The sequence below is a fragment of the Nansenia antarctica genome (genome assembly GCF_963989245.1).
Source record: "Nansenia antarctica genome assembly, chromosome: 3".
In the NCBI taxonomy this organism is placed as follows: domain Eukaryota; kingdom Metazoa; phylum Chordata; class Actinopteri; order Argentiniformes; family Microstomatidae; genus Nansenia; species Nansenia antarctica.
In genome coordinates, this window is record NC_137688.1 from 56,664,234 (window position 1) to 56,736,322 (window position 72,089).

The 72,089-nt window shown below is 42.8% G+C and overlaps 3 protein-coding genes across 3 annotated transcripts; 1 reads left to right on the plus strand and 2 right to left on the minus strand.

Annotated features, from left to right (window-relative positions):
• Nucleotides 1-15,055: 15,055 nt before the first annotated feature.
• Nucleotides 15,056-17,301, plus strand: marcksa (myristoylated alanine-rich protein kinase C substrate a). The gene is made up of 2 exons (XM_080525440.1): nucleotides 15,056-15,291; nucleotides 16,499-17,301. Exons 1-2 carry the CDS (start codon nucleotides 15,196-15,198, stop codon nucleotides 17,210-17,212), a joined length of 810 nt encoding a protein of 269 aa, XP_080381566.1. The 5' UTR covers nucleotides 15,056-15,195; the 3' UTR covers nucleotides 17,213-17,301.
• A 2,505-nt stretch (nucleotides 17,302-19,806) lies between these two features.
• Nucleotides 19,807-47,203, minus strand: LOC308153618 (histone deacetylase 2-like; the record flags this gene model as incomplete). The annotated part of the gene is made up of 14 exons (XM_080526804.1): nucleotides 19,807-19,941; nucleotides 20,198-20,253; nucleotides 20,687-20,842; nucleotides 21,119-21,249; nucleotides 21,465-21,573; nucleotides 22,210-22,350; nucleotides 22,475-22,583; nucleotides 22,914-23,006; nucleotides 23,155-23,296; nucleotides 23,520-23,658; nucleotides 33,674-33,748; nucleotides 33,951-34,068; nucleotides 36,298-36,410; nucleotides 47,149-47,203. The coding sequence occupies 14 exons, from the start codon at nucleotides 47,201-47,203 to the stop codon at nucleotides 19,930-19,932; spliced, it is 1,449 nt and encodes a 482-aa protein (XP_080382930.1). The 3' UTR covers nucleotides 19,807-19,929.
• A 21,483-nt stretch (nucleotides 47,204-68,686) lies between these two features.
• On the minus strand, nucleotides 68,687-69,962 carry LOC308152180 (heparan sulfate glucosamine 3-O-sulfotransferase 5; the record flags this gene model as incomplete). The annotated part of the gene is made up of 2 exons (XM_080525100.1): nucleotides 68,687-69,620; nucleotides 69,856-69,962. 2 exons carry the CDS (start codon nucleotides 69,960-69,962, stop codon nucleotides 68,687-68,689), a joined length of 1,041 nt encoding a protein of 346 aa, XP_080381226.1.
• Nucleotides 69,963-72,089: the final 2,127 nt, after the last annotated feature.

The following is a 72,089-nucleotide window of genomic DNA, read 5'->3' on the forward strand; positions in this document are numbered from 1 at the left end:
GGTGAAGCACAGGCATGGGCGGACTGGGATCAAAAAACAGCCCTGGCATTTGCGACACAACAGCCCTATTTCCAAACGCAACACGCAACACGGATTGTTAACATAAAAAGTCAGAGGACAGATGCCAAACTACAGACATGTTTGCTGTAATTATATGTATTATCAGTAGGCAGTCATATCTCTTTCAATAGCCTTTTCACACCGAATGTACTTTTTTGTGCTATTTTCGGCCCAATACATGCGCATTTCGGTGCATTCCTACTTCCAATACACTTGCTCCCTGCATCCAGTTGTTGCACATTAACTGCATCGCTCTCATCAAATTCCCCCATTCTGAAAATGAAAGCAGTGTAACGTTAAACGGAATGATGACATGAGGTGCGTGTCCACTGGTGATATAGAGCTGACTACGATAGTTATGGAGATATACTCCAGTTCTATGAGTGGAGCAGAGCCCCATAGGGGAGCTCTGCTCCTATTGGTTTACCCCGCTACCTAAAGTAGCCAATGACTGAATTTTTCGATGTCCGCGCCCGCCCTGGGGTGCTATAAAACGGGCGTCCTCCGTTACCTCATTCTCCCAAACATACAATACAGCCGGGTTTGAACAAGTCGAAGTGGGCCAGCAGCCCTATGGGGCTCCGCTCCACTCATAGAACTGGAGTATACCTCCATAACTATCCTTCTATATCGTGGAGCTCCGCCCCATAGGGGAGCTCTGCTCCTATTGGTTTAGGGCCCTGGGCATCCGCGATGCAGAACTGCGTGGTTGGCCCGGCCGATATAAAATGTTTTGGGCCGCGGTCTGCTGAAATAAGTTATTTTCAATGAAAATCACCAGAGACAAAATTACAAATATATATATATATTTTGTATATAATAAATTCTGAGCGGCCCAGAGTCTCACGGCCCTCCTGGCATTTGCCAGGCTTGCCCGGTGGCCAGTCCGCCACTGAGCACAGGCTAGACGTACAGCATTATCGCATCGCTCCATTTGCTCTAATTAGTGTGCTTGCTGTAAGCAAGCAACACTACTGTTATCTCACATATATATTTATTTATTATTATTATAGCTACATTTTGCCACAGCTACTCCTCCCAGAGTTTTTGCACTATAGGTAGACATTAAAGGTGTCAAAACTCATTACATTTTTGTTGCTATTGTTTTGTGGAAGGTTCCAGTGAACGGTTTATGAAATATTAAAGTTTTTGTGGCCGAAATCTGGCCCATAGGAATGAATGGTAGAATGTTGAGAAAGTAGAGTGTGGCAGTTGGCTTTTTGAAAATGTTCACACATTTTGTAAACTGCCGCTGCGTCTACAGGTTTAAGTCCACATACACATATTATCTTATATCAAAATGTTTAGCCAGTCACACTGTCAACTGAATATATAGGCCATGACATTAATAGTTTTACATTCTGGACACACTCACACACACACAGACACACACATACAGATATGTTACACTACAAAATGTTAAGCTTTTAACTTACATGTTCAATATCAAGGGATAGCGTTTATGCTTCTTGGCCTAAATACCTCGATATGGGTTTCGGGGAAGCACACTTCACAATTTCCACATAAATTGTACCTCTCTAGTTTCATTTCTGAAATCCTGTTTATATCGACTACTTCTAATACACATCCCAGAGGATGATGTGATCATATCTCTTACAGAACATGACTGATACAACTTTTAAGGAGGCTCTAGAGTAAGTCTACACATTTTGAAAGTGATAACAAATGAATCTCATTGTCATAACTATCCAAGTGTGAGCTGTTTGTCCCTCTATGTTCTCTTAAAAATGACAGAAGCATGTCTTCACCTTCTTGATTACTTACTTTGCCTGTTGTTGTCTTATTGTCACAATGATTACATTAAACATGACGGTTTGTATAGCCATATCGATGAATCATAATATTGATTAATTGTAAATTGTACATCTTTTCGGTTGAAACAATTTGAAATCGAACTAATATTTTCATCTGAATGGAACACAATGAACACGAATAAATGGAGCAGTATGGTTTAGTGAATCTGAAATTACATAAAAAGAAGACACTTTGTGGTCTCTATTAGAACAAAGATGAAGAGCAGTTGTGCAAACTCCATTATAATGGTCTCAACTGGTGGTTACTATGGTGATACAATTGATAGAGAAGGTCAAGCAAACTGAAAAGGTTCTTTCTGTGCTCTTCTGATGGTGTTCAAAGATGCACTATGCAGTTTTGCTGTTAAAGCAGTTTAAAGGACAATGCCAAACCAGCTAAAGCATATATCATGTCTGTATGCATATTATTTAATTGTATACTAGTTCATTTTGGCACAGTTTAGTTGTGCCTTCTTCTAGCTAGCACAACGACTACCAATGGCCCCAGGCCTGAGCAGAGATGACTTTTTCCTGCTATGACTGGTAGATAGATGATTCACTTACTTAGTCAAATGTATTTGTTGTAAGTTGCTTTGGATAAAGGCGTCTGCGAAATGCCAACAATGTAAATGTACAAATGTAGTTGATCTGGTCAAAGGAAGATCTTAGTTGCTTTTTCTACATTTGCATAAATCAAGGGTTTTTTCTCATGATAAAACTATTGACAGGGTGTTTCTCCAGTGGTTACTCATGCAAACTAATGTAACCAATACATTTCTCTGCTTATAGCATACAAGGTAGGGGAAACTGTTTGTTTTGGGGCTGGATTACTTCAATGAATTGCTGCTGTTGTAAAAACAACAGGTGCATCAGGGCTGTGCAGGCTCCCGGAGCCGCTATCCAGGCAATTGCCTCCCTCCTCCACCACCCAAAACAATGTCTCCAAGGTTACTCTGGTGCCAGTTGACTGGCTGCCAGAGCGCCTCTCCTTCCCCTCTCTCCCCCAGCTGGGTCTCCCCATAGGAATCAGTAACAGCTGAAACAGGAGAGAACATTGACCTGATAGAGAGCTCTAACACTGGCCTCGCCTCCCTGATTCTGACCAACCCCCCCCAGCCCCCCATCTCCTGTGTCCCCTCCCCCCTCCCCCTTCCCCCAGCCCATCCACACCCCTCCCACACCATCCGCTGGCGGGACCATGGCCTCCCCCTGGAGGTTTGGCTGGGCTGGGCTGGCCAGAGGCCCCACAACACACAGGGTCACTGACACATCCCGGTTTACAGCAAGGCGGTGAGAGTCAGTCTGGCCCATCTGAAGGAAGTGAAAGGGGATGCACATGTCAGATTGTGGTTTTGAGGAGGATTTGTGGGTTTAGCCGCACCAAAAAATTAAGTTTCAACTTTCAAGTTTATTGTTACGCCACATTAAACAAGTGAGTAACATTCTTAGGCTTCGATTCTTGACATTGCAGCACAAGGCAATAAGGCAATAGGCGTAATTCAAGATAATAAAAAAGTGACAATAATACAGGACATAAGTGACTAATACGATTAAGGGTTTAATGGACAATGGAATTAAGAGGCTAACTTGCACAGCTACTTTTTGGTTTTTTGAGCAAATGGAGAGGACATTCTAGACTGAAGCAGGGAGCTTGCTTAGGCCTACTTTTTCATACAGTACAGGTGACAGAAATTAAAGAGAACAATACTGAACTTTGGCTGAATGTCTAATATGAAATCCATCCCAATGTAAAAAATAAATAAATGAATGCATCTAGAAAAGACAAATATGCAACCTATATTGACATCGCAACATGCCATAGATAATTGTTCAACCTATGACTTTTTAACAACTTGAGAAACTTTACTGGATTAAAGTTCTTAAATGTGACTATAGTCGGTTCCTGTTTACTGTGGAAGAGGAACCCCTTTCTCTGCTTGTGTAAGTGCCTTTTAACCAGACACACAGAAAAGAGGAAGATATTGTCAAATCATTCAATTGTCTCCTTTTTTCCTCTTTTATTTCATCCTACCCCCTGACAACATGACCATTATTATGACATTCGATTTGTAAGACTCACTGGACGTTATTAAAATGTTTCTAATTTGCTACGTCATGTGTGCTTTTTCTTCCATTGGGATGAACAACCAGAAAAATGTCAACCACCTCAAGTACGTGAGTCACGGTAGTTTAATTAGAGTTTAAGGAAAAAGGAGGCAAAAGGAGGATTCCAAGAAAACTGATACTCAATCTTGTTTTGAGCTAGACAACAGTACTCGTTCATATTTGAGATGCTTGACACTGCAAACTGCTGAAGGCATGTTTTATTCATCACCATTATGCATTGGAATTTTTGGTTGAAAAAGGGAAATGTTGTGTCTATGACACCATTTTCTGAGTACTGACAGGCAGAACCCAGAGAATATGGGGAGGATAGCAGCCACAGCTCATCATTGACACACAGTGTATGATTGCTATTCTTCGATGACATGATGTCTCATTCATGTCAAATTGAAGTTCATGAAGGCTTAGGAGATCAGTACTTTCTAAGGATATTGTGCTTTATGATTGATCATATTTTATACAATTCTACTAAACACAAAATGGACATGGCCAAGGACATTATCCAGAAGAGACAAGTGGTATATTGCAGAGCAGTATTCAGATCTCTTACTAGTTAAGTGAACCACAACGTCTCACTTTGTTTTAATCAATGGATTCCATCAATTCACATAGTTTTTAATCAATGGATTCCATCAATAAAAAAGTATTCACTTGTTAGTCAACCGTTAGTCAACAGCAAATTTGGAATCAATAAATCAATCAGATTTAGTAGGAGAGAAAACCCCTGGAAGGACATCCACTAATTGGATAAACGTGTGGCAAGACTTATAGGGCTGTGACGTTGGAGAGACGCTGGAATGCCTTGTAGTGAAGATGGCCGGGGGGCTTCACAGTGGCCACTTTGTTCCTATTCCTGTTTCCTCTGAAAATTCCTGCTTTAAACACTTGTGATCTTACGCATCACAAGCAGCGGCAGTCCTGTTTACTGAGGACACAGGTCAAAGATCCTTGACACGTGTTTGTCATTAATTGGGAACAACTGGCCAATGGGACGATCAAAGGAGAGGGGGGACAGACATGTAAACATGCCCCCAGGCCCTGGAACCATCTCTGGGGGAACCACACCCAGGACACAGGAGCTCGGTACCAGAGAAGGACTACCGTTAATAAGTTGCTACAGTAGACACTGCAATACTGCATTTTCTCACACATCAAACATTATCGTGAAACATTAAACACATCAAACATTATCACGTCCTCCCCTCATGATTCCATATATCAGAGGGATAAGTATAGTGATCATCCAGAGAATTAAGGCAGCTAGACAGCTAACAATATGATTAAAAACATTCACGGGCACACAGCACTGTGCCCAGTTGTTCATTTATCTAAACCTACAAATCATGCTGGCTGCTGGGGTGGCATTGGCATTAACTGAGCATACCAAAGATACCCGGACCATAAGCTCACACAATGCTGGGCTTTTCTCCCGCGAGCTCAGAGGGGGTATGGTCAGAGGGATATGAGCTTGGCACCCACCACACTGGCGGGCTAAACGATTACTCTGGGAGACACATGCCGGTTGTGTTCTGGTGCATCTGTCAGCCGGTGGCATTCCTGCGGCTGCAGCCTGTGCTGAGGCAGCGATCTGTGCAGACAAAAGTCTTATCGACATGCCGCACAAACAACAGCGTGCCCCCCCCCCCAGCTAGCCCTCTCTACCCTGTCCCCGGGGCCTGCTTTTAATCAATTGTATCTCTTCATAAGGGGTGTAGGCACCCTCAGTCACAGGAAAGGTCCATGTGGGTGTCACTGATCACAACACACAATGGAGCTGGTCCTTCGGCTATTTGTGGTTGGGCTTGTGAAAGTCCAGATAGAGAGATGCTCCTGCCTTCAGGGTTGAAAAATAAAGAGGTGTTTTTCAAAGGGAATGGGAATGGCATGCATTCATGCTTTACACACACTTAAATGTGAGACTTTTCCTTCTCACTAATGAGAAACACTTAAGTTTTGGAATGTGTGACTATTACTTCCAGCTGCAATATGACAGCCTACAAGCTAGTGCACGTATAGGTGCACACACACACACACACAAACACACACATATACACACACACACAATAAAAAACTATGCTCTTTTATGTAACATTATTGATCTTCACTTGAGTGTTTACTACGATATGTAAATATGTAAATATAATTATGCATTTAAGTCACACTTGGGAGAACTGGGACTTCCCAATGCATTTCATATTTCATATGCGCATGGCATTGGAAGACCGAACATTTACATAATCCAAAAACACTTTGCAGTAAACCACATACACTTTTGCATAATAGATGCATTTCTACAGCAATTGAATGCTGTTTCTCCCAGTGATGTGCTACTCTCACTCACAGATGTAGGAAGGCTGGGGTTGATTGATGGGAAAGTTATAGTAACACAGGGCTCTGCATGTGAGCACAGACAAAGTAGCTGCATGGCTCCTCTGAGACAGCAGAGTAGGAGGGTAAACCTTGTTGCACATCCAGCTCACCCTACCTAAAAAATACAATTAAAAACAAGAGACCTTTAAAAAATGTCTTATCCCTTCACGAATAATTTGAATGAACAGTGGATACATAACAGACTTCCATGTGTAGAATGGCTGTCGGTGTCAGGGATAAGCTCACCGTTGTGTTTGAAATGCAGGGGGCTTGAATCGCCATCTGTGTCAGCAACAGAGGCACACCCAAAACAGAAGGAGATATTCCCCCAATGCTCCCAGAGTGGGTGGGGTAGGGAGCAGAGGAAGAAAGAAAGCAACGGGAGCAGGAATCAGGGCCAGTTCCACAGAGGAGAGTGGAGACCTGCAATTATTCAGCAGAGCGGAAGCTGTTCCTCTCCCTTCCTCACACAAAACGCAGGCTTATGAAATAGAATATTATATTTCCCAATCTTTTGTGCTGAGGTGAGTGTTTGGTTCCAGTACCTTTTGTCAGTATAACTACGCAGACAAATCTCGGTTTGGCCATTTTGGTTGAGTGAGGCTATTCCCACAAGACACAATGGGCACAACTAATAGGATTCCCGTAATGGCAGTGGAAAAGCTGCAGACTAACATTTACGGTTGGGCAGATTGAGTTTTAAAGAGGTTCCTTTCACCTCCTGTCCTTGTCCCATTCAGCCAGGTCAGTGGGCTCCTCCCTGGTGTTTTGTGTAAAGCTATTCAGGGTTCTCCATCACTCAGTGCCTCCACGTCTCTCCTCTGCCCTAGCTTCAGTGTAATTAAACACTGACCCTAAACAAACGGATGGCATTCACTCAATAATCATGTACGTGCTTGGAGCTAGGGCTATTGGGTGTTTTCCAATGAAGCAATACGAAAAGTAAACATTGACAGAAAAAGGGGGAAATATGGTAGCTGAAATCCAACGGGTGTAGGTCTGAATTCAGTGTTTCAGAGATGACGGTTATACTTCAGCGCTGACGACAGCGAGTGTGATATTACAGATCATTATTGCTAATAAGATAGCCCTTGTCAGCTCAGGCTCAATGCCTTATATACTATGACTCATTCTCAGCACCATCCTGGTGATGAGGATTATAGTCAATGTCAGGCTTCCGGGCAGCTACAGTTGGAAGTGAATAGGGGAGAGAAGGCTCTGTTACAGAAACCTGTACATCAGGAAATACCTCAGCTACTTATACAGTAAACTGTTATGTTAATTTTAGCACCTTGTCATCTATGGTGGTTTATTACCCATACATACTGTAGTAATGGGTAATCAACCCATTCCCCTATCTCATATCTCCTTAGAAGTCTCAACAAATAGAGGTGTTTATTTACCAACAATGGATGTTGGCAAACATTTAAGCCTTGTTTATATAGTATATAAAGTATGTCAGTAAAATATGTCAGCACACCCTTAAAGCACACCCATTCTGAGAAACACTGTTGAGTGATGCAACACATGAGACATGAGGGAATAGGATTCATGTGAAGCGACATTCCATAAAGGCTAACACTAGTATTATAGTTTTTTTTCTTTCAATTGCTAACACACTAAAATGACACATAAAGCACACTTATTGAAACTGACACTCAGAGAGCAAAACCTCAGCTCAAGTCTCCAAAACTCTAAACACATTTTCTGCTTTGCGCCCAATTTGCAATTCAACATGGCACTTTTTGCAACACACTGCACATGGTTCTCTACACAAGACACAGGCATCTGACATAAAGTCACTTGTTTGAATGCAGTGCTTGATTTTGCAGGATAGATGAGGTGTTTTGCATTTTGCGTGTGTGGTTTTGTGAATTGTGTTAAGTGTTTTGAGAAAATGTGCCCTGTTTTAGCAATTGAAAAACACCAAACTGTACCAAAGCATCTATGTTTTCCATGACAGAGGCTTTGTTAGTTTTATTAGTAAGATAAGGTTCTGCAATAGTTGTCCTTGTTGTCAGAAGGTCTTATGTTAAATGGACTGACATATATAGCGGCTTATTCCAAAGCACTTTACAACGGCCTCTCATTCTCCCTTTCACACACACATTCACACACCAATGGTGGCAAGCTACCATGCAAGGCACCTGCCTGCTCATTGGGAGCAATTTGGGGTTCAGTGCAGGGTTTCCGTTAGAAAAATTTGCCGTCGGACATCGTGTCCGGGAAGAATTCGATTTACCGGACAAACGTGATATATTCCGGTCATCATATTAAAATATAATTTAAAAAATCAAAAAAAATCTAAAAAAAATCCCCCAAATCTAATATAGCTGTTTGTCGCGGTGATTACTGTTGTGTAGCGGCCTATATATGCCATTTAATGTCTATTTCTCATCCGATACGATTAGATGCGAGCTATATAATATATAATAATATAACATGATTTGACGCATGCGCGCTATGCCATGCGTCAAATCCAGCGCTGAACGGGTCCAGCGCTGAACGGGCGCCTCACTGGGAACTGAACAGACAGCATCGATCAATGAACGGACTCCACATTACGTTAACTGAAGTTTGTTAAATTGTTTGGGATTAATGTGAGTTTTCTATTTTCTCTTTCCAGTTTTACCCTTTTTAAAAAATCAATAAAACAACGTCATTTCTATAAGTCTCGCTGGTTGGGAAGGCATTTCGTTTAGCTCGGGAGTATGACAATGGGAAGAACATAACTGTTTATTGAGAAACAATTGATAGGCAGTCTGGGATACGTATATAAAGAAATACCACAATGTCTAGATGTATAACATTTTATTGAACAGTAACAGTGCAAGCATGTAGGCTACGGGGAACAGGGATTTTGGTCAGTAGGTCCTTTGTACAGAGGGCTGTTCTCTCCGACAACGCGTTTCCAGGTACCATGGAAGTCATAGGTCATCACATGGATGTAGTCCAGCACACTGACAGAGAGACAGACAGACAGACAGACACAGAGACAGACAGACAGACAGACAGTCAGACAGACAGACAGACAGACAGACAGTCAGCTTACTTCTACCCTTTTGAGTGGAATTACTCCTTTAATTAGCTGTTAGCCATCTCAAAGCCCCCTGAGCTGCTCGTCAACACTGAGAATAGACCACATTATAGAAACCAAAACACCGTTTTATAAATCCACAGGGAATAACCGAGAGTGTAAGGAAAGGCACACCCAGCGCTGTCAGTGGTGGGGAGACTTGAAGTGGCTTTGCTTGATTTCCAGCACAGATTCAAGGATTGAAACACTGATGAAAATAGGGAGTAATAGTGATGGGATTATTTTAGATTATATTAGATTAGATTAGATTAGATTAGGTGAGATTCAACTTTATTGTCATTGCAGAGTACAAGTACCAGACAACAAAATGCAGTTTAGCATCTAACCAGAAGTGCAAGTAGTGATATAAAAACAAACACTTAACTTTCGGGGAAACTGCTAAAATAAAATAAATTTAAAAAGAAAGCGACTATTAGCACCGCCGAATGACAACAAACGTATGAGTAATGAGTTAAACAATGTCACTTTTATAGTATGTTGTTGTTTAACTTGCCGTTCGGTCGCCATGGCTCTGGTGTGTGTAGCAGCTTCAGCTAGCTGGCTGGAAACTTCTAGGGGTGCGTTCGTAAACACGCTCTGAGAGCGCCGGAGCGCACGCTGGCTTCGATGTCACAGAGCGACCGAGTCGTTCGATTGGACGAGAGGCGTTCCGCGAGTGCTGATCGGATTTCCAGAGCGTGTTTACGAACGCACCCAGCCAGCTTTAGCGAATTGTATTCAAAGGGAATGTTGTTTAACTTGCCGTTCGGTCGCCATGGCTCTGGTGTGTGTAGCAGCTTCAGCTAGCTGGCTGGAAACTTCTAGGGGTGCGTTCGTAAACACGCTCTGAGAGCGCCGGAGCGCACGCTGGCTTCGATGTCACAGAGCGACCGAGTCGTTCGATTGGACGAGAGGCGTTCCGCGAGTGCTGATCGGATTTCCAGAGCGTGTTTACGAACGCACCCAGCCAGCTTTAGCGAATTGTATTCAAAGGGAATGTTGTTTAACTTGCCGTTCGGTCGCCATGGCTCTGGTGTGTGTAGCAGCTTCAGCTAGCTGGCTGGAAACTTCTAGGGGTGCGTTCGTAAACACGCTCTGAGAGCGCCGGAGCGCACGCTGGCTTCGATGTCACAGAGCGACCGAGTCGTTCGATTGGACGAGAGGCGTTCCGCGAGTGCTGATCGGATTTCCAGAGCGTGTTTACGAACGCACCCAGCCAGCTTTAGCGAATTGTATTCAAAGGGAATTATTTTCACCGGACAATAATATCCGGCGACTTTTCAATTTGTCGGACTTCAACAAATTTTACCGGACAAAGACCGGTAATTGCCGGTTAACGGAAACCCAGGTTCAGTGTCTTGCCAAAGGAAACCTTGACACATGGTCAGCCGGGGAACGAACCGCCGAACTTGAGATCATTAGACCCCGGCTCTACCTCCTGAGCCACAGCCGCCCCTTCTGCAATCTATTATGTCAACAATTTCCCCCTTACATGTTGATGAATGAGTCTTGTTGACCCACCCGTGTAACCAGTTCTATTAATCAATCAACCACTCGAATGTATTTGTATAGCACTTTTTAGATAGACAAAGGTCACAAAGTTCTATGCAACAAGAACAATACTAAACATTACAAACAATAAATACAATACAAACAATTGGATCTAAAACCATAGACCACTCAAACGAAAGCAAAGCAAAGGACCAGTATGTAGGGTGGTGTCGACCCGTATACTTAGATTTCAGGAACTGGAGTTTTGAGGGGCTGGAGTTCGGGAACTGGAGTTTTGAGGGGCTCAGAGCACAGATAAGCAGAAAGAGGACAACGCAAGACTAGAGGCTGTTGACAATTCTGATATATTTAACAGTAGAAGAGAATCAGCTTAAAGCAGGTGTCATATTATTGGGCACATAATATCACAATGGCATTGAGGACATATCAAAGTAATGAACTGTAGAGAAACGGCCGTGTTTAGACATGTCAGAACATTCCATAATGTTGACAGAGTTTAAGCGGTTTAGATAGTTTTGCATGTTGATGTTATGATTGTTCCGGGAGGTCCTGAGGCCTAGGCTCACTCCTGACTCTCGGTACAGTTGGGTCTTTGCATAAGTCAGTTGAAAGTTGCTGGAGGCTGTTTGTATAACCTAATCCTAATGTTGTGTTAGCTCTACGATCAATGTTCTACAGCGCATTCTCTGGAGCTTACCCATCAGTTACTGACATTGCACCTCGTGCAAATAGAACATTTAAGCATTGTCCATCCAAGTTATGTCTCATAAGCAACCATCTAGGATTTACAGTGCAGTATTTTTAACATGTGGCTGTTGATGTGGAAGAAATATGCAAGTAGGGTGAAAAGTGTGTGTTTCTCTATGCAGAGATGGGAGCATACAGTATAATTTAACTCCCTCCCTCTCTCTCCCTCTCTCTCTCTCTCTCTCTCTCTCTCTCTCTCTCTCTCGCTCTCTCTCTTTCTCTCATATTGCATATTTAACATGGTATGACAAAGGAAAGCCAGCTAAGCCTGAAGAGACTCAGCTGTACTAGAAATGAGAACTGTCAAGACTACGAATGCCATGGGTGTTGCAACCATCACCATTCTTGCAATTCCAGAAACAAAATTGAAATGGGAAAGATTCCCTTGTGCAATTGAACGCATTCATCTTCAGCACTGGAGCTGGAAAATGCAACCTGTCCTATTCAAACAATGACATCATTAGTAGATTTTGATCTAATCTTTGGAAGAAGCAAATTACAGTACAGCACGAGATCTGAAAGTTCACTGATACTAAAATATTCCAGGAAACAGATCAGCACATCCTTCAGTCCTAGCATTGTCTGTTTTCTTTATCTGTCAGTATAGAGAGTACAGTTGACTCTACTTTAGTGATGTAGAGTATTTGCATTGCAAACATTCTACCTGTTTGAACACTCACTTCCCCTTTGGGGCAGATCTCTAGATGTTAACAAGCTTGTGTGTCTAACTGAAAACTTTGGGAGACTGTTTCCGCTTTTCTACAGAATTCCCCCCCCAACCAGCCTCAAATGAGTAGGGCTCGTTAAATCATACTTTGGCTGAGTGAGTGGTGAGGGGAGACACAGTACTCAAGAGCATTCAGAGTGACCTCTTTAAGTGGCTGAATCACTGCCATCATGTTTACTGACATCTGTCACCTCATCAGCACTGCTCTTTCTCTGAGGGGAGAGGAGATGACCAGCAAGGAATGTACTGGGAAAGCCTAGGAGTGGGTATCAGTTGTATCACTGACCCCGAATGACGCTTTGCTCAGACCTTTCACCTGAAAGGAGAGTCATCAATGATAATTTGCCACCATCCCTAATTTGTCAGATATCTGTCTGTAATGAATGCAGTTATCATTTCCTAAATTTGAACACTCAATTATAAAATTGTGTGTGTGTATATCCACCACAAATATTAAACTATTGACTGTTCCTTTTGCAGAACCATAACGTATTGAGTGACCAGAAAGGGAAGTGTATAGAGGAGACTGTGGTTGTTACTGAGCTGTTGAAAGCTGTCAACAAACCCTCACAATATAAGTAGTCAATAGCAAATGTCAGACCAAAAGCAAACGTTGATGCTGGGGATGAAATGTGCACATTCAGTTTGTATGACAGAAACAAGTTAGATAGCTTGCTAGCCTATAACAAACAGACTTGATGGGCAACATGCTTAAAATGTTCAGATAAAGATATACACGTTGCAATATACTTCATGCGTTCAAATGTATTTGAACAGACCTTCAATCAACATACATTGAAACACCGCTAAAGCATCATGCAGAAGCGTCATCGACCCCCTTTGCTCCCGTTTCATCCAACGGTGTCTCCAAAGTAGTGCGTAATGCGTAAAGCACAAAACGAAGGAACTTCCGCAATTTGTCAACAAGGGATGCCCTCAGTAGTATGGTACCGTAGATCCTTAGATTTTGGCGTCTCATTACATAACCAATTTCTCCTCTGGCCGCATTTCGCCGCGTCATATCTGAATTATTGAAAATGATTGACCAACGTTCTACATCTTAAACTTACTGCCGTTTTTCTTTTTCGCGCTTTCAATGTCCCAACGTTTTGCATTCCAATTAAACTTCTCTACTCTGAGGGGCTTTCTAACGGTGCGAGGACGCTCTCGGCTCCCTCCTCTCAACTTTGACTTCACTTTTGTCAGTCAGATAACCATGGAAACATGACGATTCCCTGCGCCAGGAGATGCGGAAACTAATTGTCTGCTTTGAAAATAGAACTTAAAAAATACACTTGATGACTCCAAATCCATGTTTTCGATGTATCGATATAGGCCTACAATAAAATCAAAGCAATCAAAGAGGAAATAAGACAATAGACCATGTTGCCTACAGCATCTTTACATTTCCAGAGCAAAGCTTTTCAAACCCCTTACTCCAAGTATGTATTCAGTCGCTAAGGCTATTGCATTTTATATAGCTTTGATTTAAGCCTGTCGCCCCTCCCTCTCGTTTCGTTTGGTAGGCATACCGGGTCACTTAAATATTATTCGTTCAGTCAATTTATTACGTATACACTGAACATTGAGGGCAACATTGCACTGTAATTGCTCATGGCTGCAACGCCATTTCATGAATAATAAGTTGTTATAGGCAATATTTACAGTATGACATCTTGTATAGGCAACTATAACATACATGCAATGAACAATGCCATTTGAGAGTAGGCTATGTCTCTTTCTGCTATAGTTATACTGTATGCATAAATGCCGCATATGGATCCAGTTGTGATTGAAAGCAGTGTCACCACAGTGGTAGTGGGGCTGAAATGTGTTTATATACGTAGGTTGTTTAAATCAATTATCATTATATTGACAAAGATTACATTTTGGACTGCTTTATTGTTATTTCAACATCAATGAGAACAGTTGTATTGGAGATATTCGAGAGGAAATATATATATAAATATATGTACAAAATATATTTTTGCTACATGTGAGTGTCAATAGAATGTTGTAGGCTACAGCTACAGGGAACGTTCTGACAGTGGAGGCAGCTGGAGCTCACCGTTCCAAAAAGCCAACCGCCAATGTCAGACTACTGAAAATTACAATTATTCTCTATCAAATTACTTGATTGAAATTAAATTGTTGCAAATGATAATGTCGTCCTCAAACAAACATCATCATAATGAGTCAATAATTAGGTATCATTTCGTTGCGAGTGGTTAAATCCAACCTCTGCGCGCACCACAGTCCAAAGTTGATCCAAAACTATCCACTTGGGTCGAGTATTTTTATTCTGTGATTTGAAAGGAAATTTTGTTGCCGCTACAAATAGATTTTTTCTGATTAGTTACAATCTGCTAAAATCCATTGTTCGCTCGTATTTTAAGCCTTGCCCATTTTTTGTGTGAGGATTCTGATTGGCTGAATCTGAGTGCGGATGCCGTCATCGCTCGGAATGCCCATTCATCTGTGCACTTGGGCGTTGGACTCCGCATCTTATTAGCAACAAGGGAAATTTCTCCATTTTCCACCCTGTCTACAGCGACACAGCCACAAATCTGGGATTTTTTATTACTTCTCTCCACTTGGCAGGTTTTTCTGCGATTTTCCAATTTTGTTCACAGCAACTGGACTTTGATTACTTTTACAGTGAACTTTTCACAGAGGGACATAAGTAAATAACTTGCCTTTAAGAAAGAGGCTTGTGTCTTTGTTCGTTTTTTGGATCGGTTCAGTTTCTTTGTTGGGGCGAAAGCATGGGAGCGCAATTCTCCAAGACAGCTGCAAAAGGCGAAACCGTGGCTGAAAAGCCAGGGGAGGCTGCTGCTTCACCAACCAAAACCAATGGACAGGTAAATGCTGTTTATATATCCATACGTTCATGAATAGAAATGCATATATTTGTTGGTTTGCGCGAAGGTGCTATCCGTGCGTAATTGTGGGTACTTATGGAGACGCACACCAAACTGATAGGGCACACAATCGTGGATTATATTGCTTCTAGAGACATTTTAAAAAGAACACAAACTAGTGCGCAACACTTTATTGTTCATTTAAGAGGCAATTTCTTTCATTGTTTCTTTATCAAAAGGGTGCAAACAGATTTCCATAAATATTTTTGACACCGTTGCTATAGATTTACCAGTAGTTTTCATTGATTCATTTGTAATCTTTGAGGATGCCACACAGTGTCACTGGGGCTGAACCCTTTGTTTGAAGCCGCGGTTTGCGAGACAGTGCGAATGAGTCGGGTATCACATTGTAGGATCCAAATGTAGCCATGTGTGGTTGAATAGCAACTGGATCCATTAACTTGTAATCATGTTTGAATCAAAATCGTAATTGAAAGCGCTCACATTGGACAACTTGAGGCTATCAGTAAGTGAATGTACGAGATGCACGACGCCAACAATGGCTTGCCACGGTCTAGCTACCGCCACCACGCCTTTTGTTACAGATACCCAAGTAGAGCAGGATGGTAGGATACTATCACACTACCACATTCGAATAATGCGCCCATTTGGTAGATGCATGATATGTGTATATGGCACTTATTAAGCAGATTTTAATAAAGATGGTGGTTAAAGGGTTCCGCGGGTTTTGGGGTATCCATCTGAACGTCGCTCTGCGTGATCTGGAGTATTAATGAGCATCTGCTGTTTTAATGAGCAGCTGCTTTGCTTTGGCGCTTCAGTGGTAGAGCGACTGTGACGGAGACGTATCGCCCCCTAGCGACGTTGCCTTTCTCTCGTTACCAGAGGCGACTCATTCTCGCCTATGATAATGGAGGAATTATTGGTTAAATTCAGCCCCTCTAAAAACGTATAAAATATTCGAATGGCAATTAAGCAAGTAAAGCAATTTGCCGGTGCATGTAAACCAATGCATTATTGGACAGGCTTAAAAATTCGAGATGGATGACTGCTTTTGTCCCTGTTAGTTTTGTGGTGTCTACTGCCCCTTGCGTCGATGGGTGGCAATGGTTCATATCACACCTTACATTTGCTTGCTTTTATTTATATTGTGTTAATAGACTCCCAATTCTTATTTTATTTTTAGGAAAATGGCCATGTGAAAGTGAATGGAGATGCCTCTCCTGCAGCTGCTGAGGCTGGCAAAGAGGAAGTGCAGGCCAATGGCAGTGCCACTGCTGAGGATAGCCCAAAAGAAGAGGCTGAAAAGGCAGAGGCTGCACCCGCAGAGGAGGCGGCGACTGTAGAGGGGGAGAAGGAGAATGCAGAAGCTGCATCTCCTGCCGTCGAGGGTGAGGCCGCAGCAAAGCCAGAGGAGGGTGCCACACCTTCAACCAGCACCGAGACCCCCAAAAAGAAGAAGAAGCGTTTCTCCTTCAAGAAGTCTTTCAAGCTCAGCGGTTTCTCGTTCAAGAAGACCAAAAAGGAGACAGGCGACGGTGCAGAGAACGACGAGGCGGCTGCATCCACCGAAGAGGCTAAGGCTGAGGCAGCTGAAGCTCCAGAGGCTGCTGCCGGCGAGGCCGCCGCGCCTGCTGAGGGAGAGGCCGCACCTGCTGCTGCTGGGGAGGAGGCTAAAGAAGCAGCGAGCCCAACAGAGGCCAAGCCAGAGGCAGCGGCAGCAGAGAAACCAGCTGAGGAGGCAAAGGCATCCCCAGCAGCAGAGGAGAAACCAGCTGAGCCTGCTGCAGAGGCCAAGCCCGCCGAGGAGGCACCCAAAACGGAGGAGACTGCACCTGCAACACAGGAAGCCGCATCCAGTCCAGAGGCCCCCGCTGCCGCAGAGGCTGCTGCTGAGTAAGGCCGAAATCGCAAAAAGGGCAAAATGGAAGAAATAAAAAAAAGGAGAAAAAAGATAATCAAAGAACATTTCCCTGTTTGTATGTTGGAGTGGTGCCAGTTCCTGGCTTCGGAGAACTTGTCGACAACCAGGGATATTTTAAAGCTTTTTTTTTTTTTTTTCTCCCTTCCCCCTCCACAAAACCCATCTCGGTCCATTGTTACTACCATTCCAACTGGGCAGAGAGGTGGGTGGCTTAGATACATAATACAGAAAAAAATACATCCACACTCTGCCATATATTTTTTGCATCAGTATTAAATGTTTTTTTTTTTGTTGTTGCATTTTTATACAAAATGTAAACTTGTCAAAATGTATGGACATGCCCATGGTATGAAGAAGGTGGGGTTAAAGTTGAGATGTAAATGAAGGGGGCTTTGGGGTGGGCAGGGGCAAGGAATTGGAGGTGGCACCTTTGTGCCTGGGGAATTGTGCCACAGACTATTATGTAAAGAGTAGTCTTAAAAACACGACCAACATCTATGTACCACGAGGGTACCAATGCGATTTACAACACTAAGTCATATTTACAATGAGATGACAAAATATACAATTCCCAGAGCTAGTTTTAGGAAGTCATTTTAAAAAATCATAGGAGCTTTTCACTTCTCATTAGCTGTACCAGTCAGTGATTCAGTAGAAATACAAGTTGTATAGGCTTTATTGTTTATTGCTGGTTTTATGACCTTAATAAAGTGTAAGTATGTATAGGCGGGGTGTTTTTAACTGTGATTATTGTACAAATGAAATCTTGATCTCAAGAAGCACATGAAGTTTGCAGCTCTTTTTCCACCCGCTCATTTTTGTAAGATAACAAAAAACAAAAGTCATCCTGGAAGACCTTTTAAGCAATTTTGAACTCAACCAAGCTGTGATAAGTGGAATGGTTACTGTTTATATACTGTGGTATGTTTTGATTACAGCAGACAATGCTTTTTTTCAGTGGTCTTTGACAAATTAAGGAATCTCTCTATCAGATGCAATGTTTGTGTAGCATCTTGCCTCTTTCTTTTCTTTTGTAAATACTGGAGAAGCTTTGACCAATTTGACTTAGAGATGGAATGTAACTTTGCTTACAAAAATTGCTATTAAACTCCTCTGCTTAAGGTGTTCTAATTTTCTGTGAGCACACTAAAAGCAAAAATAAATGTGAATAAAATTTGAGCAGTATCTGTCTTCATTTAAGCAAGGAGAAATGGTCTACTTTCTACAACCCATCACTTGTCCTTACACAACAGATTGAAGCACCTTACCTAATGCACCATCACTAGCAATGTCTAACGTAGTACCTGACCTTTTGACCCCATTGTGTCACTACCGTCGTATATACGTCTATGGTCAGACTTCGCTTCAAGAGGACTTCACACATCACTACAAAAATCAAACAAGCTGTAGAACAACAAACCAAACAGCTTGTGTATGCATAACAGTAATCACTTTGTGGAATGATTAGCCCCCTCGTTTACTTTTCTTGCAAAGTATGACTTACTATAGTAGTACTTACATGAAGAACAGTTGGACCCACTAGTGTAGTAGTACATTGACCACATACATTGTTTATCATACTACTGCGAGGTAGATGACTCAGCGTAACCACACGTGATTCTATTCATGCCACTGATTATTACAATTATGCAGCAACATAATGGAGTACACGACACAACCTGAAGTGCAGGCGACATGGGCTAAATTCTGGAATGCACATTATTTTGATGCGGCTTGCTGGCAGGCAAGTATAGCCTTCACTGGGCTCATGGTGAATATCTGCGATAACAACACGCTACATTCTTAATGTGGAAGTTTTCATTTTGCAGTGCAACACACAATTGTTTCAAAACGAAAGCCCTTATATTCACTAGATGTACTTACTTACTTTCCGTGCACTGTCGCATGTAGCAGTGTGCTGTATCCCCTTGTGCCAATGTTGGTATCGTGCTACGAGCAGTGCACTTGTAAGCGGTCTTCGCAAAGCCTAGCCGTAATGCTGTCTCCTAGGAGTGATGACCACAGAATACCCGATAAACAAGTGGCTATGCTATGCCTACTATCTTCTATGGATCGAGCTAATGTGTACAAGCGTGTTACGAGTTGCGTCTGAACTGAACAGCGAAAGAATTAGAGATGGTCATTACGCCATCTTGTGGCTGCATTCTTATACCACAATAATATACAATATTTTCATGATCTGTACATACGCACTTACAAAAGGCAATAATACTATGTAATAACATTACATTACATATGCAGACAAGTATTATTATCACATCAAACATTAGTATAAAACGTTTTTAATTGGCAAAATATCAAATTTGTTAACAATTCTGAAATCATCATAGGCAAATCTAAGAGAACAATCACACAATCCTCTCTAATAACATGTAATTGGAGGTTGATATTCCATTCAGAAGATAAAGCACATTGCAATATAAATGCGATAAAATTGTATCCAAGGAGAGAACAGCAAATTCAGATTTCTTAAGAATCCAATACATTTCCTTCTACAGTACACAATGAAAATAAACAAAATCTTCACATCGACTTAAAACTATGACATTGAGATCAATAATACATATAATGCTTCTGGTGTGGAGTCTGACATGAGGGGAAAGAATCAGCATCCTCAGAGCTGTCCATGGAGAGCGATGTATTGTGGCAAGAATCAGGCACTGCTAGTCTGCTCAGTCTTGACCCTGTAGAGCAAAATATGAAGAATAATGCGCTGGTATTTAGACTGGTAACATTCTAGCATTTTAGTTTATCTGACCTTTCTTTTTCTTTTCTTTTTTAAGATCAAGAGCAGTGGCCTAATCCAAAATGGCAGCACTCAGAGGGATTCTGTGTTTCTATCTTCCTTTGGTTTGGACCATACATTTCATGACCAGAGACATAAATGACCCCCCCCCCTTTACTGTATAAAGACGCATGCACACCACAGACTCTTCTTACCTTTATGTCAGTTTTCTCAGTGCTGCTTTCCTTTGCTTTCTCCTCCTCTTTCACCTCTGTGAAAAACACGACCAACAACAAACAAGTCTTATATCTATTATAAACCTACTTCACCATTGTCATAGAATCTGTATGCTTTTTTTTTTTAGGTCATTACATATCAATCTCAAGTGGACCATTTGCACTTTGGGGGCAGGTGTTAAATCGCACCTCAGGACGCAACTTGGAGATGTTGGCTGTCCCCAAAAAAAGGCATGGTAGCCATAAAAATGCTTCAAGATTTTTTTCAATGTGATTTTTAAATTGTTTGACATTTAGGAGATTAAGGAAAAGTGAGGGAAGGAGGGGGACATCGGTTTCACATTAGTAGAGTTGGAGTAGAAGTTATTTTATTATAAACTGTCGCATCACCCCCGTTGAGCTTCATTGGGGCGACTAGTGTTAAAAGCTCTTTATGAAAGAGGCTCAGACACAGGACTGCACACTTACCAACTTTCTTCTCCTCTCCCTCCTTCTTGTCTTCCTCTACGTGGGGCCGTTTCGCACCTTTCTTATGATTGGCCACATTCCTCCTTCCTCCCTCTCCCTCATCCTCAGAGTCAGAGAACTCCTCATCACAGGCTATCCTCTTGTCAGATGTTCGGACTGAAACATGACAGAAAATGAACGTTTTGATTCTGCAAGCAATAACAGCCTCAATGGAATGCACAAGGACAAATAAATAGCGAACGATAGTCAGAGTAGAACAATGGAACCCCCTGCCGACCATGAACTGATGTAGAACAGTGTGTTAATAGTAACTCATGTAGTAAGCATAGCAGACGGAATATGGTGCGTCTTCACTTACTTAGTCAAATGTATTTGTTGTAAGTCGCTTTGGATAAAGGAGTCTGCTAAATGCCAAAAATGTAAATGTCTTACTGGACATGCGCTTCTCAGGGTCCTCTGTGTCTTCGTCCACAGTGTCATCGGGGATGGCGTCTTCTGGGATAGCCTGCATCTGCACTCCAGGGGCATGAGGCAGCATCCGCAGGTTCTCAAACAGACGCTGCCTGAGGATTAAAACACACAACATCAATGATATTAGTACATCTGATATCACATGAAAGCATAAGCTCACACAGCCTAACATCATTCATCAGGAAACTACAATGTCATTGTAATACAGATATAACAACATCACAATGCAGACGCATACATCCATAATATAGAATAGCTAAATACATAAATAGATGACCAAGACCACCACAAACTCAGAAGCCCTTACTTGATCTTGTCCATGTATTCCCGTGTGTTCTGGTTGGTCATGTTTGATGGGCTAATGTGCAACTTGAAGTCAGGCCCAAAGCACTCAAAGTAGTCGTTGTATGGCAGTTCTAATAAAAAACAAAACAATAGAAAGAGAAATGGGGAATTGTCAGTGCCATGGTGAACATCAATGTTAGGATTTATACACTGTAAATAAACAAAAGTGTCAAAAATATCAGACCATTCAAATAAAATAAAAAAAGTGCCATGGAAAGATGGAACGACTAGTGTGATTCATAAGCTATAAAAGTTCCTCACCCTCGAGGGAGGTTATATTGCAAAGGGGTAAGGGTTTTGTCAATGTTCCACATTCCATTATGTGTACTAGTGGCCCTTTGAAAGGCCACTAGTATATAGGCCACACTATGATGTGTTCTCTCCATCTCACACATAGGCCACACTATGATGTGTTCTCTCCATCTCACACTCTTGGTAGCATGCTGACAGCCTGCTTAGTCAGCTCCCAGTGGGAATATGAATATCAGGGCCATCTCAGTCAAGTGACACAGCCAGCCACATACCATTTTGTCACAAGACTACCCCCTTCCCCAACCGGCAATAATAACTAAACTATAAAAGGTGCATTGGCAGGATCAATTCCCTGGCTGTAGCTTTTAGGTCAAGAACTGAGGGGGGGGGGAATGTTAAAGTGTTAAAAAGCTGGGACATCAAGATGCATTTTGAATTGATTTAAATGACCATACCATCTGGGATTTCAGTGTCCAGAGCCACAGCTGTCTCGTAGGTCCAACAGCGAGCCACGTTGCGAATGGTGTAGCCTCCTCCACCCAACATGAGCAGGGGGAGGTTGAAGGACTTCATGTATTCAACACACTTGGCGTGGCCTGGTGAAAATGTAATATAGATGTCAAAAGAACAGAGAGACTACCAGATTCATTATGTGTAGTTAATTGAATTCTAAACATTTACAACAGCAAAAAATTATGCAGAGACAAGCACGTTCCTTACCGCGGATGGTGAGATTAAAGCAGCCCAGCCTGTCCCCTGAGAGGGAGTCAGCACCACACTGCAAGACTACAGCACTGGGCTGGTACATCTCCATCACCTTGGCCATCACCTAACAAACCACAGAGGATGTTTAGACTGCAGATGCATAACACTGGTCAATGCATTTAAAAACTAAAAGATAAGCAAACATTTTTCTAAATGTTAACATCACATGTGCCCAGGTCAGATGTCTTGGTAAGGCTTCTTTAGTACTATGCAACACTATGACAATCTCCCAGTGTTATGGTGCAAACTTACAGGCTTGAAGATCTGCTCGTATGACTCGTCATCAATGCCATCTATCTCCCAGTGTTATGGTGCATACTTACAGGCTTGAAGATCTGCTCGTATGACTCGTCATCAATGCCATCTATCTCCCAGTGTTATGGTGCATACTTACAGGCTTGAAGATCTGCTCGTATGACTCGTCATCAATGCCATCTCTCAGAGGGAAGTTGACAGCGTAGTATTTGCCTTTTCCAGCACCAATATCCTGCGAGACAGACATATGGAAATATTGCAAAATGTCAAACACTTGAGTATCCCAAAGATATCTCCTACCAGGTAACAGACCACTTCTAATTCTTAGTTGATTCCTGTCATCTTAACAGTGACGGTCGAGTTCAGAGACAGGTGCTCACCCTGAGGTCTCCAGTCCCAGGGAAGTACTCTCCGTACTTGTGAAAGGACACAGTCATGACCCTGTCTGTGGTGTAGAAAGCTTCTTCCACTCCATCCCCATGGTGGATGTCAATGTCAATGTACAGCACCCTCTGGTGGTACCTAGGTGGGAGTGTGGGGGAAGAGACATCAAAATCACATTGCCTCCAACACATTTGACTGGTAGATATCTAAAACTAATGGTGTCATATCATATACACTCAGACATTGATTGATCTAGACACTTCTAGACAGAAGAGTTGAAACCTGCACAATCACAAATGAATTAGGTTGTATAAAATGTATAAATTGTAAGTCTGGGTTTATCAGTGGAACAGAAACCTACTTGAGCAGTTCCAGGATGGCCAGGACGATGTCATTGACGTAGCAGAACCCTGAGGGCTGTGACTTCTTGGCGTGGTGGAGTCCTCCAGCCCAGTTGACAGCGATGTCAGTCTGCTGCCTGTTGAGTTTCACGGATCCCGCTGTGCCGAGAGAGTAGACACTTGTTGTTGTTTACTGTATTTTCAGAAGCAAGTGTGTGTATAATTTATTATCCAAGAGGGACTTGTTTCACTGAATATGGTTATAGACACAGTGGGAATTAAAAGTTTGGAGAAGCAGAGAAACAGATTTCAAAAGCATGGGTAAAAAATAAAATCCCATTTGACAGTACTGATCTTCGATGAAAACCCTCAAACATTGCATCTTGTATACATATCCCAGCCCTGCTGCAACATCCCTAAGCCAAATCCCTAAAGCCTATGGTAACAGACACAGCTGTCTGCACTGGGTTTGCTCCTCTGATGGCGCTTTTCCATTGACCGGCTCGGCTCGGCTCGGCTCGCCTCAGCACGCTTTTTAACAGTTCTGGGTACGAGACGTTTTCCACTATACAGGAACGAACCGGGACTGTAGGAGGAGTTACGTGTCATAAGATTCCCCCCGCTATACAGATCAGCGGGGGGAAATGCGATAAGAATTATGTCAAAATGCAGCACTATCGTGCACAGATCAGCCTTACAACATGTAACGTTAAGTGCCTGTTACTTTCCGCTTTCAGTTCTAGTAGACTAGTTTAGATCTCGCAACCAGGGAAATGCCGACGGTGAACTACCGTAATAATAGGGCTGGGTATCGCCACTGATTTCCCAAAACGATTCGATTCCGATTCACCAGCTCAGTGAGCTCACGATTCGATTCGATTCTCGATTTGATTCGATTCCGATTCGATCTAGTTAAACTATACATTTTTTGCTTGAATATGAAAGAGATTCTCAGAATTAATGCTATAAATGGTTCAAGGAACCCTATAACATGTAGCATTGTTAAACATATCAATGAATTGACTCCAAAGCAGTTACATGAATGTACTTTTTATTGGAACACATTTTATTGGAACATATGAACATCATTGACCAACATTTTGCAACTACAAAAAGTGCTTTTTAACGTGCTTTACTGCAGCCGATGTAAATAAAGGGGCTACAAACATAGCCTACCGGTAATAATCAACAAAAAAAGCGTTTCCGAACGTTTTTTGAGGGGTTTATATATACAAAATAAAAATGTGCAAAACTCAAACGAAAATAGTGCAATAGATGAGGGTATTTTGGGGAACAAAAACACACATTGTAAACCATAATGTCCATGAAACTAAAGCCCTTCATTACTGCTTTCTCACTTTTTGGAGATTGAAAGATTCTTCTGCAAAAAAAGGAGCTGATCTACATGTTGCGGAGTGAGGCAGCTTCTCTGTGCAGTAACGATATCACCAGCGGTTGAGAAAACTCTCTCAGAAGCGACACTGGTCGCGGGGACACACAGAGACCGCTTTGCTTGGCGTGCCAAAAGGGGATACTCCCCTGCATGCACCTTCCACCAGGCCAGGGGGTATTCAGAGAGTGGAACAGGTTTTACTTCCCTGTATCTTTTCACTTCTTCCTTTGCCTTCTCAGCCAGAGATTTCTGTGGTACTACTATGGCTTTTGGGGTGTAGGCTGATCCAAGGAGAGACATCAGTGCAGAGGATTCCTTTGACCTCTTTGATGGAGAAGGGGCATAAGCCACTTTAACAGGAGGACAAAGGGTGTTGTCTTCCTGCTGCGCAGCCTCCTCATCCTCAGCTCCATCACCATCAGATTCTTGCTGTTGGAAAGATGAGCATAGTCAGGAAGAAACATAATTGATAATTGATTAATGATTATTAAAATACTGTAGTATACAGTAACTAAGTTATTTCTACATGTCAACTTACATTAGATGCCTCTGCTTGCTCCAGGCCAGCAGCTTCAGTCATCAATCTATCGAATGTGTCGTCTCGGACCTCATCAGATAAGAAGGGCAGGGCCTTGAAGCGAGGATCTAATGCTGATGTTACATACAGCTTGTCCTTCAGGGCTGCATATCTTAAAAGAGATTTAATTTGTTTTAACTTAAAACACATTACATTACATTACACATGCATGCATACAGTTACATGCATGCACAGACTGACTGACTCACGCACACCATGTATTTTCTTAATACAACTCCTAATATTTTAGCATGTAAAATTCTAATAACTTAACACAGGGGTTACAAATTAAGTAGCCTTTTAGAGACCCACTGTATTCATTTCATAACTCAAGGTTACTTACCACACACACACACACACACACACACACACACACACACACAGTGACGTTAAGTAGGCCTGAGCATACCTTGAATTGAAGTTGTTGTATATAGCAGTCTTGAGGTCCTTAATCACTGTGGAGTCGTGGGGGTCACTGCTCATCTTCTCCAGTAGCTGTGCCTGGAGAGGCGCAATAACGGAGACAGTCGGGGAGTTCTCTTCAGACATCACCAGTGTGGCTGCCTTCATCGGCCCAAGAGCTTTCACCACATCTTCTGCGACCGATATGTCAGCCTCTGTCAGAGTGCAGAGATCGCTTTCGTTCCTGCGCACTTCAGGTGACATCAGAGTTGCTGAGATGGCTGGTTGCTGCTCCAGGAAGCGTTCCAGCATGTCCAGAGCGCTGTTCCACCGGGTCACCACGTCAATCACAAGCTTATGAGCAGGCAGCTCCAGCATCCGTTGTTTCTCTTTGAGCGTGTGGTTTGCCGTAGTACTGCGATGGAAAAATGACGTGATACGCCTCACGCGGCCAAGCAAGCGCGCGACAGCTGTGATTTTGAGAGCTGCTTGTGAAGCTAAATTGAGCGTGTGCGCAAAACAGCCAATGTGCAATCGCTCCATCAAATGCACAGCGCGGACCATATTTGCAGCATTGTCCGTTATGATGACTGGATCTTTGTTTGTAAGCTCCCAATCTTGTATCGCCTCGGACAACAGGTCAGCTAGATTACTTGCAGTGTGGCTGGTTTCAACTGCCCTAGTCTGAAGAACATGAGACGTGAGACTCCAGTCATCATTGATATAGTGGCAAGTGATTGTCAGGTACGAATCCATTGCTCTGGATGTCCAGCTGTCACATGTTATGGCAACTCTCTCTGCTTGCTGAAGTGAAGTTGCGATATCACGTTTCACCTGCGCGTACATGTCTGGGACTATCACTTCACTCAACTGTTTGCGTGTCGGTAACACGTAGCGTGGTTCTAATACAGTGACGAGTTTTCGAAAGCCAGCATTTTCAACAACACTGTACGGGCGTATATCCTTGCAAATAAAATGTGCTACAGCCTCTGTAATTTGTTGGGCACGGGGAGAATTTGATTGCAATTTGCAACCAAACGTCTTTATCAGCGAGGTCTGTTTCGGCTCCGCTGTTCCGTGTTTCACGTCAGGGTGATGCCTCAATAAGTGGTTCCGTAGATTTGTGGTGTTTCCACTAAATTTAACTTCCACTGCGCACAGCTTACATATGACTTTGCTTTTGTCCAGCTCATCTCTATCGTCAAATGTTTTGAATCCAAAATGCACCCAGACATCTGACTTTAAGCCGGGTGGTGACTTGAGTGTCTGTGCCATCGCCATGTTTTTAGATTTTAGTGTTGAGACCTCACGTGTGTTGCGTGATAAATTCTTGTATCGCGAGATCTGGCCACGAGATCTCACACAAAAAAAACCATGAAAGATCGATCTCGGGACTTATGAATCGATAAATCGCTCATTTAATGAAGATCGATTCAGAATCGGGAAATCGATTTTTTGAACCCAGCCCTACGTAATAAGCCTAAAAACGGTTCAAACTGTTCAAAAAGTGCAACTTCTCTGCTTTCAGAAACTGTTTGAATTTTTTAGATTGGGCATATAGTTCATGAATTACGATAGTTTGAAGGAACGCTGTAGAATCCGCTGTAGACAGCTCCGGTTTCGGAGCAAGACGCGAATCTATCGGCATTAGTCAAATACAGTACATTCTCACATCCAGTCATCCGCTCACTGCTCTCCATCAAAAATGGCACATCCATCAATAATATTACACAATAACAACTGCTCTGATTAGATTGCTTAGATTGTTTAATACATCAACGGGGGAAAAGCGAGATGAACTCTGAACGAGTATCATGCTTCCTCCATTGAACGGAAAGTCCTATCTATTCCATTCAAAGTGTTTTACCCCTTTCCACTGGTAATAAGGAATTGGCAAGAATAGATCGATATAAATAGATCAACATAATGCAGCACTATCATGCACAGATCAGCCTTAAAAACATGTAACGTTAGATATATAACGGTGCGATGTATTTCTACGGAAAGGCTGACTGACGCGGGGCTCATACAATCTCCGCGTTCGTTATAGATACGAGTGCTCCGGTGTCTTGCTGGTAGTCAAATATATTTATTTATATATACAGCATATGGATGTTACGTGCCTGTTACCTGCCGCTTTCAGTTCTAGTAGTTTAGATCTCGCAACCAGGGAAACGCCGACATGTGTTAAAGGGAGCAAGACGCGAATCTACCGGCATTTGACTGCCGCTGGACTGAGGAACAGCATAGGCACAGGACATCGCCATAATAGCGATTTTTTTTGTTATGCTTGTTGTAAATAAAAGTTCTATGATGCATTGAAATGACATTAAACTAAGATAATACGATGGTTAGCATACTTTTTCTAATCTTTATTAATACGTTATTACAGAAACAGTAAGTGATATTTTCCGAGAGTGAAATCTGTTGTGGTATTTAAAGATGGCGGTTAGCGAAGAAATCTATGAACATGGGATGACGATTTCCATTGACCAATCAACGGTGTGCAGCGTCACACGTCACACGCAGCCTGGCAAAAAGGTACCTTTCGGCCCTGTAGTTCCTGCTCGTGAAGGGTAGCTAAAGAACCGAGCCGAGCCGAGCCAAGCCGACCCGGGCCGACAAATGGAAAAGCATATATATATTATTCTGGACGATTTCCAACTTCCAATAGACTGGATTATTTCTTCATGTTTAAAAAAGACGTAGAGAGGATGGAAACATGTACAATAGGCACAAGGGATTTATCAGATCATGCTATGCTATCTATAACTATACATTTGGATATAAAGCAAGGAGAAAAAATATGGAGATTAAACAACTCACTTCTCCAAGATAAGATCTTTGTTGAAAAAATCAATAAAGCCATAAAAGAATGTAGAAAAAAGTTTATACGTAGAGATAAATGACAATGGAGATACTAATCCAACTATTATATGGGAGGGCCTTAAAGCGGTACTACGAGGACAAATAATATCATATTGCGCATGGAAGAAAAGACAAACACAACAAAAACAGAAAATACTTGAACAACAAATACAACACTTGGAAGACAAATTAAAAAATACAAATGAAATAATTGTAAAAAATGAATTAAAAAAGAAGTATAAGGAGTTGGATAAAATTCGTACAGAGGAAGTGGAGAAATTAATGACATACACCAAACAGAAATATTACGATGGAGGACCTAAGTCTTTAAAACTCCTAGCATATCGACTTAAGACACAGACTAAAAAAGCACACATTTCGAAATTGAAGACTGTAGAAGGCTCTGGAACAATAACGGAAAAGGATAAAATAGCTGAAGAATTCGTAAAATATTATGAGAACCTTTATAAAAACACAGGAAACATTGACCTGGGACTAATGAAAGATTTCTTACATAAGTTAAACTTAAAGCAAGTAACAAGATCAAAAAATGAACAGCTCATTAAGGACATCACAGTAAATGAAATACAACATCAAATAAATAATCTTAAAATGGGGAAAACACCAGGTGATGATGGATATACTAATGAATTTTATAAAACTTTTCAAAAACAATTGATACCACTACTTTTACAAGCATATAAGTTTGTATTACAAACGGGAAATTGGGCAACTACTTGGAACTCATCTATAATAACGGTTATACATAAAGAAGGTAAGGACGCTACTGAATGTTCGTCTTACAGGCCAATATCACTACTGAATACGGACCATAAAATAGTAACAGCCATTATTGCCAATAGGTTAAAGGACATCGTGCCAGATATAATAGACAGCGACCAATGTGGTTTTATACCAGGTAGGCTGTTGTCAGATAATATAAGGAGGACGTTAAATATAATGGACTACGCACAAAACAATGGTGCAAACCTTCTACTCTTAACACTGGATGCAGAAAAAGCATTTGACAGAGTGCTATGGCCATTCATGTTTGAAATTGTAAGAAGCTTTGGATTTCATGAGAATTTTAATAAATGGCTTCAAGGAATGTATAAAAATCCAGTGTCAAGAGTAAAAGTAAATGGCACAATATCCAGAAGATTTCCAATCTATAAAGGTACAAGACAAGGAGACCCACTCTCAGCAGTTATATTTGCTATATGCATGGAAGGACTAGCAGAAAGTATAAGGAAAAATAATACCATCAAAGGCATAACGATAAAAGAGGAACAGCACAAACTGGCATTATATGCAGATGACGTGGTTGTTTATTTAACATCACCAGCCCAATCCTTACCAAGCCTAATGGAAGCAATTACAGAATATGGTAAACACTCTGGTTATAAACTAAATGAAAGTAAGTGTGAAGTATTAACAATTGGAGAACAGATAGATTCGGAAATTAAGGAAAAATACAAGTTGAAATGGGATGCAAAGAAAATCAAATATTTAGGAATCTACCTCACTGGAGATATAACAACATTATACACCGACAATTATCAAGCCCTTGAAAATAAAATACGACAAGATCTTAATAGATGGAAGATAACACCTGAATCCTTAATGAGTAGAGTAGAAAGCGTCAAAATGATGATCCTCCCACAGTTTCTGTTTTTATTTCAAACATTACCAGTTCCCATTCCACAGCGTAGCTTCAAAAAATGGAATACAATGCTCTCAAATTTCATTTGGAACTACAAAAGTAAACGGAAAAAACTTAGTATACTAACTCAAACCAGAGAAAAAGGAGGGTTTAATTTCCCTGATCTAAAGTCCTATTTCCATGCAACTCAAATAGATACAATAATGAAATGGATGAATAACTCGGTTCAAACCAAATGGAAAGACATAGAAAAACAAGCAATATCAATATCAATAGGAACACTACCTTTTCTGAGTCTAAAGGATATTCAAAAACATAGTGGAAATAACAGATGCATAGAAAATACCCTCAAAAATTGGAAAACTATTCGTAAAATGTATAAATGTGATGACAAATGTATTTATTTGAGAGAGATAGCCAGTGACCCAGACTTTTTACCTAATAAAACTAGTGTTGTTCCGATACCATTTTTTGATCCCGATACCGATACCGATACCTGACCGTGCAGTACTTGCCGATACCGAGTACCGATCCGATACCACGGCGTTTTGGGAAAAAAAAAAAAAAAAAAAAAAAACGCATACTCACCTCGATGTAAAATTATTGCTAACACTTAGTCTGGCACTGCTCAAAACCTTTGTAAAACAGGAAAAAAGACCAACAGAGAGTGAATGCTATAGAACTTTTTTTTATTATCTACCTGGTATGGTGACAAGAAAATCAACCCCTTATAAAACCTGAAATGTGGCTCTCACAGATGCCAATCAGTGCAATATCTATTTAAGATATAAAACAGTCGTAGTAGTAGTGCAACAGCAAGTGAACATTTACAAACAAAATAACTTTAAGATATAAAACAGTCGTAGTAGTAGTGCAACAGCAAGTAAACATTTACAAACAAAATAACTTTAAGATATAAAACCGTACAAGTAGTGCAACAGCAAGTAAACATTTACAAACAAAATAAGGCCCATTTGAGACTAACATAAGATGTAGGCCTACCTGAGGGAATAATACTATTTTAGAAGTCGCTGGTCCAAATATCCGTAGTGAAGCTGATGGCCTGCACCTTTCCTAGCTTATCTGAAACATGCTCAGTCACCTTCTTATTGAGGGCAGGGACGGCCGTCTCCGTGATGTATTTGCGACCTGGTATTTTGTATTTAGGTACCGCGTGAGCCATAAAAAGGCGGAATCCCACATTGTCAACAAAGGAGAGGGGCAGGTCACAGAGCACAATCATTTCAGACATTTTCTCAGTCATATTTCTTGCCATTTCACTCGTCGCGTCCCACTGGTCCTTTTTATGGAATGCGCTACTCAGCATTTGTTGTTTTGCTCCATCCGTTCTCTTGCTCGCTGTCGCTGCAGTAGATGACAGAAACTCGTCGTGCTCTTTAATATGTTTTAGCTTTAAATGCTTAATTAAGTTGCTAGTATTGAAACTGGCAGCTTTAGTGCCACCCCTCGACACATTGAGACCGCAAATTGTGCATTTAGCCGTTGTACACACCGGACTATCCACCTTGAAATATCTCCAAACCGCCGACATGTTTTCCTCTATAGCATGCGTGTTTGTTTTTCCGCGATAGTGAAGTGAAAACAAAAGCTGCCACGCCATTGGTTGAGAGCAGCTGCTCTGGGAGGAGCATGCCTGGGCATGTCTGCGCATGTCTGTGTTAGGAAGGCGGTGTCAGGTTACAGACAAGCTGAGAAAAACGCAACGTGGTATCGGGAGTTATTATTTGTTCGTACTCGCCGATACCGATACCAGCATTTTTGTGCGTATCGGTGGCTATGCCGATACTAGTATCGGTATCGGAACAACACTAAATAAAACAGACAAAATATTAGAAGAATGGGCTAGGAAGGGACTACAGGTGTACTCACAGATGTTTACAAATGACATGATAGACTCATTTGAAACCTTAGTTAATCAACTTAATATAAGTAATAGCCATTTTTTTAAGTACTTACAAATTAGAAGCTACCTTATAACACAGCAGAGGAGACAGGAACAAAGATCACATATACTAATGGAATATCTGATCAAAAATAGAAACAGTGAAAAGACAAAAATCTCAAAAATTTACAAAATCATGCAAGAAATCAAGATACAAGAAGATAACACTAAAGAAAAATGGGAAAACGAATTAGCAATAACAATTACGGATGACGAGTGGAAAGAAGCATGCAAAAGAATATTTAAGACAACACAATCAAAATTCTGGAAAGAATTTGCTTGGAAAATAAATATGAAGATCTTCCTAACACCGAAAATGTTGTCAAAATATAGGCCAACAGGCAATGCAGAATGCTGGAGGAAATGTACGGAACGAGAAGCCAATCACACACACATTTTCTATACATGCCCTAAATTGAAAAGGTTTTGGGAGGCAGTTCAAGTAAAAATAAAAAATACATTTACCTTACAAAATCCTATACATCCAGTCAATATTATACTCGGTCTTAATCATTAGATATATACAGAGAGGGAGATAAATATTTGTACACCATACTACGTATCGCGGCTTTAAAGCAAATCACACGTAAATGGTTGGACTTAAACCCACCATCCGTTAATAATTGGAAAAAAACTGTTGAAGACATAAAAGAAATGGAAAGAATTACTTGCAAAGTGGGAGGCCGTGAAGAGCAATTCACTATGAACTGGAGTAAATGGACCGAATGAATGAGTAGGAAGGAAGCCCCCCCCCCCCAACCCTCCCCGATCACACCCCTCCCACCCCCCTCCCTTTGTCTCTTACTTTTCTATTTCTATCCCTATAATTTCTCTCTTTTTTTTTCTTTTATATTTTCTCTCTAGTCTCTATTCTTTATTTTCTTTATTTCTTGTTCTCTCTATAAAAAATAAAAAAACAAACAAAAATGATGCAGGATGAACTTAAACAAGTGAAGAACTTGTAAAGTGTGTGAAATGAACTTGTGAAATGTAATGTAAAGTCCTGCAATAAAGTATTAAAAAAAAAATGGAAAAGCGCCAAAGAAGCAGGCCAGCCCGGGCTGACCCTGTAGTGGAAAAGCGCCATGAGTGTCTTCCTAGGCAATGAAGAAACAACCTATTCCTTTTGTTTTGCATTTTAGCCAAATGCTTACTGACTAGTAATTTACCCATGCAGTTATTGCAGCAAAATATGATATTGAAAGCTTGCCTAGACTGACCGACGGGGCTTAAATTATAATTATAAAAAGACTAAATATTAATTTGAGTGATAATGATGCCACAAAAATAACCGTTTGTTAAACTTACCAGCAGAGCCACCAGTAGACAACTGGCAGAACTCAAACAACCCATCAAACACTGGACAGTCCTTCCCAACTTTGACTATGAAGGGAAAAACAAATTAAAGAATAACAGTCATAATATGTTCAAAGATATTTGTCACAAGCACTTAATAGGCCTACAATTGACACACATGTGAAACATTGCATCCCACTGATCCATCAAATATTAAGGTTGAGTTCTTTTTTCACATTCTTTATGAATAAGCTATGGGGCTTACAGCCACCACCACTGCCTCACTTACACCGTTGCATTTGCTTGCTGAACTCTGACATGTTGTCTGGTCGGATGGATTTGAGGAACTTGATGTAGTCGTCGCTGTGGTATTTTGTCATTTCCTCTGCAGTGGCTTTGTGTGGTCTCTGTAAGATAAAGATGTTTAAACAACTTGAAGGAGCTGGACAGAAAACAGCATAGCTACTAGGGCTGCACGATTTGGGGGAAAAATCGAATTGCGATTATTTGGACAGATATCGCGATTGCGATTAATTTGCGATTATTATTTTTTTAAATAGCAAAAAAAAAAAAAAAAAAAAAAAGGGAGTTTTTGTAAAGTGTGGCCATATCTCCGGCTAGGAAGGTCGTATCAACGTGCAGTTTGTTTGTACGTCTTCAGGGGACTTAGAGGCTCCCTCCTCTAGCACCCCCACAGCCCGAGCTACGAGTGAAAGAACTAAACTTACATTGGGTTGCTTTAAAGTTGGGTTGCTTTAAAATCAAGCTTCAGATTAAAACATGTGATGGAGCATTACTAACCTGACTCAGGTGGTTTGTTTCACACAACCATCTAGGAAAGCTTAATTGGAAGCTGTTTGGAAAAGGGCAGGTACTTTCAAAAAATACTTGGCAGGTGATTGGATGAATCTGTCTATCACCTTCTATCATGGGCTAATTTCAGAGAGCATTACCACATGATACCATCAAACTGTTAACTGCTCTTATGCCATCAAACTGTTCTAATGCAAGGATGAGAACTTAAAAGATATGAATTGGAACAACATATTTATGTATGTTTTTTTTTAAACAGCTGCCATTTTGTTTCTCTCAAGTGTCCATTTCTTTTGAACAATTCCAATATGAAAATAAAATAGGACCTTTCTACAAACAAGGTTATTTAATTATGGCTCAGGAGCAGCATCTAAATATTGCACATACTGCAATCAAGTTAAATAAAGTGCTAATAAAAATGTCCAGTAAAAAAGAATAGGTCCTTTCTGTAAACATTGAAATAGATAAAGCTCTTCAACTCGTCGTAATGTAGGCCTATGTAAGTGCACGGCTCGACCGCAGATCGGTTGTTGTTGCATAGTACTCCACATGTTTCAGCTCCGTACGTGCGGGATGGAATCACATTATCTTTTATCCAGCGTTTGGATTAGTTTTTTAAACTCTTCGTTGCTCACAGTGTTAATAGACACCATGTCTTTAGCGAGGTAATGCGTGATGGAATTTGTTATTTCACGGTGCCTTCGTGAGCCCTTTTCATACAGGGTAACAGCCGCAAACGACTCTAAAACTCTAGTTTGCTTAACGTTAGACTGGGCTACGGGACTTTCACTTAACTCTCCGTCATAGAGCTGCCCGTGGTACTTTTTCAAGTGCTGATACAGGTTTGTGGCGTTGCGTCTGGATGTAGCGACTGTTCCACGACAGGTCGTGCCCAACACCGGCTTTTGTTGCACATCTGTCGTCCTAAACCCGAAATACTTACAACAGAAGTGCTGTTTTTCTTCGGGACTAAATCGTTGCTTCTGGCTCTGCTGAAGTCATTTATCCACCATGAATGTTGCTAGCTACCGAAACGTGGGCGTTTCACGTGCGATGTTGTTGTTGTGCGTGTGCGTTCATTGACATTGACGTTCATTGACATTGACGTTCATTGACGTTGACTGACGTTGAATCCGACGCGCTGTATGACGTATCCCATACGGGTAGTGGTGGTCTAGTGGATAGTGAGTTGGACTTGTGATCGGAAGGTTGTGAGTTCAAATCCCGCCTGAAACCACACCACTACTAGTGTGCCCTAGAGTAAGGCACTTAGCCCTCAGTTACTCCAGGGGCAATGTCCCTGTAATTCATAATTGTAAATCGCTTTGGATTAAAAGCGTCTGCTAAATGGCAAAGCAAAAAAAAAAAAAAAAAAAACGCAGGCAAATCGCAGGCTTTGCGATTAGCTAATCGCATCATTTCAAATCGCGATTTCGATTTAAAATCGATTAATCGTGCAGCCCTAATAGCTACATATTCAGAGACTATACTATCATAGTTGCGGAACCAGTGATGGAAAGAACAATGTAAAAGGAAAATATCAGAGCCAGCACACAAGTGTTTGATACATACAGTATGAGCTTATTCCAATTAGTCCTTTAGAGACTAGTGGGTTTTTAAATAATATTTAGCCTACATCGTAGCAACCATACAGAGGGAAAATCATAATATGCTACACCTTTTCCATTAGCTAAGTCACTACAAAAGGAAATGCATCTATTGAAATGCAATACTTGATAATAAATAAGTAATTCATTAGATAGACATTTGTAAAGATGTACATAGACATTCAAGTTGTTATAAACTAAGAATTATGAACTTACATAGATTTCCATCTTTCTGTAGAGACCATAGTTCAGAAGTAGATTGTGAGTCATGCGAATTCGGTGTGGTTTCATGGGATGCCCTTGTCCATAACAATAATTTCCTATGTCACCTGATGAAGGAAACAAGGAAAGAAACATTATTCAACAGACAATGACATTAATTCATGTTTAAAATAATTGATTGCATGTTTAATAGTTCCCCCTACATGAAATGCATGACATGTATTGTTTTGCATGATTACACATGTGTTCATCACTGTACATAAACTATTCATCACAATTGAGCATAGGCCTTCCAGTGGTTGTTCTGCCAGTGATGACTATTGGTGCTTTTCCATTGACCGGCTCGGCTCGGCACGGCTCGCCTCGGCACGCTTTTGAAAAGTTCCATATAGGAATCGTTCTCCACTATACAGGAACGACCCAGGACTGTAGGAGGAGTTACGTGTCATAAGATTCCCCCCGCTATACAGATCAGCGGGGGGAAATGCGATAATAATTATCGTGCACAGATCAGCCTTACAACATGTAACGTTAAGTGCCTGTTACTTGCCCCTTTCAGTTCTAGTAGACTCATTTAGATCTCGCAACCAGGGAAATGCCGACATGTGTTAAAGCCCTGATTCTATTTTTATTTCTCCTGACACGTTGAGCACTGTGCTTTTTTTTGTTGGTGAACTACCGTAATAAGCCTAAAAACTGTTCAAACTGTTCAAAAAGTGCAACTTCTCTGCTTTCAGAAACTGTTTGAATTTTTTAGATTGGGCATATAGTTCATGAATTACGATAGTTTGAAGGAACGCTGTAAAATCCTGTCTGCGCCGACAGCTCCGGTTTCGGAGCAAGACGTGAATCTACCGGCATTAGTCAAATACATGCTCACATCCAGTCATCCGCTCACTGCTCTCCATCAAAAATGGCACATCCATCAATAATATTACATAATAAAAACTGCTCTGATTAGATTGCTTAGATTGTTTAATACATCAACGGGGGGAAAAGCGAGATGAACTCGCCAGTATCATGCTTCCTCCATTGAACGGAAAGTCCTATCTATTCCATTCAAAGTGTTTTAGCCTTCCCCCTTTCCACTGGTAATAAGGAATTGGCAAGAATAGATCGATATAAATAGATCAACATAATGCAGCACTATCATGCACAGATCAACCTTAAAACATGTAACTTTAGATATATAACAGAGCGATGTATTTCTACGGAAAGGCTGACCGACGCGGGGCTCATACAATCTCCACGTTTGTTATAGATTTAGATACGAGTAGAGATGCACCGATCAGGGTTTTTGGTGCCGATCACTGATCACCGATCACTGGAATCAGTGATCTGCCGATCCGATATCACCGATCATCGATCACAGCGTCGAAAATGGCAATTGAAGCATTCTATTTATTGTGTAGCATTATTTATGTTTTTAATTATTCTTAACACCATTGACATTGTATATTAAGTAATCAAATGAAATTAGGAGATGAGAAAGTATCATGATTTGACAACCATCTGTTTTATTGAATTCACAACCACCTGTAGCTTACTTCAGGAAAAACAAATAAAATGTGAAAATAAAAATCATAATAAATAAAATGTACACTGTCACATCAAATGTGCAACATTCCACTCGAATGAGAGGAACTAGGGGCTCTTAGAGAACTTGGAGCTTATACTGTAGCTGTTCTGAAGGCCCAGAGTAAGAATTCAAATTAGTTAAAATAGGAGTCAATTATATTTATTATTAGTAGTAGTTCACCCCACTCCCACCCCTTCAGGTTCCCAAGTTTGTTATTTTCTATTAATACCACTCGTTTGAATGCTGTGTGTGTTCTGTTGTGAGACGTTGCCGTTTTTGTGTTGCTGGATAATTGTGTGAGTTTTGGTGAACGCACCCTAGAATGCTCTCGCGAGGGAAATGTTTGGTGCTCCTGACGACGGCGAGTCAGTTGGTGGTTTCGTAACGGAGAAGAGGGTTAATTTCGGGACTCGTGAGTGGCTAGGATAGAGAAATGTATCACTACATATGAGCTAAATCATAAACCTCTAGTAAACCGAAGTTGAAGATTGCTGTTGTGTGGATAGTTGAAGTGAACAACGAACTAGGACCGTGGGATGCGGCTAGCAAACGACGCTAGCCATCTCCGCTCCAATTCATCGTGAGTCTGACATGCCCGTCCAGTCCTGAGTCGGGATATTCAGAAGACGATCCATCTGTCTACTAGCTACCTCCACGGAGTTTCCACTGAACTTTCCACCTCTCCCTCCATCCATCACCATCACCACACGTGCTACAACCCGGGCTACTGGTACCATTAGATAGGCTAGATATATTTCAATGTTATATGTATGTGCATTTGTGTATGTTATCTGTATATATTAAATGTTGTAATTGTTCCATATTTGATACCTGTCCCCTCCCCCTCAGTTATTTAGTCAGCCAGCCCCCAAGAAGAAGAGCTTCGACCAGACTACGGGTAAGGTGAAGCCCTTCTGCCCCCACTGTGACGGAGAACACTGGTTATCCCAGTGCGAGCCATTCAAGAAGCTGACCCCTATCGACCTAGAGGAGTGGATCAGAGCCAACCGCCGCTGCTTCCGGTGTGCACGCCGCCATAAAGCAGCAGACTGCACTCTCAGGAAGAAGTGCCGTAAATGTGAAGGTCAGCATCTCGAGGTCCTCCACGACTACAACCGGAAGAACTCCACTCTGCGGACCGAGAGTTCCAGAGTACTGCTGAAGGTCGTCCGGGTACTCTTGCATTACAATGACCAAGTACTCGACACCCACGCAGTACTGGACGATGGATCAGAGAGGACGCTCCTACTCGCCTGAGCAGCGGCTCAGTTGAACCTGCGAGGACCCGAAGAGAAGATGACCCTCCGTACCATCCGTCGGGACCTGAAAACCATCACAGGAGAAAGAGTCTCATTCACGATTTCACCGGCTGACCGACCCGACCAGCGATACACTATCAATAAAGCTTTCACCAGCCACAATATTGGCTTGTCCCGTTACGATTACCCCATCCAACAGTTGAGGGAAAAGTACGAACATCTGCGCCATCTACCCATACCGCCCATCAATGGAGTCACCCCGACCCTCCTCATTGGATCCGACCACGCAGACCTCATAGTCCCTACACGTGCGGTCTACCGGACCCAGAGGATGCCCAGCTGCGATTAAGACCCGTCTGGGGTGGACCCTCCAGGGTCCCATCTCCGTGCCCCATGGTCGATCTACATCAACCCGATGTATGTACACAAAGGTGGACCACATAGACTCCACCCTCCTGCAGCACGTCGAACGGTTGTGGAAACTGGACGACCTCCCGTTTAAGAACGATAGACAGATGGTCCGATCCAAGGAAGACAAGTTTGCAGTAGCCCTCCTCGAGCAGAAGACCACGAGGCTCGAGGACAAAGGAGTGCTAAGATACGTGACCCCCCTCCTACGGCGAGAAGGTATGCCGACTCTACGTGTGCCCAAGGAAATCACGGGTAACTACCTGCGGAGCACAGAGCGGCGCCTAGCCAAGGATCCCAAACAAGCAGCAATCTACCGAGCTGAGATGGAAAAACTGATGGTGGCCGGTTACGTGAGGAAGATCGGTGACCAGGAAGCCGAACGGACCGAGGAGTCCTGGTACGTGCCTCACCACAAAGTTTCACACAACGGAAAGGACCGCTTAGTCTTTAACTGCAGCTTTCAGGTAGGGCAGCAGAACCTGAACAGCTTACTCCTTCCTGGTCCCACACTTGGACCCTCCCTCCTTGGAGTCCTGATCCGCTTTCGGCAGGACAAGGTCGCCATCAGCGGAGACATAAAAGGGATGTTTCTACAAGTCCGGCTGATGGAGGAAGATAAACCCCTCTTGAGGTTTCTATGGAGAGAGAAACCCGACGACGAACATCCCTCCATCTACCAGTGGGAGGTACTTCCCTTCGGCACCACCTGTAGTCCGTGCTGCGCCACATTCGCGCTCCAGAAGCACGTCGCCGAAGACCCCGACGCCGGAGAGGATGTCCGTCACAGTGTCGAGCGGTGTTTCTATGCGGACAACTGTCTACAGAGCGTCGCTACTCCTGAAGAAGCGGAGAGCATTCTAATGAAGCTGCGGACCTCGCTGGCAAAGGGCGGGTTCGACCTCCGACAGTGGGCCAGCAGTGACCCCCGAGTCCTCCGTCGCCTCCCCCCAGAGGCCAAAGCCGCGAGCAGTGAAACATGGATGGCGCAGACACCAGGCGAAGCTCAAGAGATGACCTTGGGTCTAGTCTGGCGCTTCAAGACCGACTCTCTGCATTACCGACACACACAGTGTTTCCTCTATATGCATTTATTGGTGGCGGGCCGCCACGAATGAATTTCCTCCGCCACGAATTGATTCAGTCCACAAAAAAAAAAAAAAAAAAAAATCCACCTCTGAACATTTTAGCTGATTAAAATATATCTGATCCTAGATCAGCGCTATAATGGATGTTGACTAAAAGTGCACCTAAATCCACGCCCATCTCTCTCTAACCGCTGATCCAAAATCAGATTAATGACATTAAACATTCAGTTGACGACGTGACACAAGGGCTACTCCTGATTGGTCTAAATGTGAACCGGCATGAGAACCGTGCAGACTCAACCATCCCCGCTCAGCAGTCTTGCCTTCCGAAATGCTCGGGCGCCTGTGTTTTCTCCTCGCAAATAACGGGCTAAAAGTCACCGGTAGTACCATCTAAAAGATACAAAAAGCTGATCTAGCTAGCTAGGTGCACAAATAAGACATCACGTTAAATAACTTCGAAAAATTAAACGAAAACAGCGACAGATGGATGGATTTTTCAAGAAAAAAGATGTCCCAGACACTTCAAACATTGCTGAAGCTAGCAGTGGCTATGAGCGATACGAAACTGCATGGCTGGGTGTCGTATTGCAGGATTTAAGTTTCTCTCTATATTTCGGGACGAGGAGCAGCATGGCATGGTCGGACCTTCCCAGCGGTACCCTCGGGAACGAACGGTAAGCCTCGTTGATAGTAACGTAGCAGTGGTCTAGTATGTTAGCTCCTCTGCTGGGGCATGACACCTGTTGTTTGTAATTGGGAAGTTCTGTTGGTGTGATTAAAATCGCCGAGCACAATAACTGCTGCGTCGGGATTAGAGTTTTCCACAGAGGAGATGTAGGTGGGACATTGCAATTGAAATTGCGTTCAAAGTAAAAAACACACACACACACACGCAAATATTGACAGTAGAGCTTGGCTTGATAGTGTATATCCCCACTGTGCTGGGTCGCCTCCACACGGGCCGTTAATAAGACTGCTGTCTGTGGATTAGTTCGAAAAAAATGTGTCCAATACAACGTTGTAGTTGTTTAGTACAAATGGGTCTATAGCAGCTAGGTAACATTAGCCCTGTATCAGAGTTGTGTTGTTGGGTCTTGTAGCAGGGTTAGCTATAGCAGCTAGGTAACATTAGCCCTGTATCAGAGTTGTGTTGTTGGGTCTTGTAGCAGGGTTGGGTTAGCTATAGCAGCTAGGTAACATTAGCCCTGTATCAGAGTTGTGTTGTTGGGTCTTGTAGCAGGGTTAGCTATAGCAGCTAGGTAACATTAGTCCTGTATCAGAGTTGTGATGTTGGGTCTTGTAGCAGGGTTGGGTTAGCTATAGCAGCTAGGTAACATTAGTCCTGTATCAGAGGTGTGTTGTTGGGTCTTGTAGCAGGGTTGGGTTAGCTATAGCAGCTAGGTAACATTAGTCCTGTATCAGAGTTGTGTTGTTGGGTCTTGTACAGTTGCTCAAAATGCAGATAAGAGAAAGTATAGGCTAATATCAAACAACAATCCTAGAGATGACTAACTCAAACGTACGCATAACTAAATAAAAGCAGGCCAACTAACGACAGCTACACGCCCTCAACTGGGAACATAAAGGATAAATGAATTTTGCAATCGAACGTGTCCTACAGCGACAGCTGGTCGTGCAAATCAGGTTCTGGGAAGATTTTTGTAGCTTTTTTTTTTTTGCCATCCTCCCTCTAGTTTGAAATTAGTTCGTTGTTTTGAACGCACGTGCGCGTTCCATGCGCGTGCACGCGAATTTTTTTTTGACCTGCACGTCTTCAGTGACGCTTCGGAGACCGCTTAAGGGTCAGTGGCTTATCTTCGGGCTAAGGACAAGGGAGGAGAGGTCCACGTCGCCTTCGTCCTAGCCCGATCCAGGGTAGCCCCACGAAAGCAGCAGTCGATCCCGCGCCTGGAGCTCTGCGCAGCTCTGGTTGGCGCACAGTTAGCTAAGTTGGTGAAGGAAGAACTCACCTTACCTGTGCGTGATACCGTCTTGTGGTCGGACTCTACGACCGTTATCACCTGGCTCCAGTCCCAATCCTGCCGGTACAAGGTGTTTGTAGGAGTCAGAGTATCGGAGATCCAGGAACTGGTAGGAGCGGAGTGCTGGAGGTACATAGACACCGGACAAAACCCTGCAGATGTTATCACTAGAGGGACGTCCCTTGCCAGTCCTTGCCTCCCTAACTCTTACAACAACGGAGTTCCTCCGGCTACCAGAGGAGGAGTGGCCCACCCAACCATCCCTGATGAAGAGTCAGGATGAGTCGGAGATCAAGAAGTCCCTCTTCTGCGGGCTGAGTCAAGATCAGGCCCCGGAGGGCCCCAACATGGATGACTGCCTGACATTGGTGAGCCTCCAGAAGAAAACGTTCCTCTGGCACCACCCGGAGTTCCCCACTACTACCGACCTCAGTGCAGCTGACTACGAGGAAGTGGAGCTCCTGGTGTGGCAGAGAGCGCAGAGGGACTCCTTCCCAGAAGAAAGGGAGTGCCTGACACAAGGAAAGCCAGTCGCATCAGAGAGTCGACTCCTGACCCTAGCCCCGGAACTTGACGCCCAGGGGCTCATCAGAGTGGGTGGCAGGTTGAGAAGGGCCCCGAATCTATCAGAGGACACAAAACACCCTATCGTCCTGGGTACCCGTCACAGGGTGACAGAGTTAGTCATCCAGAAGTACGACCAGGCGGTGTGCCACGCTGGGGCCGAGCGAGTATTCGCGGAGATCCGGCGACGCTTTTGGATCCCACAAGGGAGAGAATCCGTACGCAGGTTCCAACGGAATTGTGCTGACTGCCGTAAGTGGAGGGCACAACCTGTAATACCAAAGATGGCAGACCTGCCGCCTCAGGGTCGGAGAACGGGCCTTCCACTCCACAGGAGTGGACTGTTTTGGCCCCTTCAGTGTGAAGAGAGGAAGAGGAACAGAGAAGCGGTGGGGAATCGTTTACAAATGTATGACTACCCGAGCTGTACATATAGACCTCCTCCAATCCATGAGTACAGATTCCTTCCTCATGTCATTCCGGAGGTTCCAGGCCAGGAGAGGGACCCCCTCGGTTCTGTTGTCTGACCAAGGAACTAACTTCCGCGGAGGAGATACAGAGCTGAGGGAGAGCTTCAAAGAGATGAGCGAAGAGCTCAGGACCCGCCTTGCTCCATCACAAGTGACCTTCCAATTCAACCCCCCTAACGCCCCCCACTTCGGAGGGGCTTGGGAGAGGGAGGTGCGGTCTATCAAGGCAGCCCTGTACACAGTCCTGGGAGCCCAGACCGTAGAAGATGAGGTTCTGGCCACCGTCCTCACAGAGATAGAAGGGGTACTGAACTCTAAGCCGCTCGGCTACGTATCCACGGACGTAGCTGATGTCGACCTCATTACACCGAACTACCTCCTTATGGGGCGGCTAGACCCTGCCCTACCCCAGGCTGTGTACCGGCAAGATGAGATGCGTGGGAGGAGGATGTGGAGACATAGCCAGGTGCTGGCCGATCAATTCTGGTCCCACTTTCTCTTGTACTACCTACCATCCCTTCAAGCCCGCCAGAAATGGGTCAAGGAAAGAGACAACCTGACAGTAGGGACAGTCGTAATGGTTGTGGACCAGTCGCTGCCCCGAGCCATGTGGCCAGCGGGTCGAGTGAGCAAAGTCATTGAGGGATCGGACGGGAAGGTCAGGGCTGCTGAAGTCATAGTCCAAGGGCGGACCTACACCATGATAATATATTTATTATTAGTAGTAGTTCACCCCACTCCCACCCCTTCAGGTTCCCAAGTTTGTTATTTTCTATTAATACCACTCGTTTGAATGCTGTGTGTGTTCTGTTGTGAGACGTTGCCGTTTTTGTGTTGCTGGATAATTGTGCGAGTTTTGGTGAACGCACCCTAGAATGCTCTCGCGAGGGAAATGTTTGGTGCTCCTGACGACGGCGAGTCAGTTGGTGGTTTCGTAACGGAGAAGAGGGTTAATTTCGGGACTCGTGAGTGGCTAGGATAGAGAAATGTATCACTACATATAAGCTAAATCATAAACCTCTAGTAAACCGAAGTTAAAGATTGCTGTTGTGTGGATAGTTGAAGTGAACAACGAACTAGGACCGTGGGATGCGGCTAGCAAACGACGCTAGCCATCTCCGCTCCAATTCATCGTGAGTCTGACGTGCCCGTCCAGTCCTGAGTCGGGATATTCAGAAGACGATCCATCTGTCTACTAGTTACCTCCACGGAGTTTCCACTGAACTTTCCACCTCTCCCTCCATCCATCACCATCACCACACGTGCTACAACCCGGGCTACTGGTACCATTAGATAGGCTAGATATATTTCAATGTTATATGTATGTGCATTTGTGTATGTTATCTGTATATATTAAATGTTGTAATTGTTCCATCTTTGATACCTGTCCCCTCCCCCTCAGTTATTTAGTCAGTGTCCACCATTTAAATCCCATTTAGTCTATATAGAGTGTTAGTGTTAAATTAGTGCCACTAAGGTTATAATAGTCCACGGGTGTGTATCCCCCCCGATACAGTAGCTTTCCTGAGGAACAATAAACATACCCAAACTAAACTGCAACATAAACAGGCTATAGCCAAATATAAAATAAAGTCAGTCAGTTTCAAGTCATATTTAGGAGGAGATAAGACAGCAAGTCAGCAATAATCAATAAAACAAAAAAACAAAACATTGCACCTAAGGAGATTTCAGACTCAAACCTTACTTCTGATTAAGCAGCATCACTGGCAGATTAGCCTTGAGAAATACAAGCATCTCAGCTCAGCTCAGCGCAGCGTATAGCGTGGATCCAAGGCAGGAAACAAGGCGCTTGAACCCGGCGTCTTCCACAACAGACAGGGGCTGCTGATCAAGGCAATGGCATATGAATTCCATTACTTTCGCATTTATTTCCTTTCGTTTCTTGTTGTCGTTGCTGTATGGTTGCTGTCGTTTCAGTCTCTGTAACAGTTAGCTGAGTGAGTGGCGTCGAACGTTCTTTCGACGACTCTTTCTCTCTGGCCTTAGCGCTCGCCAATTTATCAAACTCGTTAAATTCCTTGGTGTGACAAGCCTTCAAATGCCGTATGATATTCGTGGTATCGAAAGACCTTGCGTGCGTTCCTCCGCGAGGTATTTCTTTTGAGCAGACATTACAAACTGCATATTTGTTGTCTCTTTCCGACACTGTGTAATATTGCCAGACTGGCGACGCCATTTCTCTATGTAAACTGATCGGCCGTGTTTGATCGGCCGTTTTGAGAACTTCGATCAAAATCGATCAAGGGCATATCGGCCGATATCGATCGGCGCCGATAAGATCGGAGCATCTCTAGATTATACGAGTGCTCCGGTGTCTTGCTGGTAGTCAAATATATTTATTTATATATACAGCATATGGATGTTACGTGCCTATTACCTGCCGCTTTCAGTTCTAATAGTTTAGATCTCGCAACCAGGGAAACGCCGACATGTGTTAAAGGGAGCAAGACGCGAATCTACCGGCATTTGACTGCCGCTGGACTGAGGAACAGCATAGGCACAGGACATCGCCATAATAGCGATTTTTTTGTTATGCTTGTTGTTCTATGATGCAAAAAGTTATATGATGAGTTTTATGATAAAAGTTCTATGATGCATTGAAATGACATTAAACTAAGATAATACGATGGTTAGCATAATTTTTCTAATCTTTATTAATAAGTTATTACAGAAACAGTAAGTGAAATTTTCGGAGAGCGAAATCTGTTGTGGTATTTAAAGATGGAGGTTAGCGAAGAAATCTATGAACATGGGATGACGATTTCCATTGACCAATCAACGGTGTGCAGCGTCACACGTCACACGCAGCCTGGCAAAAAAGTACCTTTGGTACCTTTCGCTACCCATCCCGAACAAGAACTATTTTACCGTGCCGAGCCGAGCCGACCCGGTCAATGGAAAAGCGCCATAACGCTGGGCCTTTGGACACCCAGTGCAATTATGAGTGAATCTAATTGGAGGGAGTGGAATGGAACATGTAGCCTAGTTCCAATGAACAATGTCAAACGAAAAGTTATGCATTCATAACATGTTTTTTTTAAAGGTTTCTTATCATTAACACATTTAAAGGAAACTACAATTGGACACATACACTGCACACACACACACACACACACATTAACCACTGCATTGAATGATACCGTTCCAGGCCAGGGATTAGTCTGTCCCCGTACACACAGTTCAGTTCGTTGGCAACATATCCAAGTAATTATTAACATCAGGCACTTAAAACTAGAGAACACACATCTAGTACCAAAATATTTCATATAGCAATAATTCTATAATTATTCACTAATGCTGACGTTATAACAAGCAAGCATGAATATGCTAGCAAGCAACCTGGCACCACTCTCTCCCGGTGGTGGCTATGGCACAGAGCTAGCTGGTGCTAGTGCTAGCTACGCTACTAGCTCTTTGTAAAATACCATGCGCTAATGATGGCTCTACTTTTCATATTCAGACATCCCATACCATCATAGTAGAGGCAGACTTTCTTCTTGGTTCCACCTGCAACCGTATAAGCCATGTCTTCCGAGTCGAGCTTTTGTTAGGATGCTGTTAGGGAATATTAGGATGGATGCGGTCGGTGGTTTGTGTTGTTGAGAAGAAAGAACGACGGGTTTTGTGGGAGGCGCAACTTCTTCTTCTTCTTTGTATTTGATTGGCGGTTGGCAACCAGCTTAAGGTGCATTACCGCCACCTACTGGACTGTGTGGACTAACACGTTTGGCTTTAGCATGTAACTCACTTCATAGTTAACAAACTAACACGTTTGGCTATTGTTGTGTCTTGTTGTTCTCTCTGACTTACAAGATACACTTTATAATAATAATGACTCTGGTCTCTGGAGCAACGTTCAACGTGCGTCTTTATTCACCATCCCAACAACAACTAGACCACACTAGTCAATCGATGATAACATTGTCAAGATGTAATGCTACGGAGGCAATAGCAATCAATCCCAGATCTATGCTAAACATAGCAATATACTACATCCCCCCTTTTAAGCATTAAAAGTCTCTCTTGGGTCAACTGAAAATCAGTCTCTGAAAAGATGAAACAGACAATAAGTGTCACTGGGCCTTATGGCTTCAGTCGATGGATTGATCTTCTTCTTTAAGAACTGTACTCACTGTACTCACTACTAATGTATATGATCTAAACAATAACAGTGCAGACCTGACTATAACTTGTCAAGTAACTTGTGAACTTTCACTTGGAGTAAAATCAAACTTGTAAACATACCACACTTTCTAAATGTGTCCAACTATCATCTAGTAACTAACTAAACTAAGGGTCAGAGGTCACCAGTACTTAACCCTGGTGGAGCACAACCTTCAGCGTTGGCCCATCTCAAAGTCTTGATACCTTGCCGGAAGCGCCACAGCTCTGCCACTTCTGGTGCGGCAGGTAGGAGTGGAGCTCTCGCCCTCACAGGAGGACGGGTGCTGAGCTGGATGATCCGGTGACTCTGGGGGTCCTCCCAGCGGGCTCACAGGTGCAGGCTGCTCCAGTGGCTCAGGATCTCTCTCTTGATGCAGACTTGGATGAATACGCCTGAGATGACGTCTGTTCCTTCTGAAGACAACACCAGACGGGCTTCTCACGTTGTATGACCGTGGCTCTTCTCGTTGGTTTAGGACTCTGGCTGGCATCCATCCACGTCTCGTTTCCATGTGAACCGTTGCACCAGGAGCAAACTCAGGTAAGGGCTGTGAGTTGCGGTTGTAGTAGTGCTCCTGTCTGGTTTGGAGATCTTTCAGCCTGGCATGAACTCCTCTCGGGGTAGCTGGCTGTAGAACAGCTGTAGAGCAGGGCAGCGTGCTTCGTAGTACTCTTCCCATAAGCACCTGAGCTGGGGAAACATCTGTGCCTGTTATTGGAGTGTTTCTCAATGCTAGCAGGGCTAGATGGGGGTCTATGTTGGTCTGCAAAGCTTTCTTGAGTGCATGTTTGACCGTCTTCACCATCCTCTCTGCCAGACCGTTGGATTGAGGATATGCAGGGCTGGAGTGAATGAGCTGTATTCCCCAGGATGCTGCAAACTCCCTCATCTCTGCACTTGCAAAAGGAACATGGTCGCTTACCAGCTCTTTTGGGATCCCGTGCCTCGCGTAGACTGCTTTCATCTTGCGGATGACTGTGTGAGCGGTCTTGTCAGGTAGATGGAGCACCTCTGGGTACTTGGACAGATAGTCCACCACGACAAGGTATGACTGGCCCTGGAGCTCAAAGATGTCAGCCCCGACCTTTAGCCATGGTATCTCAGGGATATCATGTGACATGAGGGGCTCTCTCTGGTTCTGTGGTTGGAGTTGTTGCTCTCTGTGCCCTCTCCATGACCTTGTGAAGGATGCCATCATGTTCCTCTTCTGTGGCGGCGGCGATTATCATATCGTCTGCGATGATATGGACTCCTTCGATGTCTCCAAAAGCCTCACAGTTTTTCTGCTGAAAAACTTCGCTGGCGGACTTGATGCCAAAAGGAAGTCTCTTAAAGCGGAATCTTCCCCACGGCGTACTGAATGTGCACAGCATAGATGATGGCTCGTCAAGTCTCACCTGCCAATATCCGTCCTTCTCGTCCAGGATCGTGAATATTGACTTCCCAGAGAGCTTGCTCTGGACTTCCTCCAGGGTTGGTATCGAGTAGTGCTGCCTCTTGATTGCCTCATTCAGATCACGAGGATCCAAACACACCCTCAGTGATCCGTTCTTTTTCTCAGTGATGACGAGGCTATTCACCCACTCGGTCGGGTCTGTCACAGGTGCTATGACGTCCTTTTTTACAAGCTCTTTCAGGGTTGTTTTCAGTCTGTCCACGACACTGACTGGGATCTTTCTGCATCCGTGGACGACTGGGGCCACACTTGGGTCTGTGTGTATGTGGTGCACACCGGGGAACTCACCCAGGCCACTGAAGACAGATGCGTACCGCTCCACCAGCTCCTCTTTTGTAGCTGGTGCCTTGACTGCAAGCGTCTCTATTCTCCTCACGAGCTGCAGTGTCTCGCACGCTTCTCTGCCCAGGATGGGCGTGGTGGACTGTGCAGTCACAAAAAAAAATAGATTTGCTCTTGCTCTATTGGGTGTCTCACACGTGAATGTCACTGTTCCTTTCGGTTTCAGGCGTGCTCCTCCATAGGCAATGAGAAGTGTCTGTGTAGGCTTTAGTCGTGGGGGCCCCGGTATCTCCTCGAAAATGCACATTGGAAGCACGTTCGCCTCCGCCCCCGTGTCTAGCTTGAATCTGACCGGGGTGTCTCTGAGGTTGACTGTGGTGTACCACGCGTTGTCTGTCTGCTGCGTGATCTTATCTACCCTAACACAGAACACTGAGCCTACAAATAAAGAATCTACCTCGCTCTCAAGTTGACTGACGTCCCTTGCTGTGACTGTCCCATGCTGTGGTGCGCCACACACTTTGGACCAATGGTTTCTCTTGTTGCATTTGTGGCATGTGGTCCCGAAGGCAGGACATTGGCGGGGCGGGTGTGTCCCTCCACACTTCCCGCATGTGTTTGTGCTGTCCGTCTGCTCATTTGCTCTTCCTGACGATCTTTGTTTTCTGTATCCTCTTCTCATCTCAGAGTAGCTAGTAGTTCCTCTGGACAGTGCTTGAACTGGGGCGTCTGCGTGCCCTGTCCCCATAGCTTGCAGCTGTGACTTGGCAGCTTCTGCAGCTCTGCATATGGTTAGTGCTCTGTCCAGGGTTAGGTCTGTCTCTCTCAATAGTCTCTCTTTCATGCGAGGATCAGTTAGGCTAAACACCATTTTGTCTCTCAATGTGTCATTCTCACCTGCACCAAACTCACAGTCTCTGCATTTCTGACGGAGTTCAGTCACAAACTTGTCGACACTAACTCCCTCTGACATATAATGGGACCAGAATTGGTGACGTTCAAAAACAATGTTCTTTTTGGGGATACAGTATGCTTCAAATGCATCCATGATCTCTTTCATTGTCTCGTATGCTGGGTCTTCAAAATCAATGGTGAATGTATTATATACCTCTAATGCCTCTTCTCCTATGGTGTGCAGCATGATGGCTATTTTCACATGCTCATCTTTATCATCTGCACCAGTGGCAATCATATACAGTTCAAAACGTTGTTTCCACCGACGCCAATTCTCACTCACGTTTCCAGAGAGCATGAGCGGCGCGGGAGGCTTGAACTGTTCCATGCTTTGCTTTCACTCGCTAGCTACTACGAACGAACGTCGCACAGGGTCGATAGCTAACTATAGTTCTCCACAAAGTTTCTGCGTAGATCGACGGCGCCTCGCAATTCCTTATATTTGTGAAGAAGTCACATCTTCTGACACCATGTTGTGTCTTGTTGTTCTCTCTGGCTTACAAGATACACTTTATAATAATAATGACTCTGGTCTCTGGAGCAACGTTCAACGTGCGTCTTTATTCACCATTCCAACAACAACTAGACCACACTAGTCAATCGATGATAACATTGTCAAGATGTAATGCTACGGAGGCAATAGCAATCAATCCCAGATCTATGCTAAACATAGCAATATACTACAGCTATTGCATGTAACTCACTTCATAGTTAACAAACTAACATGTTTGGCTATGGCATGTAACTCACTTCATCATAGTTAACAAACTAACATGTTTGGCTATGGCATGTAACTCACTTCATCATAGTTAACAAACTAACATGTTTGGCTATGGCATGTAACTCACTTCAACATAGTTAACAAACTAACATGTTTGGCTATGGTATGTAACTCACTTCAACATAGTTAACAAACTAACATGTTTGGCTATGGTATGTAACTCACTTCAACATAGTTAACAAACTAACATGTTTGGCTATGGTATGTAACTCACTTCAACATAGTTAACAAACTAACATGTTTGGCTATGGTATGTAACTCACTTCAACATAGTTAACAAACTAACATGTTTGGCTATGGTATGTAACTCACTTCAACATAGTTAACAAACTAACATGTTTGGCTATGGTATGTAACTCACTTCAACATAGTTAACAAACTAACATGTTTGGCTATGGTATGTAACTCACTTCAACATAGTTAACAAACTAACATGTTTGGCTATGGTATGTAACTCACTTCAACATAGTTAACAAACTAACATGTTTGGCTATGGTATGTAACTCACTTCAACATAGTTAACAAACTAACATGTTTGGCTATGGTATGTAACTCACTTCATCATAGTTAACAAACTAACATGTTTGGCTATGGTATGTAACTCACTTCATAGTTAACAAACTAACATGTTTGGCTATGGCATGTAACTCACTTCATAGTTAACAAACTAACATGTTTGGCTATGGCATGTAACTCACTTCATAGTTAACAAACTTACATGTTTGGCTATGGCATGTAACTCACTTCATAGTTAACAAACTAACATGTTTGGCTATGGCATGTAACTCACTTCATAGTTAACAAACTAACATGTTTGGCTATGGCATGTAACTCACTTCATAGTTAACAAACTAACATGTTTGGCTATGGCATGTAACTCACTTCATAGTTAACAAACTAACATATTTGGCTATAGCATGTAACTCGCTACTCCCAGCAAGCAAGCATGTGGCAGCACGTCTCGCCATCCAGCTGGGCTAGCAAACACAAACACAAACACACGACTTCTCACATACTCTTGTCTTCAGTCTCAGCACTGTCTACGCACTTTGTCCAACACAATAACATGTTCTACAGGGAACGATGTCGCGGGGGTATTCCATCAACGTTCCGCATTTACGATCCAAATGAATCCCGTAAAGACAAGTCGGCTTATTTACTCCATGAACGTGCAGCGTTGACCTTTCCAAATTAGTTCCTCATTCTAACTCTCTGGTGAGACTGGTCTCAAATAATCAGACAAACAATACGATCAGGGTGCGAATATTTCGACCGAGGACCATGGGGGCAGCCATGATCCCCGCCGACCCACCAGCACCACCGGCTCTGGCGCGCCAGGCGCAACTTCTTCTTCTTCTTCTTTTTATTTGATTGGCGGTTGGCAACCAGCTTAAGGTGCATTACCGCCACCTACTGGACTGTGTGGCGCATTACCACCCCCTACCGGACTGTGTGGAACGTTAGCTTGACAGGGGGAAAATTGTAAATGAAATAAATAAACAAAATGGTGGGGAGGGGTAGGGGGAAAATTGTAAATGAAAGAAATAAACAAAATGGTGGGGAGGGGTAGGGTTAAATCCTACCTATCAATCCTGTTTCTTTCAGATATTTAATTACCTGGTTATTTACTTTATCTGTGTTTCCAAGTAAGTTCCCTACAGTAAACCTTAACTTAACTTTCTGAATTGCTGCTTTCAGGAGCTTTCTCTGTTCTTCATATTTTCCACATTCCAGCAGCACATGCTGAACAGATTCCGGGTTATTGCAGTGTGCACAAATGCCGTTTGGGTGTTTTCCTATTCTGTAAAGTGTGTCATTCAACCCAGTATGACCTATCCTGAGCCGGGATATCACTGTCTCTTCTTTCCGGTTCCTGCCCATCCTACTTCCTATTCCGACTTTCTTTTGAATGTTAAACAAATGCCTTCCTGTTTCATTTCTGTTCCAGTTTTCTTGCCATAGTTCCTGCATGTGTTTTTTAATGATTGATTTTACCTCAGCTTTACTAAGTGGAATATCCATTTCTATTGATTCTGATTTAAGTGACTGCTTAGCTAATATATCCGCATCTTCATTACCTTCTACCCCTACATGAGCAGGAACCCTGGGAGGCGCAACTGCGGGGCACCATGGATATATGGAAGGCCATAAGCGCAAATACCGTCTCAGAAATCTTGCGTTAACACGTCGTATTTTGACGCGTCCACACGTGCTATTATGTGCGTCCAGACGGGATATTTGAACGCGTCCAGACGGGATATTTGAAGGCCATAAGCGCAATAACCACGCTCAATTTTTGCCGTGTCTACGTGATTTTTGACGTGTCCACACGTAGATGTTTGCCGTGTTGCCTGTCATAGCCTGTCATAGCCAACGGGCTGTTCCATTCTACTGCTGTCTGGGTGTTAGATGGCAAACAGCTTTTACGTGCATTACCAGTTAACTTTATAATAGTTAACTTTATAACGATAACGCTGTTTAAACAACAAAAGAAGAAGAAGCAACGAGGACTGGTAACATTACAAGAACATTCGATTGCTCGAAGATTTCGAAACGATTGTCTTTCGAAATCTATGTCTGTTTGTAATGTTACCAGTCCTACCACTAGGCGTCACTATGCCATGTGTAATGTAGGGTGTTCACACATATAATTTTGCTTTCACTTTAGATTAAAAGGAATGACATAGAGAATTGTATGAGAAACAATGGTCCAAACCCCATGGTTCTATCATGTATGGTTCAAAAGTTATCACGGTTTACCTCTTTCCATGCCAATTACTGGAATTGAATGAATGAATGGACTTTATTGTCATTGCTACAGTACAGGTACCAAACAACGAAATTTAGGAGGGGTGGCTCCCCTGGTGTTAGGAAAGGGAAAAAAAAAAACTTTTAGAAAAAGAATAAAATCACACGAAGGTAAGGAGCTGGTTTACATAAATAAAGGCTATGTACACAATCCACTGTACTATACTGCACAGATAGTCAACTAGGGTTGTCATATTGCACAAAAGTATTTTTTCACGTTATTTAAAGTGTCACAGTTTGCAGGCTTGAAATGTACATGTTTGTGCCTCAGCACTAGCTGCCATACAATCCGTCCAGACTGTCCTGGGCCCAGAACTTAGGCCTTTGCTGTGTTCAGGGCCTTGACGGCCCTGTGGTAGAAGCAGTTCTTCAGTCTGTTTGTCTTAGCGGCCGGGGTCCTGTACCTCCTTTTCGAGGGCAGCCTGATAAAGTGTACGTGCCCAGGGTGGGTCGGGTCCCTGGAGATCTTGGAGGCCTTCCTGAGACAGCGTGTGTTGTACAGCTCTTCCAGAGAGGGGAGGGGGGCGCCGGTGATCTTCTGTGCTGTTCTCACGACTCTCTGTAGCGCATTTCTCTCCGCTGTTGTGCAGCTGTAGAACCAGTTGCAGATGCCGTAGGTGAGGATGCTCTCCACTGCGCCGCGGTAGAAGGCCACCAGTATCTCCTGCTTGTTGTGTTCTTTCCTGAGGCATCTCAGGGTGTATAGCCGCTGTTGTGCCCTCTTGATGGTGCCTTTTGTGTTGTCCTTCCAGGTCAGGTCATCCCGCATGTGATGTCCCAGGAATCGGAGGGTTGAGACTCTCTCCACGCTCTCTCCGTCGATGAGCAGGGGCTGGATCTCGGACTTTTTCCTCCTGAAGTCTACGATGAATTCCTGGGTCTTTGACTTGTTCAGCAGCAGGTTGTTAACCTTGCACAGCTTGCTCAGTTGCTCTACCTCATCCCTGTACGCCGCCTCGTCCCCCCCCCGAGATACATCCCACCACGGTGGTGTCGTCTGCAAACTTTACGATGTAGTTGCTGGGGTGGACGGGGGTGAAGTCGTGGGTGTAGAGGTTGTAGAGGATGGGGCTTAGCACGCAGCCCTGGGGGGACCCAGTGCTGAGGCTGAGGGCTGTGGAGGTGTGGGGGCCCACCCGCACCCTCTGGGGGCGGTCGGTCAGGAAGTCCTTGATCCACGCACATATAGAGTGTGATAGACCCAGGTCTAGTAGTTTGGTCACTAGCCTGTCTGGAAGGATGGTGTTGAAGGCGGAGCTGAAGTCCACGAAGAGCAGTCTCGCGTAGCTGTTTCCCCTCTCCAGGTGGGATAGAGTGGCGTGGAGAGTCGTCGCGATGGCGTCCTCTGTGGACCTGTGAGCTCTGTAGGCGAACTGGTATGGATCCAGGTTGGGCGGGAGGTGTGTGAGTATGTGGGCCCGGACTAGTTTCTCGAAGCACTTCATGATGATTGGTGTGAGTGCCACCGGGCGGTAGTCGTTTAGGCAGCTCACCGTGCTTTTCTTCGGGACTGGGATTGATCTCAATAGAATCTCGACCTAACAAGTGGGCACTGCTATTAGAACGGCGCTGCTGAAAGCGGTAGTGAATAGCAACGGTATCGTTGAAATTACAGTCTTAAAACAATAAGTACATCGAAAACATGTACACAGAACATGTATGTTTACACAAGACAAAATCTTCCAAACATGTATTTTTTTAATGGTGATTAAGTAGCGCAACCCTGGCAAAACCCCGGTTTCGCACGTTCTATTACCAGTGGGTGGACTGGACACCCTATAATGCTGTATGCCCATATGTATCACAATATTTCTTCAGAGGAAAAGACAATTAGATTTTTCTAATAGATTCTATTGTCCCCTACTTCCTGGGGCTCATATAGATGTTACAGATTAGGCTAGTAGATTAGATTAGATCAGTACATTTCAGTCCAGCGACTGATATGAATGGGCGACATTTAGGGGAGGATGACATGTTGAAAGACAACATTCATGGCCCATTGGCATATGAACATTTAAGCAATATCACACGAGAGGGAGTGCTTATGGCAAGCCGTTTTAACATTTATTAGCTAAATTTGACTAGTCGTAATTCGATTTTTACTAGTCTAAATTTGTATTCAAGATATCTATAACGTCATTCTGACTAGTCAAAACGACAGTTAGAGATATCTGTAATTCAGTTTTGACTAGTCAAAATTGAAGTGAAATGATGTTGCAGATATCAGTAATGAATAACCATTGTAGCTAATAAATGTTAAAACGGCTTGCCATATTCAGTCTGCCTCCAGAGCAGTCATACGTCATCTCCCTGTCATCAGGACGATCACGTCCCCTGTTGGGTGCGAGAAGTGTAGAAGTTTGACTGGCGGTCAATGGGAATTTGTGGTCTTTGCTTTAATCCGATAAAATAAGAAAGCCGTATTGCTTTTTAGATATTAGGAGCCCAAATCCGATGGCCAGTTAGGCAAACTATTATATAGTGTCGTTGCCGATCAATGATCGACGTCGTTATATGGAGAACATTAATGAAATAGGGGTTGATAGTGTACATAGCCTTTATTTATGTAAACCAGCTCCTTTCCCTTCTTGTTTTTTTAGTTTTTTTTTTCTTTCCTAGCACCAGGGGAGCCACCCCTCCCAAATTTCGTTGTTTGGTACCTGTACTATAGCAATGACAATAAAGACCATTCATTCATTCATCATTCATCATTCATTCATTCATTCATTCATTGATTCATCAGAGCAGTCTTAGGTCATCACTCTGTCACCAGAACGATCACGCGACCGCTTAAAACTGTTGGCGCCTTATTGGAAAATGTAGTGTCACCATGCCTAAGGCTTGCTGCGTAGTGTTTTGCACGGCAAACAATAAAAAAAAAATCCAGATTTACGATTTTCTTTACTTCCCCAAAAAGCAAAGGACAGTAAAAGAAGAGATCTGTGGCTTCAGGCCATCCGCAGAGAGGATGAAGGTGGTCAGCAGTGGGACCCTTCCAGTCAATACGTGTATGTCTGTGGCAAACACTTCATCACAGGTTAGTTAATGATGTTAAATGAAGTCAACAGTTATAATGTTAAAAGTCAAAGTAGTGAATGTTGATGCTGCATTGAAAGGAAAATATATAACATATATATATAGGGAATATAAAACAAACTGAAAAGCCAAGGAAATCCCAATTTAATGTTAAAGCTTGTAGCTTGTAGCTTTAGCCTGTAGCTAGGTTTACAATGGCCTCTCATTCACACATTGGCAAGTATATATATTTATTTATAAATTATTAACAATTTCATTGAAACTCCTGCCAATATTCAACAACACAGCACAACGTATGACTGTAGCCATTTGTATAACAGTGCTATGACAAATACTGAGAACATGGGTAAAGTTATGATTAGTTTTTCCTAAAAAGATTATCAAAAGACTTATTGGTATTTTACAGAACGTGTGATTGGCGTCCTGAAGTGCAGATTCCAAATCCTGGGTGGGCCGCTTCCTTTTTGCTTCGTGAAGTCCCTGCGGGATGAGATTGAGAACAGGGATAGCTACAATTGACAAGATAGTACACGTGTGCGCTGCCTTGGTCAACATGTCAGGTAGCATTGTGTTAAATAAAAACAGACAGGGGGATGTATAGCCAGTTAATCAGTCCTGCTCTCTTTTCTGTTTGAGCTCATATGAACAATCTTACAACTTAACATACACCGTAATGTGTCTGGTGCTTAGGTCACATTTACTGTAAATCACATCATAGTCAGTCTTTTGACAACTATTTGCTCCCTCATCTTCCAAAATCTACCTTACTGCACTGCTCTCCACCCTGCACTGACTGTGGACTCCACCATAGTCTCCTGTGAATGTAAATAAATCATTTTTGATTAATTATGTTTCCATGAACCTCATGAACTCATAACAGCAAATGGTAGCAAATGCTATATAAACAGATATGAACTATAAAAGCATTTCCATATGGCTGCAATGCAGTGTTTGAATGCTGTATGTTCTACCAGAAGTTCCTGCTCTGTTTCTGGGACTGCACAGTCTGTGGACTCCACCTCAATCTCCTGAGATTGCAAACACATCATTGGTGATAAATTCTGTTGGCATGCCCCTCATAATAATCAGAAATTGTTACATTTGTAAATGTTAATTATTGATGTATTTTCCATATTGCAGTGTTTTAAATTGTGTGTATTTTACCTGAAGCTCTTGTTCTGTGTCTGGGACAGCACTGTCTGTGGACTCCACCTCAATCTCCTGAAATTACAAATAAATCATTTGTGATTAATTGTGTTGGGTTTACCTATATTTGTATGGCATATGTTACATATATTACATGACAGACAATGTATTTGCAGTCTCTGAACAAAGTGTGTCGTACCTGAAGCTCCAGCTCTCTTTCTGTGACTGAGGTTCCTGCCAGCTGAGGGTAGATGTGCCTGGCCCAAAAACGGCTGATGGTGTCCACTGCCTTACAAATAAAATCTTCATCTTGATGGACACGGAAGATGACCGTTTGCTTCGGGGTCCAGGTGATGAAGTCTGCATAGGTTGTTTTGCACACATACATCTGCATCTGCATCTGTAAAATAAAAGGACAGCATAGCTCTACCACCCTACAATCACCAAAACTGCCACAAACACAGAAAATGAAATTCCTTGTGAAGTGTTATGTATTGTATTACCTGGGTGTAGTAGCTGTGGTTGGTCCTCAGCGACAACAAAGTGTCCAGATGTCCTGTCTTGTCTGTGGGCCAGTGATCAGGTGAAATATCACTGGCCCATTTCAAGGGACACTTTGGCTCAACCACTCCTTTCCCACAGCAATCACATGATATGTATGCATCACAGCTTACACCAATGTAGGGCTTCTCTTTGCACACTCAGAAGCCTGCCCTCCCAATCTTGAGGCTCTTGTGGGATGTATATACCTCACTCGATAAGGTGATTGCAGTTTGTGCTGTGAATGTTGTTGTTAGGCCTAGGGCATACTTATATGTTTCGATGGCCTCCTTTTCATGTTCCCTACCCCAAACTATGCCTGGAGTTGTCAGACGGTTTTGCAGGCATAGTTTGACAGTTTCACAGCAAACTGTGACACTTTAAACAAATGTGAAATAATACTATTTGTGCAATATGACAACCCTAGTCGTCTATCTGTACAGTATAGTACAGTGGATAGTGTACATAGCCTTTATTTATGTAAACCAGCTCCTTCCCTTCTTGTGATTTTTTAAAAAGTTTTTTTTTTCCCCTTTCCTAACACCAGGGGAGCCACCCCTCCTAAATTTCGTTGTTTGGTACCTGTACAGTAGCAATGACAATAAAGTCCATTCATTCATTCAGAGACCCTTTCTGCACAATATCTCTCAGAAGTGATTTTGAGGGTTTCTCAAGAGGTGTGTGTAGTACCCTGTGCGCGGATGTGCCTGTCACCCTCCCAGCTCTTTGCAGGTGCCAAGTTGAACATTCTGCCTGGTCTTTAGTTTCTTCCTCTATTGCCAGTACTTGGTCATCAGAAAACCCTAACAGATTTTCATACCATGGCATTGGCTTGAAAGAGTCCGCATACCCATTAAAAGTGCCGAGACCAACGGGCAGTGCTCCAGTGGCAGACAACATATCAAGGAACTGTTTTTGATGTTGTTCTTTTGCCTTCGGAACTACCCCACACTTTTTTCCAACATCCCTCTTTCTTTTTGCCTTGTCTGTGTAGAATTTAATGTCCTTCACCATGTCTGCCTCCACCTTTTTGGTACAGACTTTATTCCAGGCACAGGCGATGCTGGTTGGTGCCGTCCTTGTGTAGCCAAGGCGGACAGATGCCTCTAACTTAAAAAGAAGTGCCCCGACGTGGGAAAAACTTTCTCCCAGTCTAGAATAAAATAGAAGAGCATTTATTTTCTTCTGAAAGAATTTGATATGGCATTGAGATTAAAACTGTTATGTTATGCAGTCAGCTTACCCTGCCATGCAATCACAGTGAGCTGCTTTAACCTCTCCAGTACTCTTAGCAGCAACCCAAGTGCTGTGGGATTTATCAGTGACCCTCCATGATGGCTTGACCTGGGTCTTGAAAACGGTGATGTCAGCAGAGGGTTTGTGGTGCAGTACCACATCCACCCAGCCACTGGTGAAGAACTTATGTGCTTCCAGGGATTTGTAGTTCTTCATTTGACTTGCCGTGTAAATCCCTAGATGAGAGTGTTACATTAGTTTTCTTAAGATAGGATCATTAATAAATCTGTTCAATGGGCATAGATGATGCATTTGCCAAAGTGATGAACTGTTAATCAGTATTTAGCCTGTATGGTATATATAGTATATGTATGTATACATGTGTATATATATATATATATATATATATAAAGACGTTATAGCGATCTAGCTATGAGTTATCCTCAAAATAATGAATAGCAAGCTAGGTCCTAAACTAGGGCCGGTGGAGGAGGGCAAGTGTCACATTGTACAGACTACCAAAACAGAAAAATACAATCTTAACGACAGCAAAAGTGAAAGATGTCAGAAATGCATTACCTGGAGATTCAATAAGGTAATTGTATATGTCAGGATATGACACAGGCCATTGGGTCGGGTCGTTCATCCACATGGATGGAGGCAGACTGAAAGGACACACGTTGCCTATTTAATAAATTTTCTCCATATAACGACGTCGATCATTGATCGGCAACGACACTATATAATTGTTTGCCTGATTGGCCATCGGATTTGCGATCCTAATATCTAAAAAGCAATATGGCTTTCTTTTTTTATCGGATTAAAGCAAAGACCACAAATTCCCATTGACCGCCAGTCAAACTTCTACACTTCTCGCACACAACAGGGGACGTGATCGTCCTGATGACAGGGAGATGACGTATGACTGCTCTGGAGGCAGACTGAAAGGACACACTGCCTATTTCATTACTTTTCTCCATATAACGACGTCGATCATTGATCGGAAACCACACTATATAATAGTTTGCCTAACTGGCCATCGGATTTGTGCATCTAATATCTAAAAAGCAATGCGTTTTTTTTATTGTATCGGATTAAAGTTGCAAAGACCAGAAATTCCCATTGACCGCCAGTCAAACTTCTACTCTTCTATCACCCAAAAAGGGGCGTGCTCGTTCTGATGACAGGGAGATGACGCGCAATTGCTCTGATGAATGGCGACCCTCCTCATTAATATGTATGACTTCCTTGATTCAAGGTCCCTCATTGGCTATAACGCGTCCACACGTAAAAAACTATGGAACGCCCGCTCCGCTAAAATGGACTCGCGTATCATAGCCAATGAGGGACCTTGAATCAAGGCACTCATACATATTAATGAGGAGTGTCGCGTCATTGCTGTCGACAACAGCGTAGGGGGTACGTTTCGCTACGTATGGAAGGCCACACCCTGCAGGCGAGCCGATTTGAAAACTTCTCGCGGGGGAGTAAAGTTTCACAAGCAGACCAACTTTGTGAGGATGGCATTGCCGATTTGAAAACTTCTCGCGGGGGAGTAAAGTTTCACAAGCAGACCAACTACGTGAGGATGGCATTGCGGGCTTTTCTTTCGAATTGCAACCGCACATTTAGTGAATGTGTGAGACTAGCAATGTCGGACGATGAGGAAGTAGTAAAATGAACCCCTGACAGAGGGGGTTGGTGGCCTAGGTTTGCCTTCCATAACCAATTGTGTCATGTTTGTTGTGCAATAGCCCACACTTTATCATAGAGAAACAATCTGTAGAGACCCAGTGTCCCAAGCCTACAAAAACCACAGCACTGTCACACAACAATGTTCAAAATAAATGTACATTCCATTTTCTATGTTTTCATCCCATATAGCCTATATTTATTGAAAAATTAAATGACCTCAGTGTGCACTGCTATCGACAATACCAACCCCAGCAACAGGGTGTTCACCCTGCTGCAATCTGGCAAGAGATACAGAAGTAAGTAAGTAAGTAAGTAAGTAAGTAAGTAAAATGTATTTGGACAGCACCTTTCCCAGACCAAGGGTCACAAAGTCACAAAGAGTTTGGGAGCCACGGTTTGTAATGCTCTATCACCCTGGGTCTGTCTGTTTGTCTGTCTGTCTGTCTGTCTGTCTGTCTGAATGCTCTATCACCCTGGGTCTTCAGTCTGGCACGGGAGACAACCAGCAAACCCTGGTCAGAGGACCTGAGAGACCTGCTGGGGCTGTAAGGACCTGAGACCTACTGGGGCTGTAGGCTCAGACAGCTTCTTCCATCAAGCTATCAGACTACTGAACTCTGGCCACTAGCCTAGCTAGCCACTGCCAATATTGCACACTATCTCATTTTGTATTTTCTTTTTTTATTTAAAATATTATTTCTTTGCACTATGTTGTTGTCTGGTGCTGATGTAGAACGGAGCACGGACACACACACACACACACACACACACACACACACACACACACCCACACACACCCACACCCACCCACCCACACACACACACACACACACACACACACACACACACACACACACACACACACACACACACACACCTGAGACCTACTGGGGCTGTAAGGCCTGAGACCTACTGGGACTGTAAGGACCTGAGACCTACTGGGACTGTAAGGACTATATCTTGCATCTCATTGTGCATCCCTGTGTTATAGAATGCCAATAAATGAACCGTGTACCTTGTTGTTGTTACTAAGAGTCAGGGGATAAGATAAGAGAAAGGGGATAAGATATCAGAATGTGTATTACTCAGGCAAGACCAAATTTGTTTTGCACTGAACATCCGCCACCATGTAACATGACTATGAGTTTGTTTACCTTAGTTGATACCAAAATGTCAAGCAAAGTGATGTCCCCTTGCCAAAATAAATTATTAAATAAACAAACAAATCATAATCTGTTCTCGCTTATTACTGTTAAGTAATAAATGGCGCTGTAGAACTGCGGCCTCGTACCTATCACAGCCGTGCTGATATTAAGTATAACAGCACTCCCTCTCGTGTGATATTGCTTAGATGTTCATATGCCAATGGGCCATAATGTTGTCTTTCAATGTCATCCTCCCCTACTTTTCACCCCTTCATATCAATCGCTGGACAGACATTTGCTGATCTAATCTAATCTACTAATTAGTCAAATCTATATGAGCCCCAGGAAATAGGGGACAATAGAAAAATCGAATTTTCTTTTCTTTGTCTTACATGTGTAAACATACATGCTCTGTGTATATGTTTTCGATGTACTTATTGTTTTAAGACTGTAATTTCAACGTTAGTATTGAAGCAGTATTGAAATGACATTAAACTAAGACAATAAGATGGTTATCATCATTTTTCAAATCTTTATTTGTTTGGACCATTGTTTTTCTCATACAATTCTCTATGTATTATCTATCTCTCCTTTAATCTAAAGTAAAAGCAAAATTATATGTGTATATACATGAGAATATACATTATATATGGCATAGTGACGCCTAGTGGTAGGACTGGTAACATTACAAACATACATAGATTTCGAAATCTATGTCTGCTTGTAATGTTACCAGTCCTCGTTGCTTCTTCTTCTTTTGTTGTTTAAACAGCATCATCGTTCTAAAGGTAACTATTATAAAGTTAACTGGTAATGCACCTAAAAGCTGTTTGCCAACTGCCTTTAAACCACAAAAGGCTTCCTTTCTAACACCCAGACATCAGTAGAATGGAAACACCCAGACATCAGTAGAATGGAACAGCCCGTTGAAATCGACGTGTCTACGTAGACACGTTAAAAATCGACGTGTGGAATTGACGCCTAGAGGCGTCAAAATATCACGTGTGGAGACGTGCCGTTTTTTGTGAGCATGGCCTTCCATAAAAAACTAACGTCTGGACGCGTCAAAATATGACAAGCAGGAGATACTGGTGGCCTTCTACCACGGCGCAGTGGAGAGCATCCTCACCTTTGGCATCTCCAACTGGTTCCACAGCTGCACAACAGCGGAGAGAAACGCGCTACAGAGAGTCGTGAGAACAGCACAGAAGATCACCGGCGCCCCCCTCCCCTCTCTGGAGGAGCTGTACAACACACGCTGTCTCAGGAGGGCCTCCAAGATCTCCAGGGACCCGACCCACCCTGGGCACGTACACTTTGTCAAGCTGCCCTCGAACAGGAGGTACAGGACCCCGGCCGCTAAGACAAACAGACTGAAGGACTGCTTCTACCACAGGGCCGTCAAGGCCCTGAACACAGAAAAGGCCTAAGTTCTGGGCCCAGGACAGTCCGGACGGATTGTATGGCAGCTAGTGCTGAGGCACAAACATGTACATTTTCAAGCCTGCAAACTGTGACAAAAATACTCTTTGTGCAATATGACAACCCTAGTTGACTATCTGTGCCAGTGGAGGCTGGTGACTTCCAGAATTGAGGAGGCCAACTTTTTTTCCGCTTGCTCGCTTCACTCGCAATGGAATGTTCCCTGTTCTTCTTATCTGTCTTTGTGCTGGCCAAAGGCATAGATACTATTTGGAGTGTAAGCTACAATCAGAAAGTTCTGATTGATGGAATTCATTATGCAGAGCTTAGCCTATGTGCCTGCCTGAAGAAATGACATTGCTGTAAGTCTATGAGCCTGCCTGATAATTAAGTTGAGAAATGACATTTGGATGTAATATAAATGCCCAGTGAACATGTGTCAAAGGCAGGAATTTGATAATTATGTGGTTAAAAAACAATTTTTAGCCTACATTTTTCATTCTTCTTCTTCTACAGCTTCAACATGTAATCATCAATTTAATCACGTTTAGCATATAAAAAAGATACGTAACAGTTTCTTTATCAAATGTAGTTTTATTCAATATAATATAAATATTTATTTGTTTAAATGTTGTGAGGACAGTACTGGTTCCAGCTGGCTTCATCTGCTGAGAAACACAGACATGCAATGGAGTGTTATTACTACTGAGAACTAGTGGTGTAACACTGGTAGAGACATCTGATTAGTTCAACTCACCTCTGGTTTAGCTGAGGGGCGGCATGCTCTCTCCAGGACTCCACTCCACAGGTTTGTCCCAATATTAAAGTTATATCAGCAAGCCAACTTGCTGGATTTCAACTTGCAGGACTTAGATTCATTCTGTTGCTTACCCCTGGCTCGAGTCACGCGACTCATCGTTACCTCTGGAGTTGGTCGGCCAGCAGATCTTATCTTCACTTTTGCAGCATGGTCTAAAGCAGGGGTCGGCAATAGGCGGCCCGTGGGCCATTGCTGGCCCGTCACCAATAATATTTGGCCCAGCAAATTATTTTGAGAATCCACTTTTTTTTTTTTTAAACAATATCGGACCGACAGTCCCACACCGCGCCTATAATGTCCGAATAGAGAATCTACCACCACCTGAATAATGCTTATTGGACTTTTATTCATGTTGAGAGTGAATGACACAGGGACAGACAATCAGGCAGCGGGGTACACCGAAGCGCACTGACGCTGAACCCCTCATAGTGAATCATAAGCAGGTGGACAAGGCGTGGTGCTGAAATAGCCGACATGCGGTGTGTGGTTTGAAAAAAAATAACATCAGCTCATTAAATCATTCAAACGTAATGTTTACGTATGTGACTGCAACACACATATGAACAGTAACAAAGCAAATTCTGTTTAATTTTCTGAAAAACATTGACAACAAAATCGGCGCAAAAGTGGTGGTAGGCCTATGCTCCTGAAACGACAGAGCAAACGCGCTATTAGGGATAATAAGTACAATGAGCCATAAGCCATTCATTCAAAATATACAAAATACAATTAGGTTATTAAATACAATAACGATAGGCTTGGTACTCACTTAATGTGAAAAGTGGCATCTCCCATCGGTCACTATTTGCTTGATATCTGGTGATATTGACGTCACTTTAATCCGCAGGCAGTTTTTTTTATTTTTTATGCATCTATCGATTCCTCTCGTGCGTCTTTATCACATTCATTGAGGAAAAGGACGACTCGCATGTATAGAAAGTGAACATTGTGAGCAGGGAAGATGTGAGTCTCACACAACGGCTTTGCATTGATGAAACCAGGTAGGATGAACGTATAGTTCGCTGTCCATTCTTCTTTAAATGCCCTGTTTTCACCGTCAACTTTCCTCTTTACACCTTTGGAGAGTGACATTATGTTTCTCTTGCTAGTTAGCAGGTTAAATGTTTAGCTAACTTCACCTGGCACCAAACAACCAATCCAATAATAAATAATGTGACCTTGTCTGGAGGAGGGGGGAATCATTCAGAATAAAAGTATGTTAAATAATTATTAGAATAAGTTAGGCTGCGATACATCGTCAGTCCACACATTTATTATTCAAAACTATGGAAAAGGGTGAAACTACGTTTCAACGTTGTTGAGAATCACAACACAAACTCACTAGTCAAGCCTAATACTGCAACGAAATGGATTGGACTGCTACCTAGTTAATTATAACACTACTTTACATTGTTAGCAGGCTCACAAAACAAGCTGTGTTAGTTGACTAGCGATGTGTACATTTCTCGAAAGAAAAGTCAAAGCATTAGAACGTGTCACATTTTTAAACAATCAATTACTTAAATTATCCTTTGATTATGTTCGGGCCCGCCATCTAGTGGCTACATTTTTTTTGGGCCCGAGGCCAAACCTAATTGCCGACCCCTGGTCTAAAGTATGGAATGGCTGGGACAACAAATAGTCGACTAGATTGTCTTTCCCATCCCATGGCCTGCATCTAGGTTGAACTCCATCCTCCTCTCCCACTGGATTCGGACCCATGCCACCACCACAAGCACCTGTTGCATGTACCTCTCTCACATCTATTTTGCCTGACAAAATGTCAATCATTCAGCCCTGGACTCATTTCTAATATTTATCCTGCAGAACGGCACTCATACACGCGTGTGGCGGAAAAAAGGTACTACGACGGAGGAGAGGCCTCCTGTTCCCACCCATTTTCAGTGATGGGCCAATCACATATTGCCATGAAAAAAATTGCATTACATTGACTTCTATGAGAAACCACTTTCCAACAGGAGGCCTGGACTTTTCGACAGGAGGCCTGGCCTCCTTCAATAGAAACGGATAGGGATTCTGGCCTGTAGGTGCTTTACAATTGCAATATTGGGTTTTAGCCATGGAAAATATTTATGAACAAAACGGAAATAATATAAATAAATAATATTAATATAAAACAATTTAAAATATTTTTTCTGTTAAATAAATAAAAAATAAAAAATAAAAAATATAATTATTGCTTTTTTAAATCTCTCTCTCTTCTCTCAAATTATTGGGGAGGCCAGGCCTCCTCCACCTCTATGGAGGAGCCTCCACTGATCTGTGCAGTATAGTACAGTGGATTGTGTACATAGCCTTTATTGATGTAAACCAGCTCCTTAGCTTCATGTGATTTTATGCATTTATGCCTTTTCTAAAAAAAAAATATATATATAATCTCCCTTTCCTAACACCAGGGGAGCCACCCCTCCTAAATTTCGTTGTTTGGTACCTGTACTGTAGCAATGACAAATAAAGTCCATTCCATTCCATTCCATAAAAGACTCAGCTGACAAGTGTTTAAATGTTATTTTAATTAAATGGTTTTTTTGTTACAGAACGACACACTTATGATACAGAGTGGCTATTTGCACATAAGACAAATATGTTATTTTGTAGTAGAATAAGCATCAGTTGGTTTGACAAGAATTAACAATGGACTTTTTTTACTATAGCTTTTTGGCCAACAATATTGACAAACCATGTAAATACTGTCAAACGAAAAAAGTTACCACACAAATCCCTTACATAACACATTTTAAATGTTTGATGTCTTATGACATAATCTCAGTCAAACTTCAGTTTCATGTGAACTGTTGTTCCCTATTTTGAGCATCTCCTGCCCCCCCACATACTTTGGGTTATATTATGGATACAAGCACTTCATGGTAGGTTGAGGTTAAATCATATATAATAAACCAAACAGAGGGGAGACTGTACTTTATGACAGCAATGGTTATTGGAAATAAAAGTAACTCCAGTTTCAGACAATCCAATGTTTGGAATGAAATAAATAACAAAATAAATAACACAATCCTAAATAAATAAATAATTCTGCATCTCATTTATTGGTACATGAGAATCTATGTATTTTTCAACGTTATTTTATTATCAAACATTGTCACATATACGTACAGTATAACTACATGTATGCCCACAAATCTGTAAAATGTGCTGTTGACAGTGCTCAAAAAGCCAAAATGGTGTCTATCTCACACTGGAGTCCTTAAGTTTATGATGGGAACATGACGAGTCAAGTGAAGTGTTATGTAGAGAGGTCAGATGCTTTAAACTGAATCATTTTACAATCACACAACTCCCAAACCATTTCCCTTAGTCCTTCACATACTTATAAACAAACAAACATTGATTCCATGACATATTTGGTCACATTGTCGTTCTCATGTACAAGTATTAAATTCAATCAAAGTGCTTTTTAATATCCTTTAATATTGTTGAAATTGACATTTTGAAAACACCAACAGAACAACTTAAGTTTTACAAGTTATCAGATCTCAGTTCCTCAGGGCCAGTTGAATGTCCTCCCAGTGATCTGATAAAACTTCTGATTGAATGGGTGGAAGAACCTCCTCAGTTTCACCACCACTGAGGGGTCCACCTCTGGGTGGATGCGCCCCTTGCTGCCTGCCAGGCACTTGTTGAAGACCAGGTTAAATCGCAGGCAGTAAAATCCCCTAGTGGCGTTGAAGTACAAATTATACTGGCTGATCCTGGACGGTAGGTTGAGGAAGCGCTCCACCAGCTGCAGCTCAGGCAATGGGTCCGTAATGAGGCGGTCCCCATCCACTATGTGAAAGTGTTCCACAGGGAAGTACTTCAGCCAGCGCTCCAAGTGCTTGGTGTAAATGCTGGTCCGTACTGCCTTGTACTTGGTGTTCACTTCACAGGTATTGGCATCGATGGCCAGCTTCTCAAACTTGTGGTAGGTCTTGTTCTTGCGCTCCTTGCCCTCCAGTACCTGTGTGTAGTCTGACACAGCTCTTGTGGTGGGCTCACGCACAATGATCAACAGCTTGATGGAGGAGTTCATCTTGAAGATGCGCTCAGGCACCTCTTCTGTGATGAAGTAGGCAGGGCTCTTCTCAATGGTGATCTGGTGGGGGAAGGAGAAGGGCATTTTCTCCCTGTACCAGTCGATGCCCCGGGCGTAGTTCTGGTCATTGTCAAAGAAGTGGATCTCCTGCGAGGCCTTGACCACAGCCGGGTGCAGGTTGAGCATCTCCAGCAGGGCACGCGTGCCCCCTTTGCGGACCCCGATGATGATGGCCCGGGGCAGCTGCTGCACCAGGTTGTGCAGGCGGATCTGCTCCTTGGAGGCATTGCCCTTGCGCAGCTCATGGAGCAGGCCGCGCTTATACTGCAGGGTTCTGAGAGGGATCTGCTCCGGCAGGCCCGGAGGACCCAGTCTGCTCTCAATAGGGCAAATAGGCTGCAGCCTGAATGAGTACACAACAAAAATAGAAGCACTGTTACAAGTTTCATTAGGGTATACTGTCAAAAGTTTTTTGTATGGTTCATATCTTATTAGGCTACATAAAAAAGTTCATATACATGTAGATAGTGTAGACAGAATATAACATGGACAATTCAACATGACTGCTTTAGTGAAAATAAATTGCACCAATGTGTGACAAGGTGTGACACCAATGTGGTCATTATGTGAACACCCACCTATCCAAGCTCCCAACCCTGGCCACTAGATAGAGGAGACTCCCGATAGCAAGGCTGCCCAGCACGAAGAGCTTCTGTCTCAGCAACGCCTGCTGTTTGAATAGCATGGCCCTCCATCAATCTTCAGGACTGCGTCTTCAGCCTGCGGAGAGCAGAGCACATAAACCACTAATCACTGTGAGGAGAGAGACAGCCTAATGTTTATTAACACACACTCAATCAAGTCTTACAAGTGATTAAGCCACACTCACAGGAGCCTGCAAAGTGCTGCAGTGCCATTAATGCAGACGCCCGCTTTCCATGCCACCCCACTTCCACCTACCCTTTATTTATTTCAATATTTCTGCCAACTCTGAGATCCGATTTGATCAAGTGTATGACAGGCAGCCTCCCCCTGCGAGCACCTGATGGTATAATTTTCATTTTGCAAGTGTAAATGTAGAACGCAGCCTCTATCAGTGATGTATTATACTGCTCATTAAAGCAGTGTTTTGACATGTTTTGATCCAAGGCAAAACCTCTGCCATATATAGATTAAAAGATGCTCATTAGATTAAATGTGATGACGTCTCTAGATTACTCTCTCCCATCTAATTAAGGAAGTTCCAGAGAACTGACATGTGATCAACACCAACAGGTTAAAATGCAGGTTGGTGTTTTTCATCTCAAAGAAGAATCTAAAGTCTCAAAACAGTCTATAAATGGCACCTTTGGATGCTCTAATCCCACTTTTAAAACGTCAGATCATAACACACACACACACACACACAACTATCTTTGAACGTGCACAACAAAGAGAATGATGTTGTTGAAAATGAAGCATCGCCGTAAGAAGCAGCTTCATGGGAACAAAACAAGAATGATCAAAGGAAGAAGGGAAGATAGGACCTCATTCCTTTCTAAATTCATCTATTGTTTACAGCAAATTCTAGCTTTCACAGCATTATAAGTGTGATTGGTTTAGAATGCTAAATAATTATGTAAAGTGGTTATATTGTCGGAATCGATTAGTATTTTTAGCTTTAATGATGAGCTTTAAACAGCTATAAACCAGAGAACAGACCATTGACGCTAACACTTTAAGATCACCAATGATCCACCACCTCAGCAGATTTTCTTTGATGTGATGATTAACATATGAGGGAAAATAACGGTATGCACAAGTGTTTGCCTCTTTTGACCTTCATTGGAAGAAAATAAATACATGTTCATCTGGTCAACCAGGAGGGGGCAGTGTTTCATTATCTAAAAGTGAGCTCAAACCACAGTGTCCCTCAGACAGGACAGGAGAAAAACATCTTGCTAGTGTTTCATCCCACCCCCACTGGTGCATAATTGTGGTTGTGGATGGTTGTTGGTGGTTGTGAGTAGTTGTTGATGTGGCTCACTATTGTTAATGACTATTTGAGGGAGTAGACCTACTGAGACACGTCATTTTCACAAAGCAGTGTTGGGTCTTTGAGTGAGTGGGAATTGAGTCTACAGAGAAAAATGGAGGCAAAATAAGCAACATAACAACCACCTGACAGAACTCACAACCTTGAAAAATTTATTATTATGGACCATTCAAGAAAGACCCGATCAGACGCCATCCCACTATTACAACATGACCACAACAGTTTTCAAGACAGATCTCTGAAACCCCTACAGCAGTTGGCTAATAATTCCTGGTACAATTCAAGGAAGATAATACAGTATACAATGGGAAGGTGGCATTGGCTTTTGACTTCTACAGCAACTAGAAAATAAGTACTAATATTGCCTTGCAGTGTGGCCTCTAAAGGGCCACTAGCAACACAATTGCAATGTTATCAGTCAAACAATACAGGACAATAAACCAACTTAGCCCAAGGCCAGTCCCTTGTTTGTGGATTCCCATTTGGAAATTAAATGTTTTTCATTAGGCCTACATACAGTAGAGCTATCTCTGAGAGGCTCGGGAGCCATTCATAGACCTCATAGAGAGAGCCTGTCTCACTCGCTCTTTGGTTCATTGGTAGGGCAAAACAAAACAAAACAAAAATCCACATAATGGATGTCTACTTACTTTGAATATAGCAATGCACTGTTTTTATGTGGACTTGCTTACACTCAGATTGAATCAAGGTTTATCCTTCTTAACTATTCTCTACTTTCACTCTGGTCAATCATGTCTACATATCAAAGGGAAAACATCTATCTAGTGATCATTTCTTCCATCAAACTGCTACTATACATGCTGCTAGATCAACCCT

Bases quoted from the DNA above. Each gene is read 5' to 3' on its own strand.
- marcksa (XM_080525440.1), top strand. From the start codon at position 15,196: ATGGGAGCGCAATTCTCCAAGACAGCTGCAAAAGGCGAAACCGTGGCT. The intron at 15,292-16,498 runs GTAAATGCTGTT...TTTTATTTTTAG, and splicing joins CAACCAAAACCAATGGACAG to GAAAATGGCCATGTGAAAGT.